This window comes from Helianthus annuus, chromosome 16, assembly GCF_002127325.2.
Source record: "Helianthus annuus cultivar XRQ/B chromosome 16, HanXRQr2.0-SUNRISE, whole genome shotgun sequence".
Taxonomy (NCBI): domain Eukaryota; kingdom Viridiplantae; phylum Streptophyta; class Magnoliopsida; order Asterales; family Asteraceae; genus Helianthus; species Helianthus annuus.
This window is the reverse complement of record NC_035448.2, coordinates 33,350,748-33,422,836: the sequence shown is the minus strand read 5'-3', so window position 1 is coordinate 33,422,836 and position 72,089 is coordinate 33,350,748. Positions and strand designations below refer to the sequence as shown.

General features: G+C 36.9%; 2 protein-coding genes and 1 long non-coding RNA gene across 27 annotated transcripts; 1 reads left to right on the top strand and 2 right to left on the bottom strand.

Annotated features, from left to right (window-relative positions):
- Positions 1 to 32,681: 32,681 nt before the first annotated feature.
- LOC110916590 lies at positions 32,682 to 34,383 on the bottom strand. The gene is made up of 3 exons (XR_002579863.2): positions 33,957 to 34,383; positions 33,602 to 33,794; positions 32,682 to 33,061 (listed from the first exon to the last, which is right to left on the bottom strand). It is a non-coding gene; the product is annotated as an uncharacterized LOC110916590 (long non-coding RNA).
- Positions 34,384 to 36,031: 1,648 nt separating this feature from the next.
- LOC110916020 (abscisic acid and environmental stress-inducible protein) lies at positions 36,032 to 36,941 on the bottom strand. Its single transcript, XM_022160776.2, has 2 exons — positions 36,790 to 36,941; positions 36,032 to 36,499 (listed from the first exon to the last, which is right to left on the bottom strand). Exons 1-2 carry the CDS (start codon positions 36,887 to 36,889, stop codon positions 36,198 to 36,200), a joined length of 402 nt encoding a protein of 133 aa, XP_022016468.1. The 5' UTR covers positions 36,890 to 36,941; the 3' UTR covers positions 36,032 to 36,197.
- Positions 36,942 to 44,982: 8,041 nt separating this feature from the next.
- Positions 44,983 to 50,164, top strand: LOC110917856 (clustered mitochondria protein-like). 25 transcript variants are annotated; one of them, XR_004884331.1, is made up of 15 exons: positions 44,983 to 45,300; positions 45,455 to 45,576; positions 45,683 to 45,749; positions 45,885 to 45,972; positions 46,384 to 46,448; positions 46,653 to 46,922; positions 47,051 to 47,112; positions 47,199 to 47,225; positions 47,320 to 47,388; positions 47,459 to 47,599; positions 47,691 to 47,804; positions 47,946 to 48,135; positions 48,218 to 48,319; positions 48,410 to 48,546; positions 49,103 to 50,160. XR_004884331.1 is itself a non-coding variant. In XM_035985774.1 (15 exons), the coding sequence occupies exons 8-13, from the start codon at positions 47,220 to 47,222 to the stop codon at positions 48,466 to 48,468; spliced, it is 771 nt and encodes a 256-aa protein (XP_035841667.1). In that variant the 5' UTR covers positions 44,983 to 45,300; positions 45,455 to 45,576; positions 45,683 to 45,749; positions 45,885 to 45,972; positions 46,384 to 46,448; positions 46,653 to 46,922; positions 47,051 to 47,112; positions 47,199 to 47,219; the 3' UTR covers positions 48,469 to 48,546; positions 49,103 to 49,160; positions 49,350 to 50,164. The 25 variants fall into 25 exon arrangements, 16 of the variants coding, with proteins under 16 accessions (XP_035841667.1, XP_035841675.1, XP_035841676.1 ...); XM_035985774.1 differs by having other exon boundaries at positions 47,199 to 47,388; positions 47,691 to 47,800; positions 49,103 to 49,160; positions 49,350 to 50,164; XM_035985782.1 differs by having other exon boundaries at positions 47,691 to 47,800.
- Positions 50,165 to 72,089: the final 21,925 nt, after the last annotated feature.

Genomic DNA, 72,089 nt, shown 5'->3' with positions numbered 1-72,089 from the left:
TTACACGAACTCACAAAAATATTGTCTGTAAATATTTCTTTACTACATTACATGTTTCTTTATTACAAAATCCAAAAAGATTTTCAGTGTGTTTTAGCATAAAGTTTAAAAAATCCAAAAAGATTTTCGACAACTGATATTGAAATGCTGATTTTCAAAATTCTGAGTGCTAAACATGATGAATATAATTTGAGGGGGAGTTTGTTTTAAAACTGATTATCTTGATCAAACCTTCAAGTGGTTCATCAGATTGATTTGAAAAATCATTTTGTTTGGGTTTTGAAGGTGAGTCTGAGTTAGTGCAAGTTTATATTTTGAAATATGTATGTGAGAGAAATTTTACTTTGAGGTAGAGTTTTTGCAGGATAAGATAAGCCAGGGTTTTCGTTTCTGAGATCAGAGCTAGATGAGTGTCAGGTTCCTATACCTGAGGACTCTGATTAGAGGTAGCCAGACAACGATATTGGAACATGTAGAGCCAGGCTGATTGATCCTGAGAAGCTGTGAGATGGAAAGCCAGACAACGATCCTAAAGCTGATGATGCTAATGAACTGAAGAAACGTGTTAGTGCATTATCTGTCTATCGCCTCCGTCAATCTATTCCGTAGCAGAAACAGAAGAATTCTAAGCATTTAGTGTTACAACTAGTTAGAAAGGCAAGGTGGCAATTTTGTAAATAATGAGATTTCTCATTATATCCCTTGTGCCTATAAATAGCTCAGTTAGTTGTAAAGATTAAGACTTTTGGAAGACTTGGAGCTCATTTGGAGACTTAGGAGCTTAGAGCTTAGAGAGAGAAAGTCTAGAGAGAGAAAGTCTCTCCACGTGATTCACGGCTTTGTACACGACGTCATATCAATAGAATCACGTTTTCTAGTACGTTATTGTGTGTTCGGTCACGCACGTTCACGGATTCCGCACGTCGAACGTTCGTTACGCAATCGAACGGTGTCAAAACCGATCCTACAAGTGGTATCAGAGCTAGGAGCTCGATTGCACGATCAAACGCATTGATTCGTACCAGATTTCAGCGAAATTCAGATCCGAATTTCATCATTTCTTCATCTTCTACCTATTTTTCATGTTTTTTCTGAAAAACATCAAATTGAACGGGTTTTCATGGTCCGATTCGTCTAAATTTCTAACATGTTGTGCGAAAATCATTGATTTACAACCCTACCAAGTTTCAGATCAAAACTCCTAGCCGTTTAGGAGAAATCGAAGTTTTTCGGTTCGTTTTTGCGTCAAAAAATCAGGTAGGTTCGCTTTTAGAGTATTGATAGGTCCGCTTATACGTTCAATTTACAGGTTCGCTTATTGGTAGAGGAGATTCGCTCATAGGGTTCGTTTTTGTGACAGTTTGTTCATTTGTCTTGTGTGGTCCGCTCTTAGTAACATAACTGGTTCGCTCATATTGGATAGCAGATTAGGTCCGCTCATAGGTGAATCATAAAGTTCGCTTATTTGTCATCATCATCATTGTGTCTAAAGTGTTGTCGGCCCATGTGAGTTTAAGTGTTAAGACATAAAAAGGATAAACATCAATTGTCAGTTTAGTGTTTAATCGGCCCAATCAGAGAATGAATTGCATGTGACCGACCCACTAAAATTTAAGTGAATATAAAGTTGTCGGCCACATACAATTGAACGGCACAACCAGAATATTTGGTCAAATGAGATTTTTGTCATGATTTGAATTGTCAGAAGCTTTAAATGTAAGTGGCTGATGGTCGGTTATATGAAGTGTTAGTTGGTTATATGAAGTGGTTACATGTGACAAAAAGTTTTCGGCCCTATTGAATCCAAGAGGATTGGTTAGTTGTCGGCTGCATTAAAAGGCCCATGTAAAACTATTGAATCCAAGGTAGTGAAGGCCCAATGAGGTTTGTTTAAGTGTAATATGCACCGCCCACTAATATAAACGGCCCAATCATTTAAAAGTGTTGACATATTTTCGGCCCAATCAATAAATGTATATGTGCCGCCCACTAGATAAAAGGTCCAATAAAGTGAAAAGAAAATTGTGATTAGTATCAATTGTGTCGGCCATTTTTGTTCCACGTGAAGTCACAAGTCTATACACCGACCCACTAAACTTTGTGGCCCAATCACAGCCCATTATTAATAAAACTTTGTGAGTTTGCTCAAGAGTCAGAGATCACGGCCCAATCATAAGTGAATACACAAAACTTGGTCCAATCATTGTCAACTCATTGTATTAGAGGTCCAATTATTTGTTTTGATTATATAATGTTGTCGGCCTATTCAACTAAACTTTGAGGCCCAATCAATGATTTTGTAAATTGGATATTGAACTGGAATTCTTATCATTTGCATGTTACAGAAATTGCGGCCCACTACAGAATTGTTGTTGGACAGAAATTGCGTGAAGGCCCAGGTGTAGATAAGTGTCAAAAGAGAGGCCCAACCAAAGTGTTTCAAAGTGGAAACTTGTCGGCCATCTTTTAACATTTGCATGATATAATTTGAACGGCCCATCATACAAGATATTTTCATTTTGGGTTTTGAAAGTTAGTATAGAATTAGTGAATCTTGGGCCGTTTGATAGTGGATTTGTTGTTCCAAGTGTAAAAGTTTACGGCCCAATCAGTGAAGGCCCAAGTTCATTCATTTAGAGATTTCTTCCGAACAACATTTATCCGTGAACCATTGACAACGAATCTTAGAATTGGCTTCACAAACACAATTTCATGTATTCAGTTCTGTTTAAACTGATTGTTTGATTGTTGGTTTGCAGGTGACACGAGGCAATTTACAAAGTAATTCACAAATATAAGTTCATGGCGAAAGATGAACCTATTCCGTGGAAAGATAATCGTACTGAAGAGCAGAAATATAACTATAGGAAAATGCTTGCCGAATACAAAATCATTAGAATTTCTCATATCTTTCTGGAAGCAAGAAGAGCGGGAAGATGGGATTCGAAAAGGGAGTGTTATCTTGATGAGTATGGAAACATTGCCATCGACGACAAAACACTAGATATTGAAGCCATCATCAAGGAATACAAAGAAGATGATGAGTATTGGCAACATAAATGGTGGGGAACTCCAACTGAGAAAATGATAGAAGAAGAGAAAGAGAGAAAGGAGAAAGAAGAAAAAGAGAGAAAAGAAGAGGAAGAGAAAAAGATAAATGGAAAATGTTCGAATTGTGAAAAATCAGAAACAGACAGTGTGAAACTCTTGAAGGATGTGGAGAGTTTGACATTGCGCCTGAACTGCGAAAAATTGAGATCTGATAATGACAAACTTTTAAAGATTGTTGAGAGTCTGTCATTAGAAAACAAAATTTTGAAAGAAAATGAAAAAGACTTTGAAAGCAAAAGAAAATCTTCAGAAAATGAAGATTTCTGGATAAAACTGGAAAACAAAAATCTGAAAGAAAATGAAACAAGATTTCAAGAACAGTTAAAAGTTTTGGAAAATGAAACTGTTCTTGAAAATCTTAAAATTGAAAATGAAAATTCTATCAAGTTCTATCTTGAAAGAATCTCTCAGCTTGAAAAAGAAGCTGCGAATTCAAGAAACAAGATTGATGAACTTGAAAAGAAATTGAAAGGTTTTGTGATTACATCAGATAGTTTGAATTTTCCTTGTCCAAAACCGATCAATTCTGTTCCAATAAGTGACAAGGTCACAAATTTTGACAAGGTCAAAATTGAAGATTGTGATGACAAATCTGATGATGAAAAAGAAAAAAGAAGAAAAAAGAAAAACATTTTTGAAATTAAATGAAATGTTTAAAAATACTGTTTTACATTCTACTGAGAAAGGTGAATGCTCAACGCAAAAACCTGTAAAGAAGAGTGTGGAACAGAAACAAAAAGATATAAAATCGAAAAATTTTCAAAAAGAAAATAAAAGCTCATCAGATCAATCATCCAATCACAATAGAAAATACAAAAATTTAAAAATGAAAACTTACAAAATGTTGGTAATAAGTGGTGCAGGTTTGACCACAGTTCTCAAAAGCCAAATCCAGCTTACAGGAGAAGATGGGATGAAGATTCTTCAAGGACAAATCATTACAATGATAGAAAACAGAGAAATGGTGACTACCACAAGGAAACACAATGCTATGATTTAAGTATGTGGTATGAAAATGGTGTACGATATGAAAGAGAGCAGAGGTATGATAACAGAGTGTGTTACTCTTGTGGCTATCAAGGACACATTACTGTTAACTGCCAAAGCCGAAGATTTGAAACAAGAAGGTGCTATAATTGTCAAATCAGAGGTCACATTGCCAGGGATTGCCCAAGGAGATCAAATGAAAGAATGAGGGTTAATTCTCAGAAATTGGCAAAGAAACAAGTCAATTTCAAGCCCAAGGAACTGAGAGTTTCAGACCAGAAAATCAAAGAACAGAAGGTCCAAGAACCTAAAGTTCAGGAAACAAAAGTAAAGCTTTCTCAGGGGCAAAAAGACAAACTGAGGAAGAAAAGGAAGAAGGCGAGAGAGTATCTCGAGAGGATTTTGTCCTCGGGTTCACCGGACAGATCGAATAAGAGTACTGATGAATCGCTTCACTCGACTGCAAAGTCAAGCAAGCCGAATTCGTCAGATGCAAATCTGAGGACAAAAGAGGAGATAAAGAAGAAGGTAACATCTTGTGGCATGGAATTTGTTTCTTCGGAAACAAAGGAGCCACATGTCGGCGATGAATCTGACAGATCAAAGTTAGACAAGCCACATTCAGGCAATGATTCTGGTTCATCAAAACCAGAAGAGCCAATTTTTGAGGTAAAATTGTCAAAAACACCCAAGGCTGGTCAGGCTTGGGTGAATTTGTTTAAATGAAAAACCTGACTTGCCGGAGCTTCCTGGTTAGCGAAGCATGAATCGGCATCTTTCTTGAAGTTGTTTAAGTGATGATTTGTTATGTGCAGGATCTTCCAAAACTTGTATCCAGATGGATCATGGATAGTGGAGCATCGAGACATATGACAGGGAAGACTGCATTGCTGTATGATGTGAAAAACATTAACGGTGGTTACGTGGGTTTTGCGGGTAATCAAGGAGGAAAGATCATAGGTGAAGGAACGTTATCGAACGGCATCGTAATGTTTGAGAGGGTTAACTACATCGCTGAGCTGGAGAACAACCTGCTGAGTATCTCCCAGATCTGTGACAGGATGTATACTACTCATTTCACCGACAAAGAATGTTTGATCTTGAAACCGGGATTTGTGATACCTGAGGAATGGATCATCATGAGGGCACCAAGAGTCAATGATCTGTACGTCTTGGACATGAGCGTCGCTACTACAACCACGGGTCAGGCTCATTGTTTTGTGTCCAGAGCAACGGAAAAAGAGTCAAGACTATGGCACCGAAAGATGGGGCATATTCACCTAAGGAAGATGAATCACTTGGTGTATAACGATTTGGTGACAGGAGTGCATGTCAAAGGTTTTCATCTGGAAGGGGAGTGTATAAGTTGTGTCAAAGGCAAACAGAAGAAAAAGTCACACCCTACAAAGCAAGTCAATTCAGTTTCAAGACCTTTGGAAAGACTTCACATGGATTTGTTCGGTCCAGTGAATGTCAAGAGTATAACAGGAGATTACTACTGTTTGGTCGTAACTGATGATTATTCCAGATTTTCGTGGGTTTCATTCTTGAAATCAAAAGACGAAATGTTTGACAACTTGATGGCGTTGTTTAAAAGAATTGAGAATCTGTACCAGAGGCCTATTTGTAGAATTCGTAGTGATAATGGTACTGAGTTCAAAAACAGTAAGTTGGAAGAATTTTGTGATGAAAGAGGTATACTACATGAGTTTAGTGCTCCGTACACTCCGCAGCAGAATGGAGTTTTAGAACGCAAAAACCGGACGCTAATCGAGACAGCCAGAACGATGCTTGCAGACTCTAAGTTACCAATTAATTTCTGGGCTGAAGCTGTTTCTGCTGCATGTTATACTCTCAACAGAGTTCTTACTGTCAAGAAATTCAACAAGACGTGTTTTGAGCTAATCAATAACCGCAAGCCGAATTTGAAGTATCTAGAACCGTTTGGGTCTCCCTTTACGGTGATAGAGCCTAATGGAAAGTTTGGTCCGAAGAGCATTGAGGGTATCTTTGTTGGTTATTCAAGTCCTACACGACGTGTCTTCGTTCCAAGTGAAAAGCGGATTATTGAAGCAGCGAATGTTGAATGTCAAGGTTACACTATGCCGCCACAGAATCCTGGTGATTCATGGAGATATAATTATGACAAACTTTGGGATTCGTTTGATATGAGAGAAGAATCAGAGGAAGATGAAGATTTCTTTGATGAGCTGGATATTTTGCGAGAGTATGAGTCGCAGCTCAGGTTCCCAGCAGAGTATTCTGGAAGACCTTGGGAAACTTCAAATGATGATGAAGCAGGTCCTAGTAATGCTGGTAAACATGATGATGAAGTTGCTCCTGGTAATCAGTCGGGGGTGAATGATGATCAAGAAGCTGATAACATGCCAGTACTTGACCATGGTGATTCAGATCTTGAGGGGGAGCAGATCCAGTTATCAAGTCAAACAAACCAAGTTGGTGAACAAGATGCAGAGCAGAATGTTACTAATCTGGAGGGAAATGTAGATGTTCCAAGCGAAGTGATGCCGCGAACTCTGTCTTATCATCCAGAGGAGTTGATCATAGGAGAATTGCAATCGGGCGTTCGCACGAGACGTCAAATTGACCAGGGCTTAACATGTTTTTATTCTACAGTAGCACCTTTACAAACTGATTTTTCATTAAGTTGTTTTATCTCGCAGGTTGAACCAAGAACTTACAAAGAGGCGCTTACTGAAGACTCTTGGGTCATAGCGATGCAAGAAGAGTTAAGTCAGTTTGAAAAGTTGGGTGTGTGGAAGTTAGTGGATTTGCCGGAGGGTCAAAGGAAAATCAATACAAAATGGGTTTTCAAATGTAAGAGGGACGACAGAGGAGTGGTTGTAAGGAACAAAGCTCAACTCGTTGTTCAGGGCTTTAGTCAACAGGAGGGAATTGATTTTACCGAAGTCTATGCTCCTGTAGCTCGACTAGAGGCTATCAGAATTTTCCTAGCATTTGCGTCTTGGAAGAATTTCAAAGTATATCAGTTGGATGTAAAGTCAGCGTTTCTTTATAGGAAGGTCAAAGAGGAGGTTTATGTTGGTTAGCCGCCGGGCTTTACTGACCCAATCCACAAGAACAAAGTTTATTTGCTGGACAAAGCGTTGTATGGTCTACATCAGGCGCCGAGAGCCTGGTACGAGACTTTGTCTCAACACCTACTCGCTAACCAGTTCATACGTGGAAAAGTGGATGCCACTCTCTTCACTAAAGTCGTTGATGGTCATCTTCTGATAGTACAAATTTATGTGGACGATTAATTTTTGGGTCAACGAATGAGAAATTGTGCAAAGATTTCGAACAGGTGATGAAGCAGAAATTCGAAATGTCATCAATGGGGGAGATGAAGTTCTTTCTGGGTCTACAAGTTGAACAACTACCTAAGGGAATTTTCATTCATCAAACGAAGTACGTGCATGATATTCTAGAGAAATTTGGAATGTCAAGTTCTACTCCAGCTGCTATCCCACTTGCGACTAATCATGGGATTCACCCAGATCTCACCGGAGACAGGGCTGATGAAACATTTTACCGTTCCATGATAGGTTCTTTGATGTATCTGACTGCTTCACGTCCTGATATCATGTACCCAACGTGCCTCGCAGCAAGATTTCAGTCTAACCCGAGAGCATCGCACATGATCATTGTCAAAAGGATATTTCGTTACTTGAAAGGCACACCCACATTAGGGTTGTGGTATCCTAGAAAAGACGATTTTACGCTCGAAGGGTATTCCGATTCGGATTTCGGATGCTGCAAAGTCAACGCGAAATCAACAACTGCAGGATGCCAGTTTTTTGGTCCTAGATTGGTTACCTGGCAGTATAAGAAACAAAGATCTGTGGCGTTATCTACATGTGAAGTGGAGTACGTTTCTGCTAGCAGTTGCTGCTCTCAGATCATGTGGATACAGCAACAGATGCGCGACTACGGTTTGCAGTTTCTTAACACACCTCTGTTTGTTGATAATGAGGCCGCAATTAACATTACTAAAAATCCAGTACATCACGCTAAAACTAAACATATAGAGATTCGTCATCACTTTATTCGTGATTGCTTCGAGAAAAAGTTGATACGAATTGAGAAAATCCACACTGACGAACAAAAAGCTGATTTGCATACCAAAGCTTTTGATAAAAATCGGTTTCAATATTTGTTATAACTTAATGGTATGAAATTGCTTTCGGTGTCGGGTGGAATTGTGAGCGTTGATGAGAGTACTGTTGCGGATGAAGACGAGAGACAATCTGCAATGGTTTGTCGATTTTTTACGTGTTTTGGTATTTAGGGGGAGATAGATAGTTGTACATAGTTTATTTTTAGAAAATACAAAAACAGTAAAAAATGAAAAATCCAAAAACATGATAAAATTGAAAAAGAGCTTGTGTATATAGGGAAAATGATAGTACATCAGCTAGACAATTACAGTATGCTAAAGATTTGGAAAGTCAAAAAGATTTAAACAGTCTCACTAACGATGTGTCGATAGGTTTTCATACATTTAGTAAATTTATTCGGGATATAAACCTAAAATTTCAAACTTGTGAAATTCGTGAGGAACACTACTTGGATATATAGGTAACCCCTGAAATCTCGTTTGAAAGGTCCCATATTCTGAGATACTAGGTCTTTATACTCAGTGATATCTGGGGTATTATTCCGGGACTTCTGCTGTATGGAAGTACTGACCTAGTCCCCGAATAATACTTTCTGCAAAATGCTTGATACATAGCATCGCCCTCAGAAAGCTGATGAAACAATAAAATTGATAGTCGCTGCTGTTGTAACGAAAAGATCTTCTAAAGGGGACACACCAAAAGTCGAGTCGTCATCTCTCTGCTGAACGGAAGTTCTGACCTGAGCTCTCACGGTTTCGCACCTAACCCCTTACAGATATCATCTGTGGTATACTCACCTGTAAGACTGAATATCTGGAATTCTGGATACGGGAGTATATTCAAGAGGTGGGACACATGAATTGAACTAAGTTCTTAAGATACTTAAACTGTATCCAGAATAGATTGAAGTTTGTGTGAGAATTTAAGATGGATCAGTATATCGACAATCGAGGTGAATTGCTTAAGTCTGAGTATGTAATGTAGCTTAACGGTACTAGTAATTTGTCTGAAAAGCTGATATGAATCCCTGACACGCTCGCCAAAAATAAATTTGTAAATAGTTTACTTTCTGCAATTTAAGTTTTCTGTTATTTCATTTCTTAGATTAGATCACATTAAAAATCCAAAAAGATTTTATTTCTGCTTTATTTTAGACAAACCAGGGTGGAAAGTTGATTGTCGGATTCTAGAAAGATGAAGCAGATGCAGGAGATTCTGGGCTGAAGAATGAGGAGAACTTACATTGTTGGAAGTTTGATTGTTTTCAAAGTCAAAAACAAGTTCATTAATTTGATACTTGTTATTTTCAGAAAAAGTTGAAAATGATTTTACTAAATCAGTTTGTTTCGTCAAAAGATCAACCAGGGTCATTAAATTGAACTTGGTAGATTAATCAAGTGATCAGGGTCATTAATTTGAACTTGAAGACTTGAGTGGATTTCTAAAACTGATTGAATTTGTGTTTATTGTTAGAAAAGATAGATCGTAACGTTATTGGTTGAGTAACAGGTTTGGAGACTTCATTATTCCCAACGGAGGCAATTTGTCAAAGCTTGAACCAGATATCTCAGATCCCAGCATACTGAGAGGGGGAGTCTGTGAAAGGGGGAGTCTGGATCAACTGCTAAAGGGAAGATGGAAGTTAGAGTCAGGTGTTAATCTTGAAACCTGTGAAGAATGCTTACGAAGAGAAGACAGAGTCGGAGAAAAGACCAAGACCGAAGACTCAGGAGCTAAAGACTGATAAAGACTACGTCAACATCCAAGGGGGAGTCTGTTGATGCACAGAATGTCTGTTGACTACGTCTACGTGAAGTCTTAGGTCAAGATAGGTCAACAGAGGGTCTAGATAGTCAAAATCATGTATTAATGTAATAGGTTCGCGTTTATGTATTTTGTGTAAGTAGGTCCGCTCTTAGGGTTGTCTAGGTTCGCTTATATGACATCAGGTGGGTTCGCTTATGCATCAATGATGTAGGTCCACTCATATGGCTGTCCATATGAGCGAACCCCTCTGCCTATAAATACCTGATGTGCATGTTCATTTGAGCGGACGTATGTGTGTGCTTGTGGAACGGAACTCTGTCAAAATTTATTGAGAAAGCAATAAAAAGCATAGGAATTGAAAGGACAAGCTGTGTAACTTCATATATATACTGATTCCGCCTTTATATACGAAGATGAACTACCTTGACTGACTTTTCAGGGTCAACTACGGTCCAACAAAACGCCAGCATATCGCAAAGGGGAGTCTGAAGATCTGCGAGAAAAGATTGAGAGAGTGAAGCCCAGAGACAGATCAAGACTGAAGATGCGAAGACTCGACACTTAAGACTCGTCAACATCTGAGGGGGAGTCTATTAGTGCATGCATCTGTCGACTTCGTCTTGTATCGAGTCTTAGTCTTAGAATGTTAGATCAGGGCACATTGTACGAGATTTCCCAAGAAAGTTGATTTCACATATATTGACATGTCCGTATGTGGAAAATCAGAATTATGTCCATATGTGGGAAATCAGGATGTTCATATGTGGGAAATCAGAAAGATGTCCGTATGTGGGAAACCTAGAAGGTGATTTCGCTTTTATGGACACCATGTCCATATGAGCGAAATCTCAGATCCTATATATACCTCATGTACGAAATCATTTGAAACGTGTTCTTGTTTTCCATACCGAGGTGCTGCCGGTGTGAGATTTGGTTGTAAACGTTGTTATATCAATCAAAAGTGTGATTTAAATGAAGATCTAGCTGTTTCTACGTTGGTTACTTGTTTTCCGCACCTGTAACTGATCAAGACTCCTCTGATAGACTCGTTCGGGTCAGAATATGATCCTACACATGAATCCTGCATAAATAAAACCTATGTATCTCACAGGCATTTTTATGCTGACGTACCTATTTTTACATGTCTTTTAGGTGCTAATGCATGATGATGTTTGTGCTTCACTTAGGCGGACTCGGGCCTTAGTGACTTAAAAGACTGTTAATTATGTTATTTTAGTTTGAACTCAAATACAATGTAAACTTTAATCTTAATAATACATAACTTTAATTACCATGGTTGTTGAAACAATAATTCTGTCACATCACTCCCCGGCGTTTCTGCCGCGGTTTTGTTGTTTTAACGCGGCCAGGGTGTGACAGAAGAGTTGGTATCAGAGCCAATGGCTATAGGGAATTAGGTTATTAGTAATGCTTTGACCTAGACTATAACTTCCTAGGACCCTAACACAAGTTATCTTGTGTTTATATCTTAAAACACTACATGTCACCTATCCTTAGGTGAATACCAAAACATGAACACAATTTTTCAAAATGATTTTGAAATCAATCATCTATCCTTAGATGATTTCTTTTTGGCCTTGTGCCTTCCAAATTTTCAATATCTCATCAAAGTTTGGGTCTAAATAATGTGAACACGTGAAAACTGGAAGAGTGAATGCCTGTATCCTGAGTTTTCTGTCTAAGGCTAGAGTGTTCGTACAAATCCGCAGTATCGGACCGGTCACTCTTACCTGGGAACTCTTGGGGTGAGTGTTCACCTATAGGCAAGCATGTCTTCAGTGATACATTATTATGATCCATTTACTTTGATTTGTCACTGTGCGTCGACTGTTTGTTAGGAGGTAATGAACAAATGACCACCATCCTTTCATTTTGTTGATATTTTGGATATCTCATTTTTCATCACATCATCTCACTCGTTTTCTCTCATGTTTCCTCTTTTAGAATGCCTCCTCGACGTAACGTTCAGCAACCTGATTCCGAACTGGCAGCTATTATAGCACAGCAGATGGCTGCTATGCTACCGAATCTCATAACTCAAATAAACCAAGCCAACAATAACAATGATGCACCTGCTTCGTGTAATTTCAAAAGTTTTAACTCGGCTAAACCGCTCAAGTTCAGTGGTTCTGAAGGAGCAATAGGGCTCCTACAGTGGTTTGAGAGTCTTGAGAGCACTTTTCGCCATGTTCAGTGTCCAAACAACCGTAAGGTCGAGTTTGCTTCAAGTGTATTCCAAAAGAGGGCTCTTACCTGGTGGAATGGGGTAATGAGAGATAGAGGTGCTGATATTGCTTTGGGTCAGACATGGGAGGAACTTAGAGCTCTCATGATGAGAGAATTTTGTCCTCGTCACGAGCAGAGGGCACTTGAAAATGAGTTCCATGACCTGAAACAAGACAGTGGTGAACACCAGGTTTACACAGATAGATATGAGGAGTTAAGCTTGCTCTGTCCTACAATGGTCATGCCTTTGGATAAGGCTATTGAGAAGTACATACATGGTTTGCCAGATCCTGTTCAGGATATCGTCACTGGCAGCAACCCTACTACCGTCCGACAGGCCATTGAGCTAGCTGCTACCCTTACTGAATCGCAAGTTAAGAAGGGTTAGCTCCACAGAAAAGGCGACAAGAAGCAGAATCAGTCTGATAGCACCAAGGAGAGTAAGGGCAAAAAGGCTGCTGAGTCTTCAAAGAAATCTAGGAAGTGTAAGGCTTCCAAGAACTTCACTGTTACTACTCAGACTGATCAGGCAGCACAGAATCAGCCTGCTCTTAATCAGCCTGCACAACCTACTGCCAAGAGGCAATATGCGGGAAATGCACCTCTGTGCAACAGATGTATTAGTCACCACCAACCACAGTTGCAATGCCGCATCTGCACAAATTGTGGCAAATCTGGTCATCTTGCGAATACCTGCCGTTTTGCTCCTAACCAAAATCAGGCAGCTCAAAACCAAACAGTACAAAATCCTGCCCAGAATCCTGCACGACCTCACTATCCGCCTGGTTCATGTTTTAACTGTGGGGATCTGACCCGCTACAGGAACAACTACCCGAGGTTGGCAAACGCAAATCAGGCACCGACTCGTGGTAGAGTTTTTACTTTAATGCAAATGAGGCGCGTGCGGATAACGAAGTGGTGAACGGTACGTTCTTTGTTAACAACCATCTTGCTTCTGTTCTATTTGATTCGGGTGCCGATAAGAGTTTTGTGTCCTTAGCATTTGAGCCTTTGCTTTCGATGACTAGAACGAAACTAGGAAAGCCCTTGACAGTAGAAGTAGCTAGTGGTGAAGCTGTTGTACTCGAATCGGTTCTTCGAAATTGCCAGTTGAATCTCAATAACCATCGTTTCCCCATTGACCTCACACCGATGCAACTTGGGAGTTTCGTTGTAATAGTAGGAATGGATTGGTTATCCAAGTACCATGCTGAGGTGGTATGTTTTGAGAAGTTGGTCTGTATACCGCTTTCGACTAGTGAGATCTTAGAAGTTCGTGGGGAGAAACCTGCTAGTAGCCTTAAACTCATGTCTTGTACCCAAGCCCGCAAATACCTACGAAAGAAATATGTTGCTTTCTTCGCATATGTCGTAGAGGAGAAAGGCAAGGGTAAGACTATCCAAGATATTCCTGTTGTTCGGGATTATCCTGAGGTATTTCCTGAAGAATTATCTAGTTTACCCCCTGTGCGCCAAGTTGAGTTTCGCATTGATCTTGTGCCTTATCGTCTTGCACCGTCTGAGATGCAAGAATTATCTAAGCAGCTTCAAGAGCTTTCTGACAAAGGATTCATCCGCCCGAGCTTTTCCCCTTGGGGCGCTCCTGTCCTATTTGTGAAAAAGAATGATGGATCATTCAGGATGTGTATCGATTACCGTGAGCTTAACAAGCTTAGCATCAAGAATCGATATCCCCTACCTCGCATTGATGATCACTTTGATCAGCTACAGGGTGCTACTTGTTTTTCAAAGATTGATCTACGTTCTGGGTATCATCAACTTCGAGTTCTCGAAGAAGATATTCCCAAGACAGCTTTTCGCATGCGTTATGGTCATTATGAGTTCACTGTTATGCCCTTCGGTTTAACAAATGCTCCTGTTGTCTTCATGGACTTGATGAATAGGGTTTGTAAGTCATATATGGACAAGTTCATCATCGTCTTCGTTGATGATATATTGATCTATTCTAATACTCGAGCTGATCATGAGCAACATCTTCGTCTTACAATGGAGCTTCTAAAGAAAGAACAGCTTTTCGCCAAATTCTCCAAGTGCGAATTCTGGCTTAAAGAAGTTCAATTTTTAGGGCACATCATCAACAAACAAGGTATACATGTAGATCCCGCCAAAATCAGTGCGATTAAGGATTGGGATACACCTACTACTCCTACCGAGGTTCGTTCATTTCTTGGTCTAGCGGGTTATTACTGCCGTTTCATTGAAAACTTCTCCAAGATTGCGGTTCCTCTCACTGCATTAACTCAGAAGAATAAACCTTCTGAGTGGGGATCCAAACAGGAAGAAGCTTTCCAGACCTTGAAACAGAAGCTCTGCGATGCACCTATTCTATCTTTGCCTGGGGTAACGACGATTTTGTTGTGTACTTTGATGCATCTAACTTAGGCCTTGGCTGCGTTCTTATGCAAAGAAACAAAGTCATAGCTTATGCATCGAGACAGCTGAAAGTACACGAGAAAAACTACACCACTCATGATCTTGAGTTAGGTGCAGTAGTTTTTGCTCTCAAAATCTGGAGACATTATTTGTATAGTACAAAGTGTGTGGTTTTCACTGACCACAAAAGTCTTCAGCATATTTTCAATCAGAAAGAACTAAACATGAGGCAACGACGTTGGGATGAACTTCTAAACGACTACGATTGCGAAATTCGCTACCATCCTGGTAAGGCGAATGTCGTGGCTGATGCATTGAGTCGTAAGGAACGTGTCAAGCTTCACTGTGTTCAGGTTTGATCTGCCATTCAAACCCGCATTTCTCAGGCTCAACATACTTGTGTTACACAAGACTTGATGGGTAAAGAGTTACCGTGTCATCTTAAGCCTGAGCTTGAGCTGAAAGACTTTGGGTTGTTTTATTTCGTGGCTGTTTGTGGGTCCCAAGTATAGACGATCTTCGCACCTTGCTTATGGATGAAGCTCATAAGTCTCGTTATTCTATTCATCTTGGTGCAGACAAAATGTATAAGGATCTTCGAACCCAGTATTGGTGGCCGGGTATGAAGAAAGACATTGCCTTATATGTTTCCAAATGCCTGACTTGTCTTAAGGTTAAGGGAGAACATCAACATCCCTCTGGATTATTGTAGCAACCAGAGATTCCAGTTTGGAAATGGGAAAACATTTCTATGGATCTCATTACCAAGCTGTCGCGTACTAAAAGAGGTCATGACGCCATTTGGGTTGTTGTTGATCGTCTTACAAAGTCAGCACATTTCTTGTCGATCCGTGAGGATCTATCTGCTGACAAGCTTGCTAAAATTTATGTGGATGAGATTGTATCTCGACATGGTGTTCCTTTGAACATTATATCTGACAGAGATGCTCGATTCTCATCTCGCTTTTGGAGAACCATGCAATCTGCCATGGGTACCCCACTTCATTTGAGCTCAGCATATCATCCTCAAACAGATGGCCAATTTGAGAGAACAATCCAGACACTGGAGGATATGCTTAGAGCTTGTGTGATCGATTTTGGTGGTAGTTGGGATTCACATCTTCCATTGAAAGAATTCTCCTACAATAATAGTTATCACTCTAGCATCAACATGGCTCCTTTTGAAGCTTTATACGGTCAAAAATGTCCTTCACCGGTCTGCTGGAATGAGATAGGTGAAGCTCAGCTTACTGGACCCGATCTCATTCTAGAGACTACAGATAAGGTCAAGAAGATTCGTGATAACCTTTAGATAGCTAGAAGTCGTCAAAAGAGTTACGCGGATAGACGACACAAGCCCATAGAATTTCAAGTCGGTGATCACGTCCTACTCAAGGTATCTCCTTGGAAAGGTGTGATTAGATTTGGAAAGAAAGGAAAACTTGCACCTCGCTATGTTGGACCATTCAAGATCGTTGAAATGATCGGAAAAGTAGCCTACAGACTTGAGCTACCTCCTAAACTTGGAAATGTTCATCCAACTTTCCACGTGTCCAATCTCAAAAAGTGTTTAGCAGATGAGAACATCCACATACCACTTGATGAAATTCGTGTTGATAACACGATGCACTTCGTTGAGAAACCTGTGGAAATCATGGACCGTGAAGTCAAAAAGCTCAATCACAAGCGCATACCTATTGTCAAAGTTCACTGGGAATCTAAACGTGGCCTAGAATTTACTTGGGAACGTGAAGATCAGATGAAAGCGAAGTATCCTCATCTATTCTCACAAGTGTAACACCTCGAATTTTTGTGTCCAATAATGTGTTAACACGTGTCATTAGTTTACACGTGGCATTGATATTAAATAAAGGACTAATATTGACAAACCTTGAAAGTATATAAATTCGAGGGTTATAAATGTCAAACAAGGGTAAATATACTGTATAGTAACCCTAAATGGTGCTTGTACCTTCAAACGAATAAATCATGGATCGTACGGAAGCGAAACGCGGAGGAAAGTGAGAGATTACAAGCTACAGGGGTTAACTGTGTCAACATGTCTAATTATACCTCTGAGTGACCCTTTAACGTTCCCAATGCTTGTAACAGTATTATACGCTCACTAGAACATATTGTATAAATTCCGCGAAATTCCGTTTTAAAACGAGAAAGTTACGATCGAATTCGTATAAGAAGGGTTAAAAGCGTCAATAATGAAAGTTAAGGCTTTCTGAATAATTAATAAACAAACCGGGGATTTAATAACGCGGGTAAATAACACGAGGTCCTTAGTTGTAATTAACCGAGGGCCAAACCGCAAAGTTACCCCTTCAAACCCGAAAGGTCAGGTAAATCATTACGAAAGATTTCGTTATTAATTACCAGATTCTGTTCATCATTACAAAAGATTTTAAAAACCTGAAAAACAGGCCTCTCGCGACCCGCGTGATGTTTTGGCCTAAGTTGAGGCGGGCCGCGAGCCACCTCTTTTACTCGCCTGATATTTAAATCTCAGGCGACCCGCATTAAAAATGCATGGAACTCCCATGCGGGCCGCATTAGACGCCCAGATGCAGAATAATTGTAGTTTCTTGCCTTTTGAGCATTATGAACGATCAAACACCAATAAATGAGGCATGGGCACCCTATACTTGACCCATAGCTCTAAGGGACACATGCCCATCATCCATGATCAGCTGTAGGCTGTTGTGTGATGATCTTGAGTGCATTGTTTCACTATAAATAGGCTAGTTTGGTTCATAACATTCACACAACTCAAACACTCCTATCTGATCATTCTAAGAATCTCTCTAGCATTCTCTTCTGCTCTCTAAGCAAGATACAACTTCTGTAAGTCGTTCACACCCATTTTGGTCATATATTTCCATAGTTTTAGCTTATAAACTCAACCGTCGTAACTAACGGTTGTCATAGCGATAAATCACAAATGGTCGAGTGAATTGTCGGATCAAAAGTAGTTTTGAGTTGGTATTTATGTGGGTAATAAACCCTAAAAGGGTTCCCTCTGATCACCACTCTAACTATGTCAAATATCGAGTCAAACGCGCACTTAAAAAGTCAACAGAAAGTCATTTTGCCGTTTTCTACATAATCTGTAATGTATACATTATGAAACCTGTTTTGATGTTCATAAAACATGATATTAAGCATATAAACTTGTTTACGCTCGTTTGAATCGACCATTTGCTATATTGACCCGGTTCGGAGCCGAATGTCGCAAAAGTTTGACTTTTGCATTGACTTCAGTTCTGACCCGTTTTAGTGAGGTATAGATATACCTTAGGACTCTCTTAGGACCAGGTTACATGATGGTATAAACCTCTGTGATCGGTTCATGAGTTATCCGAGTCTTTTGCGTATTTTCGTTAATCGCCTAAAAGTTGACCGTAACGCCATTTTGAAAATAAAACGAGTATTTCGGACACGTGAACGGACCAGAACCTTGCTTATTAAATTATAAGCATGTCCTTAAAGTTTCACGTCAATCCGAGGTCTAGAATGAGAGTTATGCTAAATAGCGCGATTAAAATAAACTTTTGTAATAAAAGGCGCAATTAGCATAACACCTATCTAAACCAAGATTTCATCACCAAAACTTTTACCCACTGTTATAAAATAATATTTTGGGAATTTTAGAGATTTTTAATAATTTTTACCTTGCTCATAACTTGCGGTTATGGCTACGGTTCGGTAAATACCGAATATGCCCTTTTCGGCCAAAACTTGAGTTCTACAAGGTCTTTTGACCCGATTCCAATTGCTACTGATTTTAAATAATAAATAAAGTATTTTAGACTTTATAAACTGTTCGGGAAACTCAGATTTCCTGTAGAACTCGAAAAGCTCTTTAAAAGTCTTTAAAATGACCGGAAAACCCCTACGGGGCGTAATATTAACTTAAACTCGTTACGGGCATCACGGAAGGTATCCTACTGATACCACAACCTCTTTAAGGCATATTGACCTAGGAAATAAGCGTAGGACTCTCATGGTTAACCGTTTCGCCTATTGCGCGCACGGTTCGGCTTATGAAACTAGTTTTCATAAATTAGCCGATACGGGTCAAATTATATTATTTGGACCCCAAAATCCAGAGTGTGAACCTTAGACCTATATAAAACAAGTCTCTGAACTTGTTGGGTCAGAATCACACTCCATTCTCGGTTTTCGCCTTTTCGCGCGATTAAACCGTATTCACATATCGGAACCAACCGGTCTAGGCTACGACCATTATAAAGACTCGTTAGGATTCTAAGAGGTTAATTAAAACCTTCGTTCCAGATTAGGAGCCCAGTAAAAGCTATCGGTGATTTAATCAAACTAAGGAATAATACTTGCAAAGGTAAATATTTTAACTTATTTCCCCTATATGGGCTTGGGTTACGGTATGTTAATACCGCTTGATTGAGCATTATATTTTTCCATCGCTTAGGTGGTTAATTAAATAATATGATCGGCTCATTTAAACAGTTTTGTTTCTTAAAAGCCTTTGGGGGGTTTAATGACCGTTGTCCCGGATATCCTTGGCATCATTTTACGAAATGGCCACGACCATCGACATCCCGGTGTAGGCGTACACCCGGTATATATTGTCGACATTAAATTAAAAGACGTAGCCATTGGTTTTTATACTACGGTTTTACGCAATGTGGTGTGTCTATAAATCTTTAACCCGGCACGACCCGGGCTACTGAACGCATAAAAGAACATGTAAAACGTTCACAAGATTTTAATAATTTTCCCAAGTTATAAAAGAGTTTGTGCCTTGTGCATTCAAATCAATTTTAATAAACATTTTCAAATGTGTCAGTTGAATGTATTTACCAGTGTAAACTGACGTATTTTCCCCAAAAAGATTAAGTGCAGGTACTATACGAAATGGGCTGGTATTAGCTTCCTAAGCATCACGAATAGTCTCGCAAACTCGATGCCGTATCTGAATGAACAATATTTTATTATTATTTTGATCCGCTGTGGATATATTCGACTTCTGTAATACATTTGATATTACAACCAGAGGTTGAAGTATATATTTATCTTTAAGCTTCCACTGTGCATTTATATAATTGTGTGGTTTGACTATATTGTTGCCAACATCGTCACGGTAATCCCCCACCGGGCCCACCGGTGAGACACGTGGAAATCGGGGTGTGACAACAAGTTTCCTCTAAATAAATTTCGGGACAAAATTTCCTAAAGTAGGGGAGACTGTGACATCTGTGCTTGTGTAATCATTGTACAAACTTTGAACAATACATTATTAATAAAACAATGTGTTTTGATCCCAGTGTTTGTTAATTATGATTGACATTTTGCTCATTTTGATTTTTGATCGATTTTGAACTCTATATCGCTTTTTAGAAAGTTATACGCAAACTGATGCGTAAACGTAACCAGTTAAATGCGACAAATATTCTGGAACAGCAACGTAAGCTTAACATACCTTAAATAACCTTTACATAACTTAGGAATAAGTTTTGAAAGGTTTGGTATGGCAAAAACAATTTATCCGCTCACAGGGACTATTTGCGTCAACTTGTAAAAGTCTGCCGTTTCGTAAGGCAACGTACAGTCCAGAACTTGATCATAAGCTAAACATACCATAAATAACCTAAACATTGCTTAGAAATAAGCTTTGAGTGGTTCGGTGCAAAAATATGCCTATTTGAATCTTATAGGGACTAAAAGTGTCAAAAACGGCGTAAGTTTGCATTTACGCACATATCTTACGTTCTGACCACATCTGGACATCCAAAATTTTTGTACACACAAAAACATTTTTATTGTAGTGATCGGCATGCAAAAACTTCATTCGCTTCGCAATTTGGATCGTTTTCGTGCTCGTTACGATTTCCGTCGTAATTAGCCGAACAACGCAACCGTACAGCCAAACGAACCAACATCCGACATATTTTTGAGCATGTTTCATGTTCCCTATACTTTAAATTCATTATGGAGCTTGAAAATGGGCTTGACGGGTGTCAGAAGTGCCAATACGCGACGAAACAAGCTCAGGGGCCAAAACTGTCAAAAAGTGAAAGTTGCTGATCAGATGCAGGGTTCTTACGGACCGTAAGGGTCCCCTTGCGGACCGTAAAGCATGCCCAGTAACAGATTCTTGATTTTCAGCTGTTGGATGATAATTCAGGGGCTGATCTTGTAAGTTCTTTGTGTGGTAGCCAAGTTATCACCTCTCCAAGGCTTCTAACCTGCATTCAACAAATGTATGGTTAGGATTCCTTGCTTCTTGGCCACACAAACACATGGAATGATCTTGTTCATCATGCTCTAGTATAAATAGCATGGCCCTTCACTTGTTTCAATTGCTAATTTCCTCTCAATCTCTTCTCTAATCTGATTTGGAGCTTCCACAAGTTATTTGGAACTTCCTCTCTGGTTTTCTTATATTCTTTCATCAAGCTTTGGACTCTTGTATGCATTATTTCATGCTTGTTCTTTATGTTAGTACAGAAAGTCAAACAGTTTGGCCAACAGTTTGACTTTCGGTTTTGACCATCAATTGGTCAAGTCAAAGTTCAATTGAACTTTGCAACGTGATTGTAATCACGATGGTTATAATCCTTAGCAATTATACCTACTGATTACCACGTTATCTAGGCGTAGTGACGAGTCAAAGTTTCGGTCAAAATGCGTTTTAGCACGCATTTTGCCACGGAACTACTTTTAGGTATCAAAACATCTTGTTTTGATACCAAATCAGTTTTCTAAGTAGGTTAAACATGATTTGACATGTTTAACTCGTCACTATTAGTTTAGTGCTTGTTTAGGGTCATAAGTTAAGCGGTCTAAACAACTGCTTAGACTTTCGAACCCCACCCGTTTGGTCGATCATTAGGATCCTACCAAGCTCGCTTAGTGATCATAGTTGCATAGGGAATAACCTCTAAGGTTATACCTTATGATCACATAGGATTGGTTAGTTATTTGTTAAGTAGCTTGTATGCCCATAGGAAATGACCAAAATGCCCTTTTGAAGCATAAATCCGTATTTTGCTTATGTGAACATATTTTTGACATCTAATCTGATTTAGTAACATGTTTAGGGATAATTGGGCATGTAAGACTTGGCATAGCACATAGTTAACCTTCCGAACATAGTTTTACGCAAACGACGCATTCTAGTAGCTTATACTACCATAATGGGTCGAAACGGGTCAAAAGCATATAGGTAGACTTTCCAATCAGAATGTTGGGTCTATTAAATCATACCATATGAGTTCAATTACTCGTTTGATTTATAGAACCTCATTCTATCCTATCTCCCGATTTAGGATCCGATTATTAACATAGTTACCTATATTAGGTGCCGTTTGAATTCGTGATCCTTGGAGCTTAAATTGATCTTATTCTCAAGACTATTAAGCAATCCCAAGTGAGTACATAGTTCCCCTCTTTTACCGTTTTTAAATATTTTGGGGTGATGCACATGTACATACGTGTTACTTTCGTGCATTTCATGCTTTTATGACATAAACATGCTAGTTTCACCTAGTACATGTTTTCAATTATGTTTTGCAATGTATGTTATGCATGCTAGCACATTGATTTATTACACATTTGTTACATATGTTTACTTAGCATATGTACACATTGTTTTACATGACATTTCTGCTATGTATGTTTACTGAGCATGCTAGCACATTGTTTTACATGAACATTTCTACTAGGCATGTTTACTTAGCATTCCTAGTACATGGTTTTCACATGCTACATTGGTTATGACATTTGGTGTGTTTAATCAGGACAATAATACATTCATTAACATTGATCATGCCGCTCGGTAGTATGTAATGGTACCATAGGAATTGACAACTCCCGTTTCCGACTTCCTAGGTTTGTTTGGATGTTGGGAATGACAGAATCCAATATACATAACTTAGATAAACCTTTAATTTGTTTAAAGGTTTGTCGCCACAGTCGCAAGGCTTGAATGTATGCGATTAACATTACTGCATAAATGTTTGTAATCATAAAGCATTGTTTTCTGCAAAACATAATATTTGATTTAAACTTAGGTTTATTCAAAAATCTTGTTTTGTACATTTTTCTATGGGGTTGAGTAATTTCTAGTTATTCACCATACATGACATTGTTTTCACATTGATATCATCACATAGTTTAAGTAGGTACTTGCTACTTGCTATGCATTTCATTTGATTGTACATGATACATTTTACACATAACATTGAACATGGTTTATACATATACATTTTGACATTGAACAAGACATTTTGGTTGGTTATGGATAAGTGACTTATGTAACGGGGATATGTGTTATATGATAAAAGCATGGTGGATACACCGCTGGTACTTCCTATATATAAGTGTTTTTATCGTATTATACATCGTTGCGTTATCTAAATCACTTGGGCATGATATGAAACATTTTTATACAAGAACATGACATTGTTTTACAAAAATACTTATACAAATTCACTTTTACTTGGTTATTCATTTAACCATGCATTGTTCTTTCATTATCATTTGATTTTCATATCGATTTTCATATGATTTCTTAAAGGAAAACATTTTACAAGGTTCATGACTACATTTTGTTAAACACTTTTTAAACCACAAGTCATGAATCCTGCATAAACAAAACCTATGTATCTCACAGGCAATTTTATGCTGACGTACTTATTTTTACATGTGTTTCAGGTGCTAATGCATGATGATGTTTGTGCTTCACTTAGGCGGAATCGGGCCTTAGTGACTTAAAAGACTGTTAATTATGTTATTTTAGTTTAAACTCAAAGACAATGTAAACTTTAATCTTAATAATACATAACTTTAATAACATGGTTGTTGAAACAATAATTCTGTCGCATCACTCCCCGGCGTTTCCGCCGCGGTTTTGTTGTTTTAACGCGGCCGGGGTGTGACAATTACTTTCGGAATTGCTACTAAACTGGATCAAACACTTGGTAACCAAACGTTTTCATAAAAATGTGAACTCACCAGCGTTGTCTGATACACTTGTTTGCATGCTCGCAGGTTATAGATATGTGTGGACGTGGAACTTGCTGTCTGGGAGGTTGGAGTGGTCATGGGTCGTGATACATGGAAACACGAGACGAGTTTACTAAATGTCATACACTGGGTTTATGAAATATGTAACTGACGATTTATGCTTCCGCTGAACACGTTGAGTTATACTTTATGTAATATAACACTTGTTTTTAATGAATGAAAGTTTCTAATTTAAATCTTGCATGAGTTCAATATGATTGGTGGCTAGATCCTGGTACATCACACGCCTCGCGGGGGTTTCTGCTTAGGGTATTTTTGGGGGTGTGACAGAAGGTGCCTAGAAGACATCTACAGGAATCAACGCAAACGAGATTGTGAGATTTTTGATGGTTTTGCTAGCAGATATGCGAAAAATATAAGTGTATGATATAATGGAAACTTTTGGGGTGTAATAAAAAACAATAACTCATGATAATACAACACTTTTAAAGTGTTCTTAGGCTTTGCTCGTAATTGGGCCTTGTCACACCCCGGCCGCGTTAAAACAACAAACCGCGGCGGAAATGCCGGAGAGTGATGCGACAAAATTATTGTTTCAACAACCATGGTAATTAAAGTTTTGTATTATTAAGATTAAAATTCACATTGTCTTTGAGTTCAAACTAAACATAACACAAATAACTGTCTTTTAAGTCACTAAGGCCCAAGTCCGCCTAAGTGAAGCACAAACATCATCATGCATTAGCACCTGAAACACATGAAAAAATAGGTACGTCAGCATAAAAATGCCTGTGAGATACATAGGTTTTGTTTATGCAGGATTCATGACTTGTAGTTGAAAGAACTGTTTACAAAAATGTAGTCATGAACCTTGTAAAATGTTTTCCTTTATAAAATCATATGAAAATCGATGTGAAAATCAAAAGATGATGAAAGGTTAACGCATGGTTAAATGAATAACCAAGTATAAATGAATTTTGTATAACATATGTAATTTGTAAAACAATGTCGTGTTCTTGTAAAAATGTTTCATGTCCTTGTCAAAGTGGTTTAGATAACGCAACAATGTATAATACAATAAATGCACTTATATATAGGAAGTACCAGCGGCGTATCCACCATGCTTTTATCATATAACACATAGCCCCGTTACATAATTCACTTATCAATAACCAACCAAAATGTCTTGTTCAATGTCAAAATGTTTATGTGTAAACCATGTTCAATATCATGTATAACCAAATGTAATGCATAGCAAGTAGAAAGTATCTACTCAAACTATGTGATAATGTCCATGTCATAACAAATGTCATGTATGGTGAATAACTAGTAATTACACAACCCCATAGGAAAATGTACAAAACAAGGTTTTTGAATAAACCTAAGTTTAAATCAAATGTTTTGTTTTGCAGAAAACAATGCTTTATGATTACAAACATTTATGCAGTAATGTTAATCGCATACATTCAAGCCTTGCGACTGTGGCAACAAACCCTTAAACAAATTAAAGGTTTATCTAAACTATGTATATCGGATTCTGTCATTCCCAACTTCCAAACAAACCTAGGATGTCGGAAACAGGATTTGTCAAGTCCTATAGTACCATTACATACTACCGAGTGGCGTGATCAATGTTAATGAATGTACTATTGTCCCGATTAAACATACCAAATGTCATGACCAATGTAGCATGTGAAAACCATGTACTAGGTATGCTAAGTAAACATGCCTAGTAGAAATGTTCATGTAAAACAATTTGCTAGCATGCTCAGTAAACATACATAGCAGAAATGTCATGTAAAACAATGTGTCCATATGCTAAGTAAACATATGCAACAAATGTGTAATGAATCAATGTGATAGCATGCTTAACATACATAGCAAAACATAATTGAAAGCATGTACTAGATATGTACTAGGTGAAACTAGCATGTTTATGTCATAAAAGCAATGAAAACACATAAGTAACAAGTATGTACATGTGTATCACCCCAAAGTATTTGAAAGCGGTAAAAGAGGGGAACTATGTATCACTTAGGATTGCTTATTAGTCTTGAGAATAAGACGAATTTAAGCTCCAAGGATCACGAAATCAACAAGGCACCTAATACGGGTAACTATGTTAATAATCAGATCCTAAATCGGGAGATTGGATAGAATGATGTTCTATGAATCAAATGAGAATTTGAACTCATATGGTATGATTTAATAGAGCTAACATTCTGATTTGGAAGTCTACCTAAGTGCTTTTGACCCGTTTCGACCCATTATGGTAGTATAAGCCACTATAATGCATCGTTTGTGTAAAACTAAGGTCGGATGGTTAACTATGTGCTATGTCAAGTCTTACATGCCCAAATATGCCTAAACATGTTACTAAATCAGATTATATATCAAAAAGTTGATCACATATGCAAAATACGGATTTATGCTTAAAAGGGCATTTTGGTCATTTCCTATGGGCATACAAGCTACTTAACAAATAACTAACCAATCCTATGTGATCATAATATGCAACTATGATCACTAAACATGCTTGGTCGGATACTAATGGTCGACCAAACGGGTCGGGTTCGAAAGTCTAAGCGGTTGTTTAGACCGCTTAACTTACGACCCTAAACAAGCACTAAACTAATAGTGACGAGTTAAACATGTCAAGACATGCTTAACTAACTTAGAAAACTGATTTGGTATCAAAACAAAGTGTTTTGATACCTAAAAGTAGTTCCGATGCAAAATGTGTGCTAAAACGCATTTTGGCCGAAACTTTGACTCGTCACTACGTCTAGTTAACGTGGTAATCAGTAGGTATAATCGCTAAGGATTATAACCAACGTGATTACAATCACGTTGCAAAGTTCAAACGAACTTTGCGTTGACCATTGACTGGTCAAAGCTGAAAGTCAAACACTGTTTGACTTTTAAGCTAGGAAAGCGATAAAAGAACGAAGGAAGCTTACAAAGGGTCCTTGCTAGGGAGAACTTGATCTTAAAATCTCAGGTATGAAGTATAGCAACTTCAACTTAGAGAAATCAGATCAAGGGTGCTTGAAACAATGAAATGGCCATGCTATTTATAGTTGTTGTGAACTCACAAGATCATGCCATTTGTTTGTGTAACTTCCAAGCAAAAATCTCAACCATACAAGTGTTAAGAGCAGATTAGAAGCCTTGGAGAGGTGTTAACTTGGTTAACACACCATAAAAATGGCAAGAACAGTCCTTGATCTTTCAACAGTTGGCAAAAACTGATTTTCTATCGCTGGGCACTTTTACGCGCCCCGCGTAAGCTGAGGACAGGGCTTACGCGGCCCGCCTAGTCCATGCACTTGTTTAAGCCCATTTTTGGCACTTTTAACACCCGTTAAGCCATTTTCAAGGCTCTACAAGGTGCTCAAAGTATAAAGTACTCAAAATATGCTCGGAAAACTCTCGGATGTCGGTTCGTTTGGTCGTATGGTCGCGTTATTCGTCTAATTACGACGAAATTCGAACGGACGCGAAAACGATCCAAATTAAGCGATGTGGTCAGAACGTAAGATATGCGCGTAAATGCAAACTTACGTCGTTTTTGACACTTTTAGTCCCTGTAAGATCAAATAAGCATATTTTCGCACACCGAACCACTCAAAGCTTATTTCTAAGCTATGTTTAGGTTATATATGGTATGTTTAGCTTATGATCAAGTTCCGGACTGTACGTTGCCTTACGAAACGGCAGACTTTTGTAAGTTGACGCAAATAGTCCCTGTGAGCGAATAAACTTGTTTTTGCCATACCAAAGCCTTCAAACTTATTTCTAAGTTATGTAAAGGTTATTTAAGGTATGTAAAGCTTATGTTGCTGTTCCGGAGTGTTTGTCGCGTTAAACTGATTACGTTTACGCATCAGTTTGCGTATAACTTCCCAGAAAGCGATATGGAGTTCAAAATCATTCAAAAATCAAAACGTGCAAATGTCAAACATATATAACAAACATTAGGATCAAAACACACTGTTTTATTAATATTAAATTGTTCAAAGTTTGTACAATGATTACACAAGCATAGATGTCACAGGCCTTGCATGCCGGCATATTTCAACTTCGTAATCATGTGGGCCCTATGATTATCGGGCCCTCGCATGGTTCGCATGTGTAAGCCTGGTAACGTAAATTAAAACCGGTAGAAAATCGAGAAATATGAATGTAATGTATGAAACTCGGAGAGTATCCAGGTGTGGACACGGTGATAACTCAAAGTGGGGTTAGTTCACACGACGTTCGGTGCGGTATGCTTTGGCCTAATAGGTCCTTTGTACTCTCATCGTTAGTCCCCGGGTAGGCAACTGGTCCATTAATTCAGATTTATACGAATGCCAATCCTAGACAGGACGCCCTGACTACCGGTTCTCAAACCCTTCCAATTACTACATGCCCGTCACATGAACTCACTTTGATGAGATTTGAAAACAAAAACATCAAAAAGTTTGAATAACATAAAAGTAAGTGTGTGGAAAATGGTGGGAAATGTTTCGAAAATTTATAGAAAATCGAGAACTTATAAATAAGGGTATCATAAGTTTCGTATGGTACATTTTAGGTGAAGTTATATATATATATATATATATATATATATATATATATATATATATATAGGGAGGGGCTCATGCGAGAACTCCATTTATTGCGAGAACCGCGAGAACCAATGTGAACACAACCTAAAATAGCTAAAAAAACCTAACCCCCCCCCCCAAAAAAAAAAAAAAAAAAAAAAAAACCTAACCCCCCCCCCCAAAGATAAATGCTAAAAACTAAAACCCCCAAAAACCTAAAAAACCCAACACCCCCCCCCCACCCCCCAAAGCTAAAATGCTAAAAAAAAAATTTGTGTGATTTTTAGCTATTTTTAGGCATTTTTGGTTGTGTTCACATTGGTTCTCGCGGTTCTCGCAATAATAGGTGGTTCTCGCATGATCTTCTCCCTATATATATATATATGTATATATATATATGTGTGTGTGTGTGTGTGTGTGTGTAGGCTTTATGAAATAATTATAACACATTACATGTATCACATAATCAAGTAGCAAATAGAGTGCTTGTTGACTAAAGTATAGGTTTTAAGGCTCTTATAACCTATCCTATATCCCTAAAGTCAATGGCTCTGATACCAATCTGTCACAACCCGACCTTCAGCGGAAATAGGTAGTCATTAATCTATACTGAATGTTTCACAAAATAGATAATCCAAGTAAAACAATCAAATATTTGAGACATTGTTCATAATAATTAAACTACATTAATCTGTTTCTTGTTAACTAAGGTCCATCCTATGTCCAATATTCTGTTCATGCCTGTTCACATGTATCATGTGTAGAAGTAGTTTTTGGGTCAACAAAGGTTGGTGAGTGAATCTTACAACTCCCTTTTTTATTACACGTGTTTAGGGTGTATCATGTGTCGCATTTTCGTTATTACATTTTACAAAATTCAAATACGTGCAATTACCATCTTGTGAAGTCTATGTGTTATGTGTTAATTGATTGATTGTTACTTGGTGCATTACATTCATTTCAGACATTACATCATCATAGGCTCGTCTAATCCCTATTACCTATGAGCGGAACTTGACGTTGCCAAACATACGAGGTCAAATACATTTGATTGAGCTCAGATCTTGTAGCATACTGTATTACCGTGCACATTTGTATATAGTTGATTTGTTTTTTGTTTTGGGGCGAGGTGAGATTGCGTATATTATTAAGTTTATTGAGAAATGAATAATTGTTTTCAATTATTTATATGTTCTAAAACTTTGTAATTAAAGTAGCTAGTAAAAATTTTTTTTAGTCAAAGTATTAAAGTAGCTAGTAAAATAATTTTTTTAGTCAAAATGTCCATTTATCATGGTGAATATGTTGCACCCAAAATGTCCATGCCAACTGTCGTTCTGGCCCTTCCAAACTCTCCTTCCCATGAAGAAACCAATAAAGAGAAAAGGAACAAAACCACGGAACTTTTAAAGGTTAATAGGATTCGAACCGATCAAGCTCAACTATCGACGATAGCCGCGACCAATATCAGACCTACTAAGCAATCAAGAAACCGGGTTATCAAAACAGAATCAAAAGGAGAAGAAAAGAACCTTGCAAGAAAAAACAACCAGGCCCAAAAGGCGAATGGATGAAGCAATAAAGCTGAATAGGGAGAAAGGTAACCACAAAGCTCACCACAGATATGAGAACCCTAGAACCTTGCACACTATTCTGAGATGTTACTCATCGTCGAACACTTTCGGCGACCGGCGACTTGGGCAGAAAAGTTGGGTGGAAGATAGGTTAATACATGCTGGATAGCTTTTTGGTTAATGACCTGTTTATGAGCTCTTGGCCGAATGCAAAAGTGGAAATTCTCAAAAGAGGGTGTTTGGATCACTGCCCCATATTTTTATCTTGTTTCTCTTTTGATTTTGGTCCGACACCTTTTAAATTCTTCAACTCTTGGATTGGGGAACGTAGATTGGGGGATATTATAAACATGGCAATGAACAGAAGTTTTGGTGGAAATAATAAGGATGAGGTGCTCGCTGGCTTCCTCAAGTGGGTGAAGTCGGAAATCAAGAAATGGAGGCTGGAAGTAAAATTGGTGGAACAAAAGGTTTTAAAGGAGATGATTGAACAATTTAAATGGATCGAATATAAAGCAAGTCTTAGGCCTATCTCCGAAGATGAAAAGAAGTACAGGATCGAGCTTCGTGTGGAGGCGAATAAAATCAAGATGTCAAAAATTAAGGATCTCCAACAAAAAGAGAGGGTGAAATGGCTGAAATATGGTGATGAAAACAGTACCTTTTTCTACAAAGCGGTCACTGTGAACTTGGCTAGGAATAGGATTAACGGCCTGAGTTTTCATGGCAAAGTTATATCGGATCCTAGGGAGCTAAAAGAGGAGATTAGGAAGTGGTTCAAAAAACAGTTTTCGGAACCCATTAGGCGTAGGCCTGATTTTGATAATTACAGCCTCCCTAATGTTTCGGAGCAAAAGGGCATGTCTCTTTGTGATCCTTTTTCGGAAAAGGAAGTTTTCTTGGCAAAAAAAAACTGTGATGGAGGTAAAGCTCCGGGCCCTAACGGTTTCTCTTGTCAAGTCGGTCCTCGGTAACCTTCCGTCCTATTTTCTCTCCTTATTCGTTGCCCCTAAATGTGTGATTAACAAACTTGAAAAGATTAGAAGGGAATTTCTTTGGGGTAAATCTAATACGGGGCATAAGCTAAGATGGATTCGATGGGAGCTCTTATTGAAGTCAAAAAATTCCGGTGGCATGGGCATCAGGGGTATTCAAGATTTCAACATTGCTATGCTTTCAAAGTGGTGGTGGAGGTTCAAAGATAACCCGAATCAGTTATGGGCTGAAGTGGTGGCTGCGATTCACAAAGGTAAAGAAGCTAATAATCCCCCCCCCCCCATTCCTTTGAAAAAAACTATCCTGGGGGTTTGGAAGGATGTTGGTTCGGTGGAAGGGGCTTTGGAGAAATTCGATATTAACATTAAAGATAACTTAGTGGCAGAGGGGGTAAATTGGAAGTGGAGAAGCGACCCGAATGGCTCTTTCTCGGTCAGGCAGGTTCGATCGGAAATCGAGCGGGCAAGTGGAGCGGCCGAGAATGTTGAGTATGTTTTAGATTGGAATATTTGGGCCCCTCCGAAAGTTAATGTTCTGTTGTGGAGGGCCTGCATTGGCAAGGTTGCTTCTAAAGTGGGCCTGATCCAAAGGGGTGTTCCCCTAACCGACAGTTTATGTCCTCGATGCGGAATTGTTGATGAAGACACGGATCACATTTTCGTATACTGCCTTTGGTCTCGATGTATATGGTGGAATATTCTGGCTTGGATACGCATTAGCTTCCCCGCGGATATCAACAATCTAAAAAACCGTATTACATAAATCAAAATGCGGCCAAGAGGAAAAGTCTGGAGAAGGGTTGTCTCCACGATAGCCTTGGGGACGGTTTGGAGAATCTGGAACGCTCGAAACGAGAAGGTGTTTGAAGACCAGTTCATTCCAATTAAGAAGATGGTGGAGAAGATCAAAGAGGATGTGTTCCTTTGGATTAATAATTGCTCCAATCTTGTAGAGTCAAATTGGGAGAAATGGAAGACTTTTGACATTTTAGATATGTTGTAATTCGTTTTGTTTTGTCTGTTTTTCGCTTCTTTTTGTGTTCCTCTCAGCTTCTTACTGGCTCTTTATATTTATATATAAAGTGAGTTTGCTGTTAAAAAAATACATTTGATATTTAAAAGGAAATAGTTGTAGAAAGATCTTTTTCCATTTTGCTTAAAATATGCATTAACTAGAAAAGTAACCCGCCGCGATGCGGCGGGGGCTAGATTTATATTTCCATCAAGTTAGATACATGAGCTGCAACCAAGAGTTTATGCCTAGATTTGTATATGTATTATGGTTGCAACTTAGGTTGTATTCAGTATAAGTATATATACCACCTAGACACACCCCGGAAAAACACAAACGACACACCTGGTCTTTGAGAATTGAGATGGCGAAGCTCATGTAGCTCATAATCGAAACCCTATACGTCTGAAAACCAAGTCGATTCCACTCTCTCTCTTCCTTCGCATCTTCTTTGTTGCAATTTCCCATTTTAATTCCACATTTAATGAGAAAGAAGCTTTGAATGAAAAAATAACTATAAAAGAGCCCTTTGTTTTCCTAAAGAATTCATTCATTTTGTTTTATCGTTCCTTCATCCAACATTAAAAAAGAAAGACCAGGAGCCATGATCATAATATAACTATAAACAAAAGAAGAGCCCTATAGAAGTAAGTAGATGAGAAAGCAAACAGACCACCAAATTAATGTCTCCCATAAAGACTACGATTAACAATCATGCACAAACCCGACCCATAATCCACATGACCCATACTATTTTTAAAACACCATAAATTGTCTGATTAAAGTTTAAGTAAAGCTATGTTCGGCAACAACGTGTATATGCTATATTAAATACTATTAATGGAAGGCAACAGTAAATAATGACGATTTTCTCATACTAAATCACACAATGAATTCACATTACATGCTCTAAATGTATGATCTCAAGTGTCACCAAATTGGCATTTTACCTCTTACAGTAACATTTGATGATAATTTCAAAAAATATGATAATAAAGACGTAAGAATCGCCTGTTGTCCTCCGGGAACTTGATTCTGATGGTTTCTCGGTTGCTTCCACGTCCATGCCAAATTAAATACAAGAATTCACACCAAATTAAAAGGTAGCATGTGGTTTAAGGAAAAAGATGAATCAAACAACGATTAACAAATAATAGCACATTCACCTCAGATAGCCTTTTTAGGGTAAACGGTAGGCCATCAACAAAGCCAAAGCTATGATGAGCTGAAAAAAACACAATAAGACACATGAGTTCATCAAAAACTTCCAACTATCGACAGATCGAAAGCATCTAAGGAATTGATTTGGGCAAGATAATTGTTAAAGACAGTTCCAGCCTAAGTAAAGAAAGAACCTTGTGAACGCCGACACAACCAAACACCATTGTCATTGATCGGTTGCAATGTGAATGCACCACGATTCACATTACCCATGCTGGTGTTTTTATTTTTGGTGTACTATAGATCTGTATATTAAGATTTATTATTAGTGATTTTAAGCATTAGCGGGTTGAATCCCTTGACAAATTCCACACTTGTCCTCACAGGAACTCTTATATTGACCTTTAGATCGACTAACAGTTCAACCCATGCCAACTGAATTGGATAGAGATCCAGTTCTGGGCCCAACCAAGTTCTTAACACATTGGTTATTACTCAATAAAGGTGTAGATTCTTGAATAAACAATTTAAAAGTTTTAAAAGAGTATACTTTTGTGGCAATTCTCAAACTTTTTTTACTTTTTATTAAGTTAAAGTGTTAAACCTTTCCGTTGACCAATGTGGGATGTACTTGAGACACTCCCAAGCTCCTTGTTGACCCATTAAGTATCCAGCTCCAAGTTCCAGTTGATCAGCAAAATTTTCATGAGTTTGTTTTCAACAAAAAACTATAGCAATTAACTTCCCAACATGTACCCTTGCTTATACTACTTGTAAAATACTACTTCATCCTTAACCTGCAATATATTGTTCATAAAAAGTTTGATTTTGTATTCACTAAGTATCCCAAATCACAGTCAATCCACAAATCAAACTAAAAACCCACATCAATTTCTCAGAAAAATGAGAATCAAATCATCAAAAACCCTCGACGCACCAAAAAAACCTAAATGGCGTACCTGGTCTTTAAGAATTGAGATGGCAAAGCTCGGTCTTTAGCTCATAATCGAAACCCTATACGCCGGAAAACCAATTCCGATTCCACTCTCTCTCTCTCTTTCTTCCTTTCGCCTCTTTTTGCGGAACCTCAAATCCCTCAAATCAGTGCTAAACCCTCAAATCCCTCAAATCAGTTCTAAACCCTCAAATCCCTTCTTGTCGTTGCCACTGTTGGGGTTGAAACGTTGATAGTGACTGTGACACCAGCGCGGCGTCGAAGCGGTGGAAGGGTGGAGCTAGGGTTTACTATGGCATGTCTCCCCTTCTCTCTTGAAAAAGGAAGTAGTGGTTGGACAATAAGCAACTGCTTGTAAAACATATAAAGCAATGTACAACAGGTTAGCCTGGAACATTATCTATGCCATATGTACAACCTCCATTGCATATAATTGTTGAAAATTAGAGTATATATAAATGTAGATCCCATTTTGCTTAAAATATGCATTAATGTAGATCTTTAGCATAATCATGGACCCATGCTTCATTGTAGAGGACTACATAGTCAAGCTTCCAAAAACAAAAGAATTTATTATGAAAACAAAGTCACCACATGGAGACAAGGAAGGCATATCGTTTACCAAGTCAAGCCACTTGTCGTCCACACTTAACAACTCTTAACAACCATTCCGTAAATTATTATCCTTGCTTACGGTTTTACATATGAGTAAACAGTAAAGACAAAAGATTAATAAGCTAGTTTGTTGGACTTAATCGTTTTCTTCATGAGTCAGGGATTTAAGTAGCTTTAGCTCGGCTATTTACTTAATGAGGTTTTTTTTTATTATTATAAACGGAGTCATGTCTTAGGTATATTGAGTCTTTATATAGTTTCTTATTTGAGTGTGCTAGGTTTCTTGTTTCTCAAGATATTTAGTTAGTATATATAGATGGTCAGGCTTATTTTAATTCGTGTGTTTTGGTGTTTCCGTTCTAATCGATCAGGGCCTATATATGGTATTAGAGTTTGGTGCTGACGGTTTTGAGAGTCGTTTTCCGAGAAGGGGTGAGCAGTCGCCTTTAGTTGTGGGGCTGCAACGACCGTAAAAGGTATCTTAGTGAATAAATAGAAACAAAAAGATTAACTAAGATTGGGTTTCGGTAGCTTCTTAGATAGAAGGTAAACACCAGGTGGTGGGTATTTTTCTTTTTCACTAGGTAACAAAACAGCATGCTTGGCTGTAGTAGAAACAAGATCATCATTGGTTGAAGGGGGTTCATTTAGCAACCAAGAAGACAATATAACATTGGCTCGTCGTGTTGACGGTCGATTGTAGCAGGTGTATATCGATTAGGGAAGTTTTTCGGGTATAATTCCATCAAGGTTAATTTTTTCTGTTGTTCGGAAGTATGAAAGATGATGGCAATTAAACAATCGGGTTAACATTAAAATGGGTTAGCAACTTCTTCAATTATGGTAACCAACAGACGAAATATAAACGAAACAACACGTAGCTGGAACCGCAAATTTTCAACCGATAGTGTTGTTTTGCGTTTGTAGATCTCCAACATCACTAGCAGGACCTGCCTGCATTACCGTCTGCAGGTTGATCATACAGAGAAGACGCATTTCTTTGTTGCATCTGGCCGCCCATGTGGCGCTGTGATCAGAACCTATAAACATCACAAATGATCACTTCTTCAAAAATACACGTTCAGATTCCAATCTTATGAATCATAATATGTACATATATTTCATTCAACTTTTTAAATCACAAACCATGTACAGAAACATTATCATCACAGAACATACATACCTAATGATAATCAAATACTTCAATTCGAACGAATAATTGGAACGTTATCAAACACAATTACGATTCAGATCGAATGAATCTCGAGAATTCAACTGGATGCGTTCCTGTTCAACATTCCGGCGATGTTTGCGTTTCTCAAACATTTCCCCAAATTGAAGTTTAATTTTTATTATTTCCATCCACAAATGGTCCTTCGAAGTAAAAATAGAGTAATTACATAGATGGTTCTTTTAAAATAGAAGAGTATTTTAGTTATTTTACTGAAATTTAACTAAGTTTGATTATAAGAATATGATATGAAGTTGGATAAAAGTACACTCTTATTAACTTATTCTACACATACAAGGCGTCATGCCAATTATTACATATATAAGGAGTACGTACTGACGCAAGATGAAACATTCTTATAATACCCGACTCATGAAATTATATATGATATGCTTATCATCAGTTTTGAGTTTCTTCACCACCACCACCTTTGCCATGCCCTCCACGGCCACCACGACCTTTGCCATGCCCTCCATGTCCACCACCGTTGTATCCTCCACGTCCACCATTGTTGTATCCTCCATGTCCGCCGCCTTTGTTGTACCCTCCATGTCCACCACTGTTGTATCCTCCATGTCCACCACCGTTGTTGTACCCTCCATGTCCACCACCGTTGTTGTACCCTCCATGTCCGCCGCCGTTGTTGTACCCTCCATGTCCACCGCCTCCTCGGTTGTATCCACCACGGCCGTCAACCTCACCTGCATCATTCCATGTAATTATTCATATTTTGCATGGTTTTTATGCTTCTAGTAATGATAACACACTACAACGAATAAAGGGTAATAAAAGTACAAGTTAATAAAAGATCCACATATGAATATATAACATTATGAAAGATAAATGCACATAAAGTAACAATATAGATGTTAATTATGTAGCTTAAAAACATTGAGATGGTAACTAATTAATTCCTTTAAACGTAAATATAAGTTATTTGGGATTAAGTTATTTGTTGTAATGACAAAACTAAAGCAAAAACTGTTCTTACCGTCATGGTTGGAGGCTAAGTCTCTAGCGGCTACTTCTGAGGTAATTAGAAGAACCACAGCAAAAACAAGGGCAAGAAGAAGAAATGTCTTCGAAGCCATTTTCACTTTGAAAGACAAATATGAGATGAGGAAACTAGTGCCTTCCTAGTCTCTATTTATAGAAGGATTTTATGCATGAGGATCAAAATTATAATTATTGCTATGGTCCCAGTAGGGTTGGTTGTTGAGGATCTGGGCCAAGGTTTATTTCATTTTCTTTGAAATTTTGCAACACATTCTTATCCTGTGCTGCATGATCATCAAAATCCTCATTTCAGTTTTTGTCACCATACGCTAATATTTGTTAATTTTAGTGTCTATCCTTTTAATAATCTATTTTCACACTCTTATCCGTTATCATGAATGAATTATACTCATTAGGTTAAAAGCATCGAAAACAATAAGCTTCGTACACTTATAATTAATAAGAGCATCTCCGATAGATGCTCTTTCTCCTTGGCTACAACTATTTCCATTCGTCTCACACTTTTCTTTTATATCTCTCCTTCACATCAACTCCACAAGAGTCGCATATTTCGTACAAAAGAGTCATATATGTATATTTCAAAATAAACCATGGATATATAGTGATGCACAAAATTGAAGAGAATGCATATAAAACGTGCATCTTTGAAATCTATCCAATAGATCATCACACACTTGTATACACTTATCTGGCCAATTTTTATATTGTGGAGTTTAATAAGTATTCTTGAAGTGCAAAAATGTTGAAGATATGCTTATTAGAAATAATGTTAGATTTTCTTTGTATTATGTTGAATTGTATCTCTATATAGTTAAATAATTATACGAAAATATTTTACGATGTGTTTGTAACACCTGGGTTTAGGTTGTTTATTTTTTTTAACTAAATTATAAAGACTAAGGATATATGTGTGTATAGATGCATATGTGTATTGTGTTTGTATATATAGGTATTTTTAAATATTTAACACGGGTTATTTTATAATTTATACCTCGTAATTAATTCTCTTTCACCCCACAGAGATAAGATCAAACAAACTTATTTAAAAACGTTAAAAGATACCACCAAACTTCTTTCATTGAGTTATTCATAAAGAATCTGATGTGTTTAATTTATAAATTAACCCTTAGCTTTTTATTACTTTTTCATAGATAGTATTGGATCTGGATCTAGCACCTGAAAACGTTTAAAAATATTAGCAAGACCCACACAGTTGCTTGCATGTCCATGACCACTTTATCTCAAACCAGAACCGCCCTACATTTTGTATACCATATTTCTGACGAAAATACTTATTATGGAATTTAAATTGTTTTTAAGTACTACATACATTACTAAAGTAAAATTATATATAATAAAAACAAAAGTTGTTAGAAACATATGAAATGTTATATATTTTGAAACCACACGAACCTACTAACAAAATATGTAAATTAAACACTTTTCTTCCTTCTTCCTTTACTGCTTCCATTGCACAATCTATAACCCAGTGTACTATTGTTACATTTGTTCTTTGGGTTTAATAATTTTCGGGAAAATAAAAAGTTAAAAGGGACCCATCACCTCTCTCGATGTGTCCATTCGTGTCTAAAAACCTCATTAGACCACACGTCTCAATTTGGGGTTTTTTTTTTTTTTTTTAAACAACGCCCAAGCACGCCCATCTAACCGTCCCGGGGCGTTTTTGAACAAAAAATTGAATAGGGTTGTTTTAAAAACGTTCTTGCCCACACACTTTTCGAAATCATACCGTTGATCAACGGTCAAATGCATTAAAAATTAATTTTTTTATTCAACTTTTAATAATTGTTTAATGATTGATGGGACAATATTGGGCATTATCATCACTACGCTCATTTGTGAAAAACCCTTGTTTGCTGACTAAAATGACACGTGGCGGAAAACGCCCATAGATAGGGCATTACCTTTACCGCTAGGCATCATCTTACCTAAAAACTTTTTCCTACTAACAACCATACTCGGAATAGTTAATTGATTAATTAATGTGTACTACTATACCTTTCTTTTACTTTTTTCTGTTCAAATTCTTCTCTTTTTTGAGACGTTATTGACTTAAACAAACAAGGAAAACTTTTTCCTACAGACAACAATAATTGGAATTGTTAATTGTAGAGTGCTCCCCTTTGTTATACAAATTTAATGTATAAAGTTGAGGTGACCAGAAAAAAAAGTTTATCTCCCTTAAACTATATATAAAATTTTGTATACCTTAAAAAGCAGAATCTTTATGTTAATATGCAGTGCAATAAAAGTTTGTTTATTAATTATCAAATAAAATGAAGTTTTCAAGAGATGATATTTACAATAGAAATTACTACGGTTGTGTAGCATGCATGATTCAAAATAAATATACTCTTTTAGCTAAAGTATGAATGGTATTTAATGCTGACATCTAAGTCAAAGATATATTTGTTATTATTAATTAATTTTATGTCTCACCCGTGACAGATTTTTTACTTATACACAGATGGCGAAAGTGGAGTTGGTCACATCCTCTACTCATGTATGGCCAAACATTCATATGGCTGAAAATAAAAAATGGTCTACCATCATTAATATATACATGTCGATTCATAGATAAGACCAAAACATAGAAAATAATCCTTTATATGCGGGATCTAAAACGATTATGTGTTGAATGATCGTGGCACTGGCGGAACTAGAAAGAAAATTCAGAGGTATCCTAAAAAACTTTTACATAGACCCGTTTCTGAGAAATCGAGCCCCCCTTCCGTGTGTAGCTAGTAAAAATGAGCCCTTTAATTTTTTTCTTTTACCTATGGTCATCCCTGAGAATATGAGAGCCCTTAGGGGCCATGTGTAGCTAGTAAATACATATATAGAACTATTAGGTTACAGGTTACAGACCCGTGTATCACATGTGATACGAGTTGAATAAAAAAATATTAAACAGTTAGTAATAAGATTTAGGAATTATAATATAATATTTTGAGATAAGATGTAACTGAAATTATGTATTATTTAGGTATAGATACGTTTAGTGTGAATGTTTATATAATATTTATTTATATTTAGTAATAAAATCATATATATTTAGAAAGAACTATTTCAATATTTCTTCCAATATTATTTTCATTTTAAGCTTTTCTTCATGTATTATTTTCATTTTTAACCTTTTCTGTTGTGAAACTTGTAGGCACATATCGTTTTTAAGTAACTTTTAGAGTAAATTGCCATTTTAGTCTCTGAGTTTTGTCCAAATTTGCCATTTTAGTCCAAATAGTTTTTTTTGTCTCTGGGTCCTTGAGTTTTACATTTTGTTGCCATTTTGATCATTTTGTCTAACTCCATCCAAAAACCCAGTTTGTAACAGGGGTATTTTGGGGATTTCCTTAAAAAATGTTTTCAGTTGTCATTTTGATCCAATTCCAAAAAATCAAAAAAATTCCAAAAAATTCAAAAAAATCTAAAAATCAAAAAAATTCTAAAAAATCATAAAAATTCTAAGAGTAAATTGCCATTTTAGTCCCTGAGTTTTGTCCAAATTTGCCATTTTAGTCCAAATAGTTTTTTTTTGCCTCTGGGTCCCTGAGTTTTACATTTTGTTGCCATTTTGATCATTTTGTCTAACTCCATCCAAAAACCCAGTTTGTAACAGGGGTATTTTGAGGATTTCCTTAAAAAATGTTTTCAGTTGCCATTTTGATCCAATTCCAAAAAATCAAAAAAAATTCCAAAAAAATTCAAAAAATCTAAAAATCAAAAAAATTCTAAAAAATCATAAAAATTCTAAAAAAATCAAAAATCAAAAAAATTCTAAAAAATCATAAAAATTCCAAAAAATTAAAAAAAAATCTAAAAAATCCAAAAACCATTAAATGTTTCGGCACGAACCGTTTCGACCCGTACCGTTTCGACCCGTACCGTATCGAACCGAACCGTTTCGACACAAACTGTTTCGAACCCGTACCGTTTCGAACCGAACCGTTTCGACCCGTACCGTATCGAACCCGTACCGTTTCGACACGAACCGTTTCAAACCGACCCGTACCATTACGACTGCGTAACCCAGATGCCCAAATGGGGGCTGACCATTCGGTGGGTAAAACCAAAAAAAAAAGGTGGGCAGATGACCTGATCAAGGCTGCTTTAAATTGCAACTTTTGCACGCATGGCAGCAACAAGTGGTATTGTTGTTCGAAATCATCTTCATCGCGTTGCTAATCAACTTCATCTTCGAAACGATTCGCGTCGAAACGGTTCGGTTCGATATGGTACGGGTCGAAACGGTCCGGTTCGAAACGGTTCACGTCGAAACGGTACGGGTCGAAACGGTACGGTTCGAAACGGTTCGCGTCGAAACGGTTCGGATCGAAACGGTTCGGGTAGAAACGGTACGGTTCGAAACGGTACGGTTCGAAACGGTTCGCGTCGAAACGGTGCGGTTCGAAACGGTTCGGTTCGAAACGGTACGGGTCGAAACGGTACGGGTCGAAACGGTACGGTTCGAAACGGTTCGCGTCGAAACGGTTCGGTTCGATACGGTACGGGTCGAAACGGTTCGCGTCGAAACGGTTCGGTTCGAAACGGTACGGTTCAAAACGGTACGGGCTCGAAACGGTCCGGTTCGAAACGGTTCGCGTCGAAACGGTCCGGATCGAAACGGTTCGGGTAGAAACGGTACGGTTCGAAACGGTCCGGTTCGACCCGTACCGTTTCGAACCGAACCGTTTCGACGCGAACCGTTTCGACCCGTTTGGGCATCTGGGTTACGCAGTCCTAATGGTACGGGTCGGTTCGAAACGGTTCGCGTCAAAACGGTACGGGTTCGATAGGGTACGGGTCGAAACGGTTCGGTTCGAAACGGTACGGGTTCGAAACAGTTCGCGTCGAAACGGTCGGTTCGATACGGTTCGCGTCGAAACGGTTCGGTTCGATATGGTACGGGTCGAAACGGTCCGGTTCGAAACGGTTCACGTCGAAACGGTACGGGTCGAAACGGTACGGTTCGAAACGGTTCGCGTCGAAACGGTTCGGGTAGAAACGGTACGGTTCGAAACGGTACGGTTCGAAACGGTACGGTTCGAAACGGTTCGCGTCGAAACGGTACGGTTCGAAACGGTTCAGTTCGAAACGGTACGGGTCGAAACGGTACGGGTCGAAACGGTACGGGTCGAAACGATACGGTTCGAAACGGTTCGCGTCGAAACGGTTCGGTTCGATACGGTACGGGTCGAACGGTTCGCGTCGAAACGGTTCGCGTCGAAACGGTACGGTTCAAAACGGTACGGGCTCGAAACGATTCGCGTCGAAACGGTACGGGTTCGATACGGTACGGGTCGAAACGGTTCGGTTCGAAACGGTACGGGTTCGAAACAGTTCGCGTCGAAACGGTTCGGTTCGATACGGTACGGGTCGAAACGGTTCGGTTCGAAACGGTAGGGGTCGAAACGGTTCGTGCCGAAACATTTAATGGTTTCTGGATTTTTTAGTTTTTTTTTAATTTTTTGGAATTTTTATTATTTTTTAGAATTTTTTTGATTTTTGAATTTTTTAGAATTTTTATGATTTTTTAGAATTTTTTTGATTTTTAGATTTTTTTTGAATTTTTTGGAATTTTTTTGATTTTTTAGAATTGGATCAAAATGGCAACTAAAAACATTTTTTAAGGAAATCCCCAAAAGACCCCTGTTACAAACTGGGTTTTTGGATGGAGTTAGACAAAATGATTAAAATGGCAACAAAATGTAAAACTTAGGGACCCAGAGGCAAAAAAAAAAACTGTTTGAACTAAAATGACAAATTTGGACAAAACTTAGGGACTAAAATGTACTTTTAGTACATGTAAAAAATATACATAAACAAAGTAAAAAAATAAAACAAACAACTAATGGTTACAATAAACCAAATTGTTAAATATTAATTGAAGTTTGAATAACTATGAGAGCATCCCCAATAAGGGATGTTTTTTCATATTTTTTTTAATGGCAAAGTGGCACTTGCCCAATCAATCCCCATCTTTCTCTCACTTGCCACTCTCACAAACACATTTCTTCTCTCTCTCCTCTCTTCTCTCTCCTCTCTCCTCTCTACACTCACATAACTTTTCTCTCTCCATTTTTTCTCATTCTTCACCACAAACATCTCTACACCCTCTCTCCTCCACATCACTCTCTCTCTCTCCTCCACATCACTTTCTCTCTCCCTAAAAACACCAACAAATCCTCCTATTGTGGATGCTCTGAATTCTTACTTGACTTGACTTTTTGCAAGATTCCTTTTCATTCATAATCCCATTCATTATCCCAATGCTTATTATATACATTATATTAATAAATATAACTTCCATCTTCTTCTTTAAGAAGCTTGGTTGCCGCTGCAAGTTTTCACCGGGAAATTTTGTTTCCGTCAACCATAAAATTCCATTTCTCATCTTCATTTACATTCAGGTGGTATCCTAATATTTGCTTAGGGATATCACCGGAATATAAAATGATTAAAACAAAAAAAAATACACTTCGCCAAGAAAGTTGAGGGGTATCCCGGGCTACACCTCGCAACTACGTAGATCTGCCCCTGGATCGTGGCAATAATGAGTAATTAACTCTTCGTTAGATATTGTTTGAACTAGTAAATAACCTCGCGCGTTGCAGCGGAAATTCGATCAGTATTACAGTAGAAACTCTATAAAATAATACACTTGGGACCATCAAAATTTATTAATTAAAAGAGTTATTAATTAATCGATAAATTAATAATTATTAATTTATATATTAATTAATATTTTATTAATTTATAGTAGAATAAAGATGATATCGATGAAGAAGATGATGAAAGTTCTACAATGGAGCTCCCTTCGCGAATTAATAAAGATGATATCGATGAAGAAGATGATGAAAGTTCTACAATGGAGCCCCTTCACGAAACGAAGCTATTAAAGCGGCAATCACATTGAACTTTTTCTTGTTGAGCTATGAGAAAACAACACCAGAAGTTCTTACCATGCTAAGGAAAATTAGAGACGAAATTTAAGGGGAAATTGATTTCAACAAAAAACAAAAGACAATTGAGTCATTTTTCAAGAAACCTTCGTAAATCATTCATGTAATATGCTATATATAAGGAATTATTAATTTATATTTTATATGGGGTCTAAAGAAATTATCAAAAATGTATTATCTTATAATTTTAGCGAATTATTAATTTAGCACCCTATCCCCAAGTCGGGACCGACAAAAAATATTATCTTAGAGAGTTTATTAAATAATTGAGTATTAATTTATCGAGTTTCTACTTTGGTTTATTATGGTACGGAAACTCATTATATTAACCGGTAGAGAAACCCTAAAAACTAAAGTAGGGATATGCCCACAAAAATATTGAAACTTGTTTTACATCGATCAAAAGTTATGATATCGACAACAAGGGACCAACACTCTTATTGATTAAAATCGTGATACATGATTGCGTTTATTTTTTTTTCTAGACATTACAATATAAATTTTATTTGAAAAAGAATTCAAAATAACGGAATGATGACGAACCGAGTTGGTATAATAATATTTACACAAAAGTTTTATGATGTAATTCAAAAAATAAAGTCGTGTTCCACGTCGATCGAAAATCATAAAGACAAATACCAATACTGGTTCGGATAACATCGATACCGATGTTGTTGGTCAGTACTGACTATATACAATATCTTCAATTCGAATACAACTGTATTTTAAATAAAACTTCTCATTTCGAATACACCTTTATTTTTAAATAAAACTTCGAGTACAACTCCGTTTTAAACAAAATCTATATTGAAATGTAGAGAAAAAATTTTACTCAACTGCGTATTTAGTCTTTATAAAAGACGAACGTACGTAAGTTATAAGAAAAAAACAAACTTATATGGTTAAAAACATATATTATTTAGGAAAAATTACAAGTTTTGTCCTTTATCTATATACCCCTTTTCAGGCGGTGTCCTTTTCAACGAATATTGACAGGTTTTGCCCTTTATAGGGAATTTTGTTGCAAGTTACGTCCTTTGAGCCTAACCCAGTTAAATTTTTCTGTTAAATCTTATTACACATGGGTAATTTAGTCCTTTTTACTTATTTAAAGGACAAAACTTGTAATTTATTCTTTAATAAATATTTCAAAAATATATATCTATACTATATATAATATACATATCCAAAGGACTTCTTAAGGTCATTGAAATTTTCTTAAAACACCCCTAAAGCAAGATGTACAAGTCTTTTAAGCACACTAAAACCTCACTTTCCAATAATACCCTTTTGTCAAACAAAAAAAACACGTACACGAATTAGGGTTTTACATATTCATCTCATTCCTATCCGTCTCCATCTCTCTCTCTTTCTCTCTCTTGCGGCGATTCAGACGTTTGATGAAGATATCACCAGATTGGTTCAGATTTTGTTATCTTCGACTGCTATTGTTGGTGGTTGTATGGTTAAGTTGGCCATTCCGACTACTCGACAACCCTAAGGTTAGATTTGTTGTTGAAACTTTTAGATCTGTGGTCCCCAAACCCTAATACGGTGAAACTTTTAGATCTGGTATGGTTATTGCATAAGGTTAAATTTGTTGTTGATTGTTGTTATTTCCTTTGAAGTTTTGCTGATTAAACATGTGTTCACCAGATCTCTGTTCGTCGCTCTTCTTCATTTGGGTGTAATGAAGCTTCCATAAGAAGAACCTATGGAGAAATCTGATGAAATTCTGGTACAAGTTTGAAAGCCGCTGCCACTTAGTTTCTTTTCAAGTAATAAAGTCAAATCTGAACTTTTTGAGATGCTCATTAACTTGTTCAGTCTTTTTCTTTTTAATGTTTATACTTTGACCTAATTTTTATTATGTATTTTTGTTAGTTTTACTCTGATTGTGCTCCAGATCTGACTTGGATCAAAGTGTTGATTAGTGGGTTGAGACTAAAAGGTACGTACTGTGTCAAGTCATTAATGTTTTTGTGAGTAAAGACCTGGATCTGGATTTTCTTGTCAAGAATTGTTTATTAGTTTTGTTTCTTTTCTTTCCTTCTTTTATCTTTCAAATAATCTTTGTTGCTTGTAGGCTTTCAATGAATTATGAAGTTAAGAAACAAATGGTTGATGGACAAAGAAAGCAATTAAGGTCAACTGAAAAAGCTTGCCCTGAAGAGGTAATATGAAATTCTTTGGGGCTATTTTCGGTCATTAATCAAATTGGTAATATATGACATTCTTTGGGGCTATTTTTGGTCATTGATCAAAGAAAGCAATCAAGGTCAACTGAAAAACTTGCCCTGAAGAGGGTAATATGACATTCTTTGGGGCTATTTTCGGTCATTAATCAAATTGGTAAAATAAAAAATTGTGTAAAATTGGTACACCTCAAATGAGTTGAAGCAGATTAATCAGCCATGAATGCACATGCTTCATTTGTTGAATATTCAAATAGAGATGTGGCAATGGCAGCTATAAAATGATCTTAAATGGAATTTATAGAATGTGAGTAAGAAAATATAAGTCTGTTATGGTTATGCATTCTAATCCAACTGTTGTTGATATTCATTAATTTACATTCTTTTTAGGACTGTAAACAGTCGTTGATTGTTCAATTTGCTGACCTTAAGAGACCCAAGCCAGGAGAAACGAGGTTATTTCTTTGCTTTTAATAATAATTTAGCTAGGTGATGCCCTATATTCATCAGTTTGACAACATTACGTCATTGTTGCCCCCAAATTCGTGGCTTGGATTGCACCCTGTTCCTGGTATTTTTTTTTGTATTTTACGATACATTATTAGTCGTTTTTCACTTTTTTGCAATTGTTATTAATTTTCATTGATTGCATTATTTAGATGATAGACGTGATGCAGCAAGAGCAGAAAACTCACTTAATCGTTTGGGAGTGAATTAATCGATTTCGCAGACCGCTGCAAATGTTGTGCCTTCTGCTGCGAATGTTGTACTGGTGGTTTCGGCTAATGGTCATCCTGAAGAGAGCTGGAATCCTGTTGGAGAACAGAAGGTGGATGCTAATGGGGTCCAGCCTTCGGCTGAGGTACAAGCTACTACGCCGGAGGTCAAGGAGGCTGAAAACGCGAGTTCGGAGAGTCAGGTTAAGCAAGGTGGAGATTCTTTAATAACTGTGCTTTTAATCATGTCAGTGTATTTGTAATATGGTAATTGTTCTTTTGAAATTTTGATGTTGGAAGTATTTGAGCTTTAGATTAAATTTTGTTGTTTATTACTGCAGGTGACATTCATCTTTTCCCTGTTCCCGTCAAAACCCAATTTGGTGAGAAGCTAGAGTTTCAAGTATGCTATCTTTAACCATGATTTGTTATAAATTTTATCATCGTGATTCGTATTCCTTTTTTGATTAAATTTCATTAAATTTGCAGATAAGTACCAGTGATTCTATTATGGATGTGAGGCAATTCCTTCTTGATGCTCCTGAGACGTGCTTTTTTACTTGTTACGACTTATTGTTGCACACTAACGGCGGTTCCGCTCATCATTTAGAAGATTACCATGAAATTCGTGAGGTGGCTGACATCACCTCTGGAGGCTGTACTTTAGAAATGATTGCAGGTATATTACACACTTTTTACTTCCATTAAGTTGATATTTATCTTGATAACACTAAATGAAAATATTGCAGCGATTTATGATGAGAGATCTATCAGGGCCCACGTTTACCGTACCCGAGAGTTGCTTTCTCTTTCAACACCGCACTCCTCGTTATCAACATCACTTGCATTGCAACATGAAATGGGGCAGAATGCAACTGCAAATTCAGGAGGTTTATTGCTTAGAAAAACGCCTTTTATTCATTATTATTTAAATTGTTCAATTACTGATTGTTTAAAATATCAAAAAAAAAAAAAAAACAGATCAATCCAAAAAAACCGAGGTTTTGGAGCTCGAGAATCTAGGATTCATGGAGGACGTTTCCGGTTCACTTTCAAACCTGTTGTCTCCTTCGAAAGAAATCAAATGTGTAGAAAGTATCATCTTTTCATCATTTAACCCTCCTCCAAGCTACAGAAGATTTGTTAATTGTTATTTTGACTATTTTACATTTCTAATGATCTTATTGTAGGCATACATTATCATTTCTTATTTTTATTCTTTTAAATTACGTTCAGGCTGGGTACCTAATTTATCTGGATGTGGTGACACTGAAAGGGATCAAGTATTGTATAACCGGAACCACAACCACATTTTACGTTAACTCAAGTTCCGGAAATACCCTTGACCCGAAACCGACCAAGGCTGCTTCTGAAGCAACTACCCTTATCGGGCTCTTGCAAAAGATCAATTCCAAATTTAAGAAAGGTTCCGTTTATCTTACTCATTTATATCTGAAATTACTTAACTTTATCATTTCTTAATATTTGTTGTGATTTTATTTTGTTAGATTTTCGTGAAATGTTGGAACGAAAGGCATCCACTCATCCATTTGAAAACATTCAGTCATTGTTGCCCCCAAATTCGTGGCTTGGATTGCACCCTGTTCCCGGTATTTTTTTTTTTGTATTTTACGATACATTGTTAGTTGTTTTTCACTTTTTTGCAATTGTTATTAATTTTTATTGATTGCATTATTTAGATCATAGACGTGATGCAGCAAGAGCAAAAAAACTAACTTACTTTATCGTTTGGGAGTGAATTAATCGGTATGCAAAGAGACTGGAATGAGGAACTACAATCTTGTAGAGAGTTTCCTCATGCAAGCCCTCAAAAAAGGTGTATAGTTTTTCAACTTCTATTTATATAATATCTATATATAGAAAAATTAGCGTGATGGGCAACAATTCCAAACGGGTCGGGCTCGGCTGACCCTGAACACATTTTGTTCTAAAGTTTGAATCTTTATGAATCGTTAGTACGTCCAGGATCACAAAAAGCTACATAATTTCAGTAACATCCTCAAAAAACACATTTTGCTCTAAAAGTTTGAATCCTTTTGTATCGTTAAGTGTACCCAAGATCACAAAAAGTTACATAATTTTAGTAACAACCTTAAAAAACACATTTTGTTTTAAAAGTTTAAATCTTTATCTATCGTTAAATGTGTGTGCCGCATTTTGGGAAACAAGTCAAAATGGGCCGGGTTGGCTTGACACTAAATACATTTTGTTTTAAAAGTTTGAATCTCATTGACTAATGGGCGAGTGCATTTTAAACTTTTTGATGAGTGCTATGTCCAGGTAAGTTTTTTTGTTGGATGTTTGATATTTTTCAATTGTTATCTTCTTGTAAGCAGGAATAATAGAAAAACTTTTGGTTTATTCTCTTGCAGGCCTTATGACTTACTTTCGTGAAGAGGTGGCAGCTTCAACTCTGTTATTTATAAATGGGTTGGTTTCGAATCTGTTTTATCTCATACGGGTTAAATTGAAAACTTCAGCGAAAAGGGAGCGGGTCAAATGAGATAAAAGTCTCTTGAGTGTTATTTAAAGATTTAGATTTTTAAATAATCCAAGTTTTTTAATTGGACCAAAAGTGTTAGTAGGGCTTCCCACCCTTTTACGTTCATTTGTGCATAGGCTTTGGTGGGAATAAACCAAGAGTTAGCAAGGTGGGTGCACCATCCGGTTCACGATCGTTCAGAACCGTATGCGTCGAGTCTGACCCTGATAACCCATTTGGTTCCTTGGCTGCACTCCAGCAGAATTGCTCGATGGCGATTTGAAATCGTTAGGCGGTCTATTCGATGTTCTTATGACATGGCTAAGCGCCGCGGGGACGTATCAGCAAACATGCACAGACGGTAATCAAGACAATGTTGTAGGATACCTTTAGAAATCAAGCGACTTAATAAGCAACAGCCTTGCAATTATCTAGGGGTTTTCACGTGTCACGAATTCTAACAACCAAAGAAGAAGATTGATGAGCTTAGTTGAGCGATGTGCACACTGTTTTGGGACGTCCATGGAAAAACTATTCGACCACATTTTACCTTAACAACATGATGCCAAGCTTCATTGATCCTAAAGGATGGTTTCCATGGGTGGGAGCATCAGCTCCCAACACCATATTCTATCCAGAGTTTGCTAATTATGGTGCTGGTGCGGTCACAAAGGTTAGGGTTATATGGAAAGGACTCAAATTTATAGCTGCCAAACAAGCGAGCAAGTTCTCTGTTATACCTTTTATTCAGGGGGACAAGTGGCTTAAAGATACTGATGTGTCATACAAATCAGGACTTTGATAACAATCTCTCAAATCTTTCTTTTAAAATTTGAATTTTCATAATTTTTATGTTATTCAGATTCCTTAATTTTGTAAGTTATCATCTCTACATGTGCTGTGTTGTATCCAATGTTTGTGCGAAAGTTAACATTGATTTTGTGTTGATTTATGAGGCTAAAGATAATAAAATGAATCTTAAATAGCTACTTGGATAGTGTTTGGGTGTTAATAATGTCACACGCTTAAATGTTTTTTTCACACCCTCTATACGACCCGTATAGAATATTCTAACATGATAAATATTGAGTCGTATAATGTTAATGTACTTCAAAATTAGTACATCATAAAAAAAAAACTACTTGGGTTAGTGGTCCAGTGGCAAGACAATTCTTTTAATACACTTAATTGTGAGATCTTGGGTTCAAGTCTCACAAGAAACAGAAAATTCGTCTTTCAAAACAAAAAAAAAAACATAATAATAAAAAAAGAGTTAAAGGTTTACATTTACCGGTACCGTAACGAACAATACCAATATTGACCGAATGTCCGTATCTCCACGCAAGTAATTCCCACTAACAAAGCTACTATACAATATATCATGAGAGGATCTTATGTACTAATGATTGATTTGATGGTTAGATTGATAAACTAACAGCTAAAAAGATTAATAAAAGTATATCACCAAAGAATCGATAAACTGACAGGAAAACGAGTATCCTCTTGCAAATCGTCATTCCCGCCGCATCGCGCGGGTAAACGACTAGTATATATATATATATATATAGATGTATAACAAACAACAGAGATATTTATCTCGCCCCTCCCCCCTCTCTCCTTTCACCTATCACCACCACCGTCTTCACCAACACCACCATATGCCGCCACCACCATCTTCACTCGCATAAACAGGGGCAAATTAAAAATTCAGACAATTTGAATCCAATTCAATCGCATAAACACCCGATTCAACTTGTTTTTACATTAGAGAAACCACCCTTCATTAATCCCAGTGTTTTATTAATGCCTCTGGCCTAGCGTACAAGCTCAGGCAGACAGTGTCGACCCAACCTAACTTGCCATTTTTCAACCTCTATTTGTAGCTATTACAACAGCAAGCTTCCACAACTTCAGTAGCTATTTGATTGCCTGAAACAAAAGCTGATAGTACCATTTTAAAACCTCTATCTGGGTTTTTTTAAGATCCATGATTTGTCCAGATTATTTTGACTAAATAATATGTAGATTGATTTTCCTGAACAAGTGTTGACCCCACCCAAACACCCATTTTGCAAAATCATCAAGAAAGTCACTCAAATAACAGTTTGTAAACATGTGCTTTTTAGATATAAGCAGAACTTGAACTAAAACACAAAATAACATAAATTTATCCCTGAGACATAAAATTGAGAAGTTAAAGATTGTTGTTTTAACACCAACTGTAACAATTTACATCACACTAACTGTAACAATTTACAATACTCAAACTACAAGACCCTTAAGGTATTTGGTTACATAAAAGGCTTAAAAAAGAAACCATTAAACAGATAACAATTCTCTTTCTAAATATGCGCACAACGATTTAAAGACAAATCCCTAAACCATACAAAACGCTTGCAAACTCGTTGCTAGTTCTCTTCCTGTTAGGGTTGGTCTGCGGTTATCGCCGATTCCGGTGGAAGCTTTGAAGCCAGTTAGGGTTTTGAAACGTGATTTTGTTCCTCGTAGCTGCTCGTGTTCTGTTGTCGTCGTTTTATTCCCTCCTTATCGTTTCTATTTCTCGTCGCTGTTTTATACCCTTTGGTGACTAAAGAGCATACCAAATACGGCGACATTGCGGGTGATTCGATACGACAACATTGAGAGTGATTCGAGATGAAGAAGGTGGTGGCGGCGGCATACAATGGTGTTGGTGAAGACGGTGGTGGTGGTGGTTGTAGGTGAAAGGAGAGAGAGGGGGAGGGGGGAGAGATAAATATCTCTGTTGTTTGTTATACATATATATATATATATATATATATATATATATATATATATATATATAGAGAGAGAGAGAGAGAGAGAGAGAGAGAGAAACGGGTTCGGGAGAAAACGTTCAAAAGTGTGAGAACGGTGAGAACGCATCCTGGCCTAACACGTGTCCGGCGACATAGAGAAGGGCGGAGGGGCTTTTTTGTCTTTTCATTCTACTTTTATTTTCACAACGCGTTATAATATTTTCTGGCGTCTAAGTTTTTTTGGCTTAAATGTATTTATTAAACTTTTGGCGCTTAATTAATTGTTTTTGTGTCACATATATAATTTTTTGGCGTTATATCGTTTTCTGGTTAATTTTTTTGGCGTTTGTGGCGTTTTGTATAATAATTCATTACGAGTAATTAATATTTGCATAAGATTAAAATAAGTCCAATTTTTCTTTTTGGTGTTTATTGAATTTTTTGGCGTTTTAATACCCTTTACAAGGTGCTTTGCCAGCAGCTATTCTCCCAGTTTTCATTCTACTAGCATTTTGGTGTTTGTAGTTTTTGGCGTTTTATATAATAACGTATTTAATTATAGAGAATTAGATAATAAAACAACATATAACTTGCTATCAATACAATATAAAATGAAAACAAAAATAATTAAAATTGGTAATTTTAATTTTTCTTTCCAATCTTCAATGTCATCAGTCTCTTCCTTCTTGAATTTGTTTTTGGCTTTTTGAACCTTTTTTGAATAATTTAGATAGATGCCAACTTTCCTTCTTAAACCCCATCTTTTTCAGAAGAAGATACGTAGTGGCATCCTGCTTTTTGGTGTGATATTCTTGTTTGGTGGCATGTCATTAAAGATCAACTCTTGCTTGATGCTACTTGTAATAATGGAGTCCAAAATAGCATTTTATACTTGTGTTGAACCCTTTCTTCCATGCCTATAATCATCAAGAACAAAGCTCACATGATGGCATATCACTGTCATCAGTCTCTTTTTCTTGAATATTTGTCCATCTCATCTAGCAAAATATTATTGAGTTAACCCCCTCAGAAAAAGGATCCATTTCAGTGAAAGCTTTGCCATCTGTGGCGTTTTAAAGGGAGTGGTTTCTAGAGGATATGGCGTTTTTTGTGTTTTTCTGGGTGTGATTAATTTCATTGTGTATAGACCCCTCTTTTATAGGAGTTTTTTGGCGCGTAGTTTAGGCGAGACTTTTTATTGTAATAAATGATAGTAATAAAGTAACTGTATTGTTTTTGTATTTACTGTGTTGATCAGCTTTTATCAGTTTTATAGGTTATATATGTCCCATCTTCTAAGTTTGGCGTTTTTTTAAATGGCCTTATGCATACCAACATGACAAAATACAATAACGGAGTAAATAAAATATTAAGCAGGAAAAATATTTTTTGTTATTTTTGGCGTTTTGTTAGAGTTAACCTTTTTTTAGTATTATTTTGGCGTTTTGCTAATAAAGATAGAAATATATCATTTAATTATCTTAAAAAAAAGAAGATTACATAGAAGAAAAAAAGAGGAAAAAAAATTAAAATCCTTCGTCAGAAGGTACTTTATCCGAATAGTATCCATCACTTGTGTCATCTTCTTCCTCCTCGGAGTCTTCATCTTGATCTTCATCCATGTCATCACATTCACCTTCATCAGCTTCTTGTTCCTGAAGATTCTGAAGCCTCCACCTGAACATGTCTTGCATTAACTCCAATTTTGAGTATATTTCTGTGTTGGTACAAGTGGCGTTATGCAATTCTTCCATGAAGCCCAGTCGCTGCTTTGTCATGATGTTCTCTAGCCAGTAGACTTCCTGCTCTCCGCTATCGTATGTAACCGTCACCATTTCTGTTTCATTATCAAAACGCCATGATGTCATGACATGGTCTGGCTTCACATCTCCTTTGATTGGTCCAAATTTGCTGGTTAATGCTTTCATAAGCATATCCGTTTCATGGCATTCGTTGTCTAGAGTGATGCCAATGGATAAGATTTGCCTCTGTATCTCTTCTTCCATCTTCAGAATTGCCCAGACCGTCTTAACATACACCCTCCTTCTGTTGTTAAAATGGAGGACGTATCGCCTGATTCCCAGAGTGTATCTCCACGAAACGATTGTTGTCATTTTTGGCGTTTTGTTTAAGTTGGCATTTTTGGTTAACGATTTTCTTTTGCAGAAAATGGATAGATTGAAGTGATTATGGAAGCTATGTTTTATGTTTGTTTATATAATGATGTTTTTGGCGCGTAATTTAGGAGGGAATTTCTTCTAATAAATGTTAAGAGAAAAATGCCCGGATAGTCCCTGTGGTTTACTCCGATTTCATCTTTAGTTCGTACATTTTCAAAATTACAGCTATAGTCCCCAACTTTGGCAAATTCGTTCTCGGATAGTCCCTAGCGTGGATGGGAGTTAGTTTTATTAGTTAAGTAACTGTGAAATTACTAAAACGCCCTTAATGATAAAACAAATTAAATTAAATATATATATATATAGGACAAAGATCCGTTAGGAACCACCCTTTATTGCGAGAACCGCGAGAACCAATGTGAACACAACCAAAAATGCCTAAAAATAGCTAAAAAACACACAAACTTTTTTTTTAATATTTTTATAAAAAAAATCGCTACTTTTAGTAGTAAAAAAAAACAAATTTTTAATTTTTTTTTCTTTTTAAAAAAAAAATTTTTTTTGGCTACTAAAAGTAGCGATTTTAACATAAAAAAATATTAAAAAAAATTTAGACTTTTTTTGATTTTTTAGATTGTTTTTAGATTTTTTTAGGTTTTTTGTGTGTTTATTTTTTAGCATTTTAGCTTGGGGGGGGGGGGGTTAGGTTTTTTTAGCTATTTTAGGTTGTGTTCACATTGGTTCTCACAGTTCTCACAATAAAGGTGGTTCTAGCATGAACCTTACCCTATATATATATATATATATATATATATATATATATATATATATATATATATATATATATATATATATATATAGGGCAAGGATATATAGGAAACCATTTTTTAGTGAGAAAACTAAGGAAACCCAATTGTGACCATTGATCTTGATCATCTAAGGGTTAGGGAAATTTGATGGTTTATTGATTTAAATTTAATACATAACATATGTTGATCAGTGGGTCAGGAGGGTATTTGTGTCAAAAAGACCATATCTCATTCTCTCTCTTCTGTATAGTTGTCACCATCACCATCAAAGCATCATCATTGTCTCTCTTTCTTCTTTCTTCTTCTTTGAGAATTCAAAATATCTTTTATACATTCACCATCAAACCATCATCATCATCCATTCTCTCTCTTTCTTCATGTTTTAATCACTAAGAACACACACACAAGTGTGTGTGAGAGAAGCAAGCCTGAATCGTTATTGTTAAAGAAAGAGAAACACCAAAAACCATACACACAAGTGTGTGAGAGAAAGAGAAACAAGATTCTCTTTCGTGTTCATGAAGAACACCAAGAACACACACATAAGTGTGTGAGAGAGAAGCAGGCCTGAATCATTAGGTTGCATGTGTTTCTAGAGAGAGAAAGTTATTAGAACACCAAGACCAAGAACACACAAGTGTGTGAGAGAGAAGCGGGTCAGAAATCATTTGGTTCATGGGGTTTTAGAAAGAGAAAGTTGTTAGAACACCAAGAACACACACACAAGTGTGTGTGAGAGAGAAGAAGGGCAGGAATCGTTTGGTTACATGGGTTTTTAGAGAGAGAAGGTTGTTAGAACACCAAGAACACACACACGTATGACATGAACTGGTTCCATGTCTTAATGTTATTTGTTTGGTAAAAGTTGAATGATTTTGTGTGTGTATTGGTAAAATAGATTTGATTGTTTGTTGGGTTTTTTTTTTGTTTTATAGGGATTAAATTTTTTTTAGAATTGTGATAATGAATGTTATTGTTGATATATATTCGTTACCTTTGAAAAGTTCAATTGGTAAACAAGTATTCTTTAAGATTGTAATATTTTTTAAGATTGTAATGTTTAAGATGATTGTAATGTGTTAGATGTTTTGACTTTCTAATTAATGATATTCAATAGCTCATACGTTTAATAGTAGTTTATTACTTTTCATTAAACATGTTACATATATAAAAACCATTGTTACGTCATATGTAACGTTGCCTTTTAACGTATGTAACACATGTGTACCAAAGGAATGATATGACCAACATTCTTTGCTATTAGTTAGTTACCTCTCACATAGGTTACACATGTTACGTCCAACACCAGTTACAAATGTTAATCAAAACAAAAGTCACTTGTCATCATGGGTCGTTAGTAATTGCACACATTACAATCATACTTAAAGGTAACAAAAATCTTTATAAAAACTTAAACATATAAAAATGATCCAAAAACTATCATAAAGGTTACAAAAATCTAGCTATGCTTTGCGTCTTGATAACCATCTTTTTCTTGAACATAAACATCCATTCACCTATGAACAAAACAAATACATCAGTGTTAATCCCCTAAAGTTAAACTTATTAACACAAATGTAACTACAGGTATGTAACAAGTGTTACGTGTTAGACACGTGTAAAATTTTATTGTAACATATGTAACATGTGTTACCTCCTAGTATAACACACAATAACATTTACTATTCAGATCAAAAGCCCAAACAAGCAACCAACCCAACAAAAAAACAGTTACTATTCAGATTAAAAGCCTCAAACAAGCAACCAAACCAAACACAACTTTTTACCACAAAAATGATTTTAACACAAAAATAAAAACCTGCAAATTACGTAAACATTTACCCATTTTTAGAACCATTTTAACAAAAGAATTATGTTCATCTCTAAAATATCCATTACACAAAAACCTATAAACAACCATTTTAACTAAAACATCAAGTGTGAAATGATTTTCCAAAATAAAATACTCAAGAGATTGTTGTTTCTCTCTCTAAAATAGCAACTTTCTCTCTCTAAAAACACTTACCGAATCTAGAAACCGTTGATGAACGCGATGAAGATCTTCAAACTTGCTTCTCTCTATGTGTTCTTGGTGTTCTTGATGAATATGATGAAGATTGTTGTTTCTCACTTTAAAAATCAGCTTTCAACAAGCATCAGCACACCCGAGATGAAGGTGACGATGTGAGATGAAGCATGAACACACCCGAAATCAACTTTCAATAAGCATGAACACATCCGAAATAAACAAGATGAATATTGTTGTTTCTCTCTAAAAACATTAGCTTTCTCTCTCTAAAAACATAAACAAAGATGTGATGAGAGCAACACCTTACTTGCTTTTCTTTGAGAGCTTCAATGGTGACTTTGATCTTCAGATATGGTAGCTTCAATAGAAATGGATGAGTACAAGATCCAGATCTAGTTGTTTCGTACAACACAACATGGAGACGTATTCAACAAGAATTAATACTAAAAGTCTACTTATGTGTCGTCCGAAATTCTTGTCATAAACTCCATGGATAAACAAAGATAAAAAGAAATATATGGAAGGTTTGAATTTGAAGAAGATGATAGAAATGTGGGGAAGAAGATGCATTGGAAAATGTTGCAAAAAGGTGTGTACTTTTGTCTCAAAAGTAAAGGTGGGTTGGTGACGTTTGATGGGATGGAAAAGTAAAAAGTCTAAAATGCCATTTGAAGACCAATTTGCACATGCTAAAAGTGGGTGATGTGGCTCAATATGGGCCAAGTATTGGGGTTTCCTTAGTTTTCTTAATAAAATTGGTTTTCTCCATATACTTACACTACTATATATATATATAGGGAGCCGCTAAAATAGAAACCACCTCCAGTTGTAAGAACCGCGAGAACCACTTTCAACCAATCAGATTTTGCCACTCAAAAGGTTATTTTGGTCTTTTAACACTAAATGTCATTTTCTCCACCTCCATCCTCATTTATTACTGTCAGAACTTTCTCTCTCATTACTCCTTTCTCTTTCTCGAATACAAAAAGCAAATCACAAATCACAAATCACAGGAACCAAAACCTTCATCTCCACATCTCTCCTCACTAGTTCATTCATCTCTCATCTCTCTCTCTCTATAAAAACCTCTGATCCCTCATCATCGTTCACCCACAATCATCTCTAAAAACACCACACCCACACAGGTGACATCCCCACTCGTTTCTCCGGCGACCCCCAAACCTCCCACTCGTTACCGGCACTATCCCCTGTTTCAGTCGATATAGACGGCGTCGGGAGGTGGTGAGGAGCGAAGGAGAACGGTGGCTGGGGGTGAGGGTGATCTTGAAGGTTTTTTGATGGTTTGTAGGTGTGGGGCGGTGGTTGATCAGTGTACGGAAGACGGTTGTGCGAGGTGATTGGTTGGCCACCATCGCTTGAAAACGAACCGATTGGGTCATTTGTGATTCTTGATGATTTGCCCAAAGGTTCGATTTGTTTCTGTTTCTGTTTATGTTTTGAAATTTGGTGGGTTTTATTTATTTTGGTGGGTTTTATTTTTTTGGTGGGTTTGTAAAAATTTGGTGGGTTTTGATTATTTTGGTGGTGTGGCAATGGGTGCGGTGGTGTGGTAGTGGGTTTGGTGTTGTGGCGGTGGATTTGGTGGTCTGTTCATGTTCATGTTCCTTTTTGGGTTTGAACCCGGTTGAATAATTTTCTCTGCTTCAATCATGTGTTTTGATTCTGTTGAATGATGTTCATTATTGTTGCTAGGGTTTCATTTGATTTGCTTTTGGGTATGTACAGCATGTATGGTTGTTATTGTTACTGGGTTTTCTTTTGGTTTGTGATTTTGGGTATGTACAGCATGTTCATCAGGTGATTATGAATGTTTGAATATGTAGGTTTTGATCCGTTTTGGATTTGGGGCGATGATGATGCAAAAAAAAAAAAAAAAAAAAAAAAAAAAAACCCGTATATTTTGATGACGAGGGCGCGGCAAGGATGGTGGATGGTAGGTTTTTGAACCTGCAACCCTACTTTTGCAGCCTCTGATTATCGGAAAATCTGAGCCAAAACATCGTTTTTCTTAAGATTCCACTCGTTTTTTTTAATTTTCTTTGTTGGGTTTTTATATTTTTTTGAGGCGTCGATGATGATAACAATATATCTGAGACACCTCCCGAGTTTGCGATTTCTGAGTGCGTTCGTTTTTGCGTAAAAAATTTTTTTTAAAAAAAATTAAACCGTAAACTTTTTAACGCAAATCGTAAACTTTTTTAACGTAAAACGTAAAAACGTGAAGCGTAAAAAGCTTTACGTAAAACGTAAAACGTAAATTTTTTTTAGTAAAACGTAAAAAGTTTTACATAAAACGTAAAAAACCGGCGTAAAACGTAAAAAAACGTTAAAGTAAAAAAACGTTAACGTAAAAAAACCGGCGCGTAAAACGTAAAAAACCGGCGCGTAAAACGTAAAAACGTTAACGTAAAACTTTTTTACGTTCCGTAAAAAAACGTAAAAAAAACGTAAAAAAAACATTAACGTAAAAAAACCGGCGCGAAAAACGTAAAAAACCGGCACGTAAAATGTAAAAACCGGCGCGTAAAAGGTAAAAAACCGGCGCGTAAAACGTAAAAACGTAAAAAACGTTAACGTAAAACTTTTTTACGTTTCGTAAAAAAAAGCTCGTAAAAAAACGCTCGTAAAAAATCTGAGCCAAAACATCGTTTTTTTTAAGATTCCACTCGTTTTTTATTAATTTTCTTTGTTGGGTTTTTATATTTTTTTGAGGCGTCGATGATGATAACAATATATCTGAGACACCTCCCGAGTTTGCGATTTCTGAGTGCGTTCGTTTTTGCGTAAAAAAATTTTTGTAAAAAAAAATTAAACCGTAAACTTTTTAACGCAAACCGTAAACTTTTTTAACGTAAAACGTAAAAACGTGAAGCGTAAAACGCTTTACGTAAAACGTAAAAAGTTTTACGTAAAACGTAAAACGTAAATTTTTTTTAGTAAAACGTAAAAAGTTTTATGTAAAACGTAAAAAACCGGCGCGTAAAACGTAAAAAAAACGTTAACGTAAAAAAACGTTTACGTAAAAAAACCGGCGCGTAAAACGTAAAAAACCGGCGCGTAAAATGTAAAAAACCGGCGCGTAAAACGTAAAAAACCGGCGCGTAAAACGTAAAAACGTTAACGTAAAAATTTTTACTTCCGTAAAAAAAACGTAAAAAAACGTTAACGTAAAAAAACCGGCACGAAAAACGTAAAAAACCGGCGCATAAAATGTAAAAACCGGCGGTTAAAACGTAAAAAACCGGCGCGTAAAACGTAAAAACGTAAAAAACGTTAACGTAAAACTTTTTTACGTTTCGTAAAAAAAAAGCTCGTAAAAAAACGCTCGTAAAAAACGGTGCGTTAAAAAAAACGGCGTTCAAAAAAAGGCGCGTTAATGAAACGGCGTGTAAAAAACGGCGCGGTAAAAAACGGCGTTAAAAACGGCGCGTCAAAAAAACGATGCGTAAAAAAGCCGGACGTAAAAAACGGCGTGTAAAAAACCGGCGCGCAAAATTAATTGTTTTTGTCAAAAAATCTGAATTTAAAATTGTTTTTAATAAAAAAATCTTTAAAAAAATAAAAAGTAATATAATAAAACTAAAAAGTAATATAGTAAAACAAAAAAGTAATTAAAAAATAATAAAGGAAAAAAGACAAAACAGTGTTATTTTACTAAACTACCCTTTTGGATTAAAAAATTAAAGACATAATAAGACAAATTGTATTTAATATTAATTTTTCTTACTTTTAATCTCATCCATTAATCTTGTTGATCTAAAGGCTAGAAAGTGGTTTCTATGGTTCTTACAACTAGAGGTGGTTTTCATTTTAGCGATCCCCTATATATATATATATATATATATATATATATATATATATATATATATATATATATATATATATATCTGTGTGTGTGTACAAGGGCCCACCTTAATAATCTTCTGTCGACCAACCCCACCTTCCCACCCCTTCTTCTTTGCAACAACCACTCACCACCATCAACCGTATCGCTGGTCATCACCAAAAGTTCGACGACACCCAAGGAACACATGTGACAACTGGCACAAAACCGGTAATTTCCGTACTATTTTAATATTAGTTATTATCTGCAATTATGTGCTTAAATGTCAACATTGTCTGATTACATGCTACACATATGAATTCATGCACGTTTTATACTTCAATTATTGCTTTATGCATGACTTTTAGCGTTGCGTCAAAAAAACTAGTAAACTCACCGGTAAGACACACTGTGTCAGCAGTTCTGCAGAAATCAGTTAGATAATAGAATTAGGGCCTAGGAGTAGGTCCAACATCTAAAATACATTAAAACCCAAGTGTGGATACGAGGGTTAACATATAAACTTTCCGGAAGCTAAACTATGCACTAAAAGACACCCGAAACGCACTTTAAATGCAGAATTCAGCATAGATCATCACTAATTCAGCTATAATCAGCCTTTAAACACATTAATATCATGTAGAATTTATGTTTTATTGTCCAAAATAACTTACAAAGTGTCGAACTGCCACAAAAGGTGCTTCATATTTGGTAAAACTGCGAAATTTAGCACTTTAACGAACCGTAACGAACCGAACAACCGGGCAATAACCGGGACATCAAAATTTGACTAGAAGTAATGTTTTCATGATATTAAACTAGTATTGGTGCTAGAAAACCTTAAAAATCATAAAAACAACTAAACACACTTAAACATACTTAAACCTTATCGTTTGCACTTTAAACCTTCAACTTCTCAAAAGTTACACTTTACCCCCCCCCCCCTCTCCTTGGATAGTTGGGACAAGGGTCCCACATAGGGATTTTATTTGATTTCATTTGATTTTATTTGATCTTATGTTGTGGAATATTCTAACAAATACCATAAAAATACTTGGAAGATCTTATAAAATCCTAAACTAATCACACTTTCTCATTCACTTCATCTTCTTCCTTCCCGTCCCTCTAACTCACGGCTCACACACACCCACTTACCATCACCATTTTCACTTCACAACCTCACAATCCAAGCTTACTGGAATGTGTATGGAGGCCATTTATGAAGGTGTATGGTGCTAGAACTTGAAGGACCACCTTGTGGAGCTTTTAACCTCTCATTTCCTTCCTTGATCATCTTCTTCATTCTTGTGCCACTTCCCTAGCCATTAGAGCTAGTAGTAAGCTTCTTGATCACTAATTTAAGTCATGTTTATGTTATGTACAAGTTTCACCATCTAAACAACTTAACTCCTAATGTTAAAAATGAAAAGATCTAACATATTCATGAAGAAAATAAGCGATTACATGAGTTTTTGATGTATGTATTGATGTTGTTGATGTTATATCTTGTGCTTATGATTAGATTAAGTATGTTAAAGCTTGGATCTAACAAGTTTAAGCATGGATCTTGAAGGATCCATGGTTAAACGTGAAGATGAACATATGAAGCATGATGTGAACTTGAAATAAGAACTTCTATGCATAATCTTGTGATCTTGAAGTAATAAAGTGTGTGTAGAACTAATTTTTGAAGCTAAATCTCATGGAAAGTTTGTTAAAGAGTTAACATAAGGCTTGTTTATGAAAGATCTAAGTTTATTAAGCATGGATCTTGAAAGATCCATGGTTAAACATGATGTTAAAAATAATGATCTTTCTAATAAACATAAAAGTGATTTTAGAACATGATTTACAAAGTTTTGAAGCCATAAAACTCATGGATGATTGAGTGAGTGGATTAAAGTTTCATAAAAGTTTGTTTAAAAATCACAAGAACACTTATTTTTTGAAAGATCATAATATTTTAAGTGTAGATCTAAAAGACTACACATTTTTAACAAGAAACAAGTTCACCATGCTGTTTCATATGGAAAAATTAGTGTATGTGGTTGATGATTATTGTTGGAAAATTGTTTTGATGTTGAAAAGAAAATAAACACATGTTTTGAAAACATGGGAAACCTCCATTTTTAGGGGAAACTATGTCAAATTTTTAAAAAATTTTGACACTTAGAAAATATAAGTTGTGGTGAAACTTATTCCCTAAAAATTTACCTAAAAATATTTACCAAGGTTTCCCTAATTTTTGTGTAAAATTACAAGTTAAGAAATGATGATTTCTTCAAGTTAAAATGGATATAAGTATGTATATTTTTATGGAAAATATATATATTTAGTGATCACCAAATTTTGTGCTAAGTGTATATTATGTGTATTATATGTAGGAGTGTATTAGGGACTTGAAAATACACTAAGTACTCCCATGGAGTATGAATACAAAAATACACCTACAAATACATGAGAATACACAAGTATACAAGTGTACAAAATTCCTCACAAGGAAATACATGGACAAATACAAGAAAATATATTTATGAAAATATATTTCTTAACATATTATTTAACTTGGACAAGTTATGAACTTAAAAATATATTTTGGACAAAAATATATAACCGATATCAAGTATTGGAATTTATACAAAGATCAAGTGGATAACAAGAATAACCATATATATATATATATTTTACACATGACAAAATATATATATTTCATACAAGTTTTAAAAATATATTATTTTTAAGAAATATAATTCCGAAAAGTAATAAAATCAAACTATTGATTTTTGGTGAAAAATACAAAATACACGAGTATTTTACATAAAATACAAGTATAATTTCCTAAGAATACTTGTACCAAAATAATATTGAAAATATTATTTCACAAAATACTTATATTTATTTATGGGAAAATAATATAAGTAACATACTTGAAAAGTTAAAAATATAAATTATTTTTAACAACAAAGAACATATACATAAACAAAAGATGGTGACTTGTACTTGTGTGATACAAGTTTAGTGACTAACATTAATAGAACACGTATAGGTCACGACGCTACCGGTGAAGTTTACGACGCAGGAAACGCAAAGTTGTGAGTTCATGTCCCCACTTTTAAACTTTTACTTGTTTTCTAAACTTGGGGAAAATACATTTGCTATGATATGTTGAATACAAAAACTAAGGAATGATTCAATAGATCATGTGACGTTTAGGGTGCCATAAGCACCATTTATCAGTTACATACCAAGACCGCAGAGCAAAAAGTTAGATCTAATGGGTTTCAGGCAACCACACTCTTAGCCACTCTTTTACCAACCAGTGCTTTTGTGTCTCTAGTCGTGAATCGACAACTAAAATGTCTATGGTTTGGATGCTTCCTATGTCGTTACACATGTTAAAGGCCTAGCTAACCATTGGCGATCTCGTATTCCTTATATTTACATTTATACTTATTTCATAAAATTACATACCACGTTTTCCATAACGAATACTTAAATGTTTTCACAAATCTGCATGAATTCACACCAACATTATGTTGACGATTTTTCAAAACTCACCTGTATTTCAGGTAAGTAAAGTGGATGTACACGTAGTCTCACTCTTGCTCTTGGATGTTGTTTCTGTTTTTAGTTACTATGTGTCAAGACTCCTATGCTTATTTTGCGGGGTTTGGTTGTTATGTCCCATCCTGTGTGGTGATATAAGGATCAAAACCTTTATGTTCGTCTTTTAAACAAAGTTGTAAACTTTTCAGACAATGTTTTATGCTGTGATGTAAACTCAAAACTTAACTTATGTTTTTAAGTTTGTAATGTTAATGGCATTTGGAGTTATTTTATGATCATGTAGTATGTTTACCATTCGTATGCAATGAGAACCTTTCAAGATCACACCTCCTGCTTCCGCCTTAGAAAGGGGCGTGACAGATTGGTATCAGAGCTGCGATTGTAGTGATCCAGGATTCTTTCTTGAGTCTAGACTACAATCTTTAGGATCCTCTCACGAAAACAATTTTTCAAAAGTTTTCATTGCATAAAACTTTCCGCGACATCCACTACCTGAAACTGTTTTCAAAAGACACTTCGAGACTTAGGGTGCACTGGAGTAGCACTTGTCTTTGACTAAGAATTACCTGCAACTATGTGTATAATTATTTGTATATTAACTGAGTAATAATTAATATACACATATACTAGGAATAAAATATTACAGGTACACATGTCTTCATCTGAAAGCAGCGGCCTATCCGAGGAACGTGACCCGATGACTGATGCCTCCGAAGACGAGATTGATTCACCTCTGGAAATTTTCACGTCTGACTTCGAGGCCGACCCTGAGATGATAACCGAGGATGACGATCTCGACGATGTCTTAGCCTTACCCTTACCTCTTCTTGGCCAGCAGATCGTAGGACATCCAGATGGTGGACATATCGTTGAACCTATTCCCATCCATGCTATTCCTTTTGCCGCCATCCCTGCTGAGGACTGGCCATTCGTTGATGACCTGGATAATGAGGTGGCGACTCCTGTTGTGTTCGTTGCCGATGTTCCTTCCGATTCTGACCTTGAGTTTGATGCCGATTCCTTCGATTCAGTGATATCTTCGGCCCTTTTTGCTGCTGGACTGAGAGCTTACCCGACTGGTGATGAAGATGATGCTATGCCTGTTGTGCCATCCACTCCTACCCATGTCTCTACACCTTCCCACACTCCCACTCAGATCAGCTCCCTCATCCGCCGAATTCGTGAGCTTGAGGATGAAGTGACTCATCTTCATAGTTTGATCTTCCCTACACCCCCACCCTCTCCCACAGCCGTTGGTGCCATGTTCTCCCAAGAAGGATGACCCACCCAGGAGAGCTGTGAACGCTCGTGATCAACCTCCTCCTCCCCCACTACTAAGGACTGCTGAGGAACTGAACTCCCTGCTAGAAGAAAGGATCTCCGAAGCTATCGCCCAGTACGAGGCGAACCGCACTGAACACAGTGGAGGACCAAGCAGTACTAGATGTAACGCACATGGAGAATCATCTGGAGGAAACACAACTCAAGGTAACCTTAAGCTGATTTGCTAAAAACATGATGAAATTTATGAACAGTATTTGATTCATTGTTTCATTGATTGCTCACGTGTGAATTGGTTGGATCAATTCCAGGCTGCACCTTCAAGCAGTTTCTCGACTACAAGCCACTGAACTACGACGTCACTGGAGTTGCAGTGGCTTTTGTGCACTAGACGGAGAAGACTGATTCCACTATCTGCATGAGCAAGTGCACCGTGGACCAACAAGTCACTTTTGTTACTGGGTTATTTGTTGATAAAGCTTTGACTTGGTGGAATTTGCAAGTCCAAACCCTGGGAGATGATGCAGCGTATGGTATGACTTGGGATGAGTTGAAGGAAAGAATGAGAGAGAAGTATTGCTCTCGTGCTGAACTCCAAAGGTTGGAGACTGAGTTCTGGAACTTATCCATGGAAGGTGTGGACATTGTTGGTTATACTCGAAGGTTCCATGATCTATCAAGAGTGATCCCCTATATGGTGACTCCCGAATTTATGCGCATTGGGCGCTACATCTGGGGATTGGCTCCGGAATTTCGCAGGATGAAAACTTCGGCTAAACCTACAACAATCACTCAGGCTGTAACTCTGGCTGTCCGCCTTACTCAGGATGTTGTCCGTATGAAGAAGTTATCGCTGAACCCTACTGAGAAAACTGAGATGCATGCTGAGTCGTCTGGTGAAAAGAAGAAGAAGCATTCGAGCCTGAATCAAGCGACACATAATAACAAGGATTCCAGCAATAAGAAGCATGACCCCAACCCGCCTAAGGAGGCGAAAGCCCTTGCAGCTATGAATGACGCCCCTGCCAGAGGATACCAGGGCACTCTGCCCAAATGCAATCAGTGCAAGCGTCACCATGAAGGAGTTTGTCGCATCCCAAAATGTGACAAGTGTGGAAAACTAGGTTACCGCACCGAGAACTGTTGGGGAAAAGGAAATGGAGGTGGTAACAGAAACGGGAATAGAAACCGTAACGGTGCTGGTAATGGAAACGGTGGTGGAAATGGCAATGGTAATGGTAACCGGAATGGTAATGGAGCTGGGGCAGAACCAAGGATGCTTTGGTTGTGGAAGCAAGGATCATTTCAAGAAAGATTACCTAAGGGAGAACAATGCTCAGGCTCGAGCATTTGTGATTGGAGCAAGGAACGCACGCGAGGACCCAAACGTGGTCACCGGTACGTTTCTAGTTAACAATCACTTTGCATCCATACTATTTGACACTGGTGCCGATTATAGTTTCATGTCTATGGAATTTAAACGTATGCTTGGAATAGAATCTAGTAGATTAGATATTCCTTATTCCATAGAACTAGCCGATGGTAAACTTGTTGAATCGGGCAAAGTTGTTAGGGGTTGCACATTAGAACTTGGTGAGCAGAGATTTAGTATCGACCTTTTACCTGTTCAATTGGGTAGCTTCGACGTGGTGGTCGGAATGGACTGGTTGTCCAAGAATAAGGCTGAAGTTGTTTGCCATGAGAAAATCAATCGCATCCCTCTTGCGAATGATGAAACTCTCATCGTGCATGGAGAGAAATGTCACACCCCTATTTTCCACGTGTCACCGGTGGGCCCGGTGGGGGATTCCGTGACGTAGTTGATATCGTCATAGTCAAACATACAAAATATAAATGCACAGCGGAAGCAAAGAAAGATTTATTTCAACTTAAAAATATTGTAATATTCAAGTATCACAAAATAGTCGAAATAGATCCACAGGCAGATCCAAACAAAAAGGAAACTTCATTTCAACAGACTTCATGCATCCTAATCTTGCGAGACTTCTATGGATGCTTAAGGAGTGACCAGCCTATTACGCGCAGTACCTGCTCTTAGCCTTTTTGGAAAATACGTCAGTTTACACTGGTAAATACAATTTAACTGACTCATTTTGAAAATGTTTAAAATTGATTTAAATGCCCGTGTCATAAAACTTTTATAACTTGGGATAATTATTTGCTTAATAATCTTGTAAAAGAATTACATGTTCGTTATGCGTTCAGTGGCCCGGGTCCTGCCGGGTTAAAGATTAATAGACACGCCACATAATATAATTCCGCCGCAAGACTTCTCTCGACCGACGATTATACTTTAATGAAATGCACTACGGGTGTACGCCTACACCCGTGTGCTAAGGTCGTGGCCATTCTTTGAATGATGCCAAGGATATCCGGGACATGGTCATTAAACCTCCAAAGGCGTTAAACAAACAAAACAGCATTTTTAAACGGGTTAATTTGACAACACTTAACCATCAACTGGTTAAGGTCAATTCCCCGACCAAGCGGTATTTTATATACCGTACCCCAAGCCCGTATAGGGAAAATATGTTAAACGTATTCACCTGAGCAAAGTATAAATCAAAACCAGCGAGTGCACGTAGCTTTTACTGGGCTCCTAGATCTGGAAATTAAGGTTTTAATAACCTAATAGAATCCTAACGGGTCTTAAGCTTAGACCGGTTAGTTTTATATAAAGATTACGGTTTTAAACGCATGATAAGGCGAAGACCGTTTTAGAATGTGGGTTTGACCCAACAAGCTTGCATGCTTGTTTAATATGGGCAACATAATCACATTCTGGATTTTGAGACCAAAAAGATATGGTTTGACCCGTTTCGGCTAAAATGGCCAAACTAGTCACATAAACCGATCTGAACGTGTATAGTGCGTAACGAGTAACCGTAAGAGTCAAATACAAGTTTCTGAAGTCAATATGCTTAAATTATGTTGTGGTATCAGAATGATACCTTCCATTATGCCCCAAATGGATTTAAACCAAAACTATGCCTCATAAGGGCGTTTTGGTCATTTTATAAGGTGTAAAAAGGGTTGAAATAATAACCTGAGTTACAGGTCTGATTAAATTAGTAAATATACTTAATTTACTAAGTTATAACAGTAGGGTATCAAATCTATGTGAAATTTATTACCTTTAACCTTACTATGCACCGTAGGGGCATTTTGGTAATTTCACATGTGTCTAAAAGGTCAATTCTGGAATTCTGAATTCAAAACATTTGCCTACTGTTTAAAATATAAAAATTCACTGATTACATCAGTACGTTCAATCCCTTAAGCTTAATAAGGTTCTAGTGCACACTTATGCGTTAAAAACGCTTAAAAAGGCGATTTAGAGCCATTTCCGTGTTTTCTGTAAAAAGCTGATATTTTTAATATTCCAGAAGGCTCAAAATAATTTATTTATCATAACAAATCAGTAGAAATTGGTTTGAGGTCAAAATGATTTGTAGAACTCATTTTATGGCTAAAAAGGGCAAAACCGGCATAAACCGAATTAATCTTAGAACACTAAGTTATGCTCAGCCTAAAAATAAATAAAAATCTCCAAAAATCCCAAAATATTATATCATAATAGTGGGTAAAAAGTTGGTATAAAAAATTTGGGTTTTGATAGGCTATATGTAATTTACGCCATTTAATTAGTAAAGAAGCTCTTAATTACGCTATTGAGCATAACTCTTAATCTAGACCTCAAATTGACCTCAAATTTTGGGTGCAAGTTTATAAATCAGTAGGTAAGGTGTCTACTCTTTTACATTTTCAAAAATCACATTTTAAGGTCAAATGGGCATAATGGTCAACATATAAGCGATTAACGGAAACATGCATCTGAATAGGATATTTAATGAACCAAGTTGTATAATCTCAGAGAGTTATACTAACATGCAAATAGGTCCAAAAGAAGATCTACGGCAATCCTAAACTTGGCTTAAACGGGCCAGAACTGATAGTCAAAGCAGAAGTCAAACTTTGCGACTTTCGGTTCCAAACCGAGCCTAAACTGAAAATTGTCGAGTTGAACATGTTGGAACATATTCTTACATTAATTACCAAGTTATTTTAATGATCAAACAGGTTGCATGTACTCTACATTGCAATTATGCATTAATTCACAAATAACCTTTCTGTTGACTTTTTATAATAAGCTTTGACTCGACAATTAACATAGTTATAGTGGGAATCTGGAAATACCCTTTTAAGGGTTTGTTACCCACATAATTACCTACTTAAAGGTACTTTTAATTCGTGATTTGACATAGCACATTTTAATTAATCACGAAGTCAAACCTTAATTACGACGGTTTGACTTTTAGCTAATTAACCAAGCTTAAACGAATTAGGAAGGGTTAAGGACACTTACAAGAGTCCTAGTTATGCTTAGGGATGCTAAGGAAGAGTGCTTGCTGTCAAGAGAGCTCCAGGGAATACACTTGTGAACTTTGCAAATGAATGCCCAAATGTTTACAACATTCATCTCCTTATATAGCATTCTTGATCTCATAAGATGGTGCCACAAGAGTCTATGCATGCTCCCTGATCATCATAACTGTCCCTAGTGCATGAAAACCCATTTGTTCAGCCCCCGGTATCAGTTTACAGGCCACAAAGTCGGTTTAACTTGCTGAACTGGCAGCTGTTAACAATTTTCTGCCCAGATCAGGCCTAGGTGTCACGCGTAGGGTTTCTTAAGGGGTCTACGCGCTACACCTAGCCCCTGTGCGACCGGAAAACAACTTTCAGCATTTGCAGTTTCAGTCCCTGGTCCATATTATGTTTATTTAACTTTTGTTTGTTGCATTTTGGACCCCCATAGTTAACTTTTAAGGGTCTTGGGTTACAAACTAACTTCGTTAAGCTCCCGGTTGGTTACGAGGTCACCCGAATGTCTTAAATTTGCAACGTTGACGCTTTTAACCCCTCGAACACGAATTTGATCATAACTTTCTCATACGATAACGAAACTTTATGAAATTTTAACCACATATTCTAGTGAGTATATTTTATCGTTACAAAGCTTCGGGTCTGCCAAAAGGTCACTCAGAGGTATACTTTGCACATGTTGACACTTTTAGCCCCTATAGTTTGTAATTCCTCACTTTCTTTCATTTTTAGCTTCGTATGATCCATAATTTATTCGTTTGAAGGTATAAAAATTATGTAGGGCTATTTTAGAATATATTTATCCATTGTTGACACTTTGGACCCTTATATTCTCATAGTTTTCCCGTTTGTCAACTTTAGTCCCTCCAAATTATTCTTTCTCACGTTTAGAGCTTATGACACGTGTTTATACATTGTTGGACATAAATTTTCAAGGTGTTACATCCTCACCCCCTTAAAAGAAATCTCGACCTCGAGATTTATGGAAATAATTGAGGGTATTTCTCTTTCATTGTGGACTCTAACTCCCACGTATATTCAGGACTTCTACGGGCGTCCCACTTCACCTTGACAATAGGCACAAGCTTTCTTTGAAGCTTCTTTACCTGTCGATCCTCAATCGACACAGGTTTTTCCACAAATTTTAAGCTCTCGTCTAAATGCACATCTGTGTGTGGTATAACTAGCGACTCATCAGCTAGACATTTCTTCAGATTGCAGACGTGAAATACATTATGGATACCATCGAGCTCTTCAGGTAAGTTTAACTTGTATGCCACTGATCCTACACATTCGATGATCTCAAATGGTCCTATATACCTTGGGCTTAACTTACCTTTCTTACCAAATCGCATCACCCCTTTCCAAGGTGATACTTTGAGCAAAACTTTATCGCCAACCTCAAACTTGAGAGGTTTTCGCCTTTCATCCGCATAGCTCTTCTGCCTGTCTCGAGCAGCTTTTAGGCGGTCGCGAATCTGGACAATCTTGTCCGTTGTCTCGAAGACTATGTCAGGACCTGATAATTGAGTATCCCCTACTTCTGCCCAACAAATGGGCGTTCTGCACTTCCTACCATATAGTGCTTCAAAAGGTGCAGCTTGAATGCTGGTATGGTAGCTATTATTGTAGGAGAACTCGACCATTGGTAGATGCTTGTCCAAACTACCTCCTAGATCAATTACACATGCACGCAGCATGTCTTCCAACGTTTGAATAGTACGCTCACTCTGCCCATCCGTCTGAGGATGGTAAGCTGTACTGAAATTTAATTGAGTGCCCAGAGATTGTTGGAAACTCTTCCAGAAATGAGATGTGTATCTAGTATCCCGATCTGAGATAATAGATACTGGTACACCATGTAAGGACACAATCTTATCCACGTATAGTTGGGCTAACATGTCAGAGCTGAAGGTCTCTTTAATGGGTAGAAAATGTGCTGACTTAGTCAGTCTATCAACTATGACCCATATAGTATCATTTCCCTTCGGCGTCTTAGGCAATTTGGTGATGAAATCCATCGTCACCATTTCCCATTTCCAA

Coding starts and splice junctions, on each gene's coding strand:
- LOC110916020 (XM_022160776.2), bottom strand. CDS start 36,889: ATGGCTTCGAAGACATTTCTTCTTCTTGCCCTTGTTTTTGCTGTGGTT. Junction 36,500..36,789: donor CTTAGCCTCCAACCATGACG/GTAAGAACAGTT, acceptor GGAATGATGCAG/GTGAGGTTGACGGCCGTGGT.
- LOC110917856 (XM_035985774.1), top strand. CDS start 47,220: ATGGATGTGAGGCAATTCCTTCTTGATGCTCCTGAGACGTGCTTTTTT. Junction 47,389..47,458: donor TACTTTAGAAATGATTGCAG/GTATATTACACA, acceptor AAAATATTGCAG/CGATTTATGATGAGAGATCT. Junction 48,136..48,217: donor CAATTCCAAATTTAAGAAAG/GTTCCGTTTATC, acceptor TTATTTTGTTAG/ATTTTCGTGAAATGTTGGAA.